We start from the raw sequence: 72089 nt of genomic DNA on the forward strand, positions 1-72089 counted from the left end.
AGAGACACACACACACACACACACACAGATACACACGAGACACACAGACACACAAGAGACACACACACACACACACACACACAGGAGATACACACACACACACACACGAGACACACACACACGCACACACACACACACACGAGAGACACACACACACACAAGACACTCACACACACATGACACACACACACGAGACACACACACACGAAACACACACACACGAGACACACACACACAAGACACACACACACGAGACACACACACACGAGACACACACACACGAGACACACACACACACGCACACACACACACAGACACACACGAGACACACACACACAAGAGACACACACACACACACACACACGAGATACACACACACACGAGACACACACACACACACGAGACACACACACACACGAGACACACACATACACACGAAACTCATACACACACGAGACACACACACACACACACACGAGACACACACACACACACACACACACGAGACACAGACACACACATACACACGAGACAGACACACACACACACACACACAAGACACACACACACTACACACACACACACACGAGACACATACACACACACACACGAGACACACACACACAGACGAGACACACACACACACACACACACACACACAGACACACACACCCACACGAGACACACACACACACACGAGACACACACACACACACACGAGACACACACTCACACACACAAAACTCACACACACACACACACAAGACATACACACACACAACACACGCACACACGAGACACACACACGAGACACACACGAGACACACACACACACACGAGACCCACACACACACACGAGACACACACACACGAGACACACACACACGAGACACACACACACACACAAGACACACACACAGGAGACACACACACACACACTCGAGACATACACAAACACTCACACAAGACACACAGACACACACACACGAGACGCACACGCACACACGAGACACACACACACACACACACACACACGAGACATACACACACACACACACAGGAGACACACACACACACACACACGAGACACACACACACACACACGAGACACACACACACATGAAACACACACACACGAGACACACACACGAGACACACACACACACACACACACACACGAGACACACACACACACACGAGACACACACACACACGAGACACACACACGACACGCACACACACACACACACGAAACTCACACACTCACACACACACACACACGAGACACACACACACACGAGACACACACACACATACGAGACACACACACACACGAGACACACACACACGACACACACACACACACGTGACACACACACACACACACACACGAGACACACACACACACGACGAGACACACACACACACGAAACACACACACACACACACACACACACGAGACACACACACACGCACACACACACACACGAGAGACACACACACACACACGAAACACACACACACGAGACACACACACACAAGACACACACACACGAGACACACACACACGAGACACACACACACGAGACACACACACACACACGCACACACACACACACACACACACAGACACACACGAGACACACACACACACACAAGAGACACACACACACACAGAGACACACACGAGACACACAGACACACAAGAGACACACACACACACACACAGGAGATACACACACACACACACACACACACACACGAGACACACACACACGCACACACACACACACGAGAGACACACACACACACACAAGACACTCACACACACACGACACACACACACGAGACACACACACACACGAAACACACACACACGAGACACACACACACAAGACACACACACACGAGACACACACACACGAGACACACACACACACACGCACACACACACACACACACACACAGACACACACGAGACACACACACACAAGAGACACACACACACACAGTCACACACGAGACACACAGACACACACGAGACACACACACACACACACACGAGACACACACACACAAGACACACACACACGAAACTCATACACACACGAGACACACACACACACACACACACACACGAGACACACACACACACACACATGAGACACAGACACACACATACACACGAGACAGACACACACACACACACAAGACACACACACACTACACACACACACACACGAGACACATACACACACACACACGAGACACACACACACACACACACACACACGAGACACACACACACAGACGAGACACACACACACACACACACACACACACACAGAGACACACACACACACACACACGAGACACACACACACACACACGAGACACACACACACACACACACGAGACACACACACACACGAAACTCACACACACACGAGACATACACACACACACACACGAGACACACACACACACGAAACACACACACACACACACGAGACACACACACACACGAAACACCCACACATACACACACACAAGACATACACACACACAACACACACACACACGAGACACACACACGAGACACACACAAACACACACGAGACACACACACACACACGAGACACACACACACACACGAGACACACACACACGAGACACACACACACGAGACACACACACACACACAAGACACACACACAGGAGACACACACACACACACTCGAGACATACACACACACTCACACAAGACACACAGACACACACACACGAGACGCACACACACACACGACACACACACACACACACGAGACATACACACACACACACACAGGAGACACACACACACATGCACACACACACACATGACACACACACACACACGAGACAGACACACACACACGAGACACACACACATACACACACACGAGACACACACACACGAGACACACACACACACACACACGAAACACACACAGACACACACGAGACACACACACACATAAGACACACACACACACACACGAGACACACACACACACACGAGACACACACACACACACGAGACACACACACACACACACGAGACACACACACACACACACGAAACTCATACACACACGAGACACACACTCACACACACACACACACGAGACACACACACACGAGACAGACAGAAACACACACACACAAGACACACACACACTACACACACACGAGACACACACACACACGAGACACACACACACACACGAAACTCATACACACACGAGACACACACACACACGAGACACACACACACACACACGAGACACAGACACACACATACACACGAGACAGACACACACACACACACACAAGACACACACACACTACACACACACACGAGACACATACACACACACACACACGAGACACACACACACACACACACACACACGAGACACACACACACAGACGAGACACACACACACACACACACACAGACACACACACACGCACACACACGAGACACACACACACACACACACACGAGACACACACACACACACGAAACTCACACACACACACAAGACATACACACACACAACACACACACACACACGAGACACACACGCGAGACACACACAAACACACACGAGACACACACACGAGACACACACACACACACGAGACACACACACACGAGACACACACACACACACTCAAGACACACACACAGGAGACACACACACACACACACTCGAGACATACACACACACTCACACAAGACACACAGACACACACACACGAGACGCACACACACACACGAGACACACACACACACACACACGAGACATACACACACACACACACAGGAGACACACACACACACACACACACACGAGACACACACACACACACACGAGACACACACACACATGAAACACACACACACGAGACACACACACTCACACACACACACACACACACACACGAGACACACACACACACACACGAGACACACACACACACGAGACACAAACACACACACACGAGACACACACACGACACGCACACACACACACACGAAACTCACACACACACACATACGAGACACACACACACACGAGACACAAACACACACACGACACACACACACACACGAGACACACACACAAACACACACACACACACGAGACACACACACACACACGACGAGACACACACACACACAAAACACACACACACACACACGAGACACACACACACGCACACACACACACACGAGAGACACACACACACACACACACAAGACACTCACACACACACGGCACACACACACGAGACACACACACGAAACACACACACACGAGACACACACACACAAGACACACACACACGAGACACACACACACGAGACACACACACACACGCACACACACACACACACAGACACACACGAGACACACACACACACAAGAGACACACACACACACAGACACACACACACACACACAGGAGATACACACACACACACACACACGAGACACACACACACGCACACACACACACACACACACACGAGAGACACACACACACACACACAAGACACTCACACACACACGATACACACACACGAGACACACACACACACGAAACACACACACACGAGACACACACACAAGACACACACACACACGAGACACACACACACACACGCACACACACACACAGACACACACGAGACACACACACACAAGAGACACACACACACACACACACACACACACAGACACACACGAGACACACAGACACACACGAGACACACACACACACACACACACACGAGACACACACACACACACACACACAAGACACAGACACACACATACACACGAGACAGACACACACACACACACACAAGACACACACACACGACACACACACACACACACGAGACACATACACACACACACACGAGACACACACACACACGAGACACACACACACACACACGAGACATACACACACACACACGAGATACACAGACAGACACACACGAGACACACACACACACACACACAAGACACACACACACACACGAGACACACACACACACACACGAGTCACACACACACACGAGACACACACACACACACGTGACACACACACACACACGAAACACACACACACACACGAAACACACACACACGAAACACACACACACACACACACGAGACACACACACACGAGACACACACACACACACGACACACACACACACACACACACACTCGAGACATACACACACACTCACACAAGACACACAGACACACACACACACGAGACGCACACACACACACGAGACACACACACACACACGAGACATACACACACACACACGAGACACACACACACACGCACGAGACACACACACACACGCACACACACACACACGAGACATACACACACACACACGAGACACACACACACACGCACACACGCACACACGAGACAGACACACACACATACACACACACAAGACACACACACACATGAGACACACACATACACACGAGACACACACACACACACACACGAAACACACACAGACACACACGAGACACACACACACACAAGAAACACACACACACACACACACGACACACACACACACACACACGAGACACACACACTCACACGAGACACACACACACACATGAGACACACACACACACGAGACACATACACACACACGAAACTCATACACACACGAGACACACACACACACACACGAGACACACACACACACACACACACATGAGACACAGACACACACATACACACGAGACACACACACACAGACACACAAGACACAAACACACTACACACACACACACACATGAGACACATACACACACACGCACGAGCCAAACACACACACACACACGAGACACACACACACACACGAGACACACACACACACATGAGACACACACACACACACACACATGAGACACACACACACACACACGACACACACACACAGACACACACACACACACGAGACACACACACACACACACACACGAGACACACAGACACACGAGACACACACACACACGAGACACACACACACACGAGACACACACACACACACACACACACGAGACACACACACACACACACGAGACACACACACACACGAAACACACACACACACGAGACACACACACACACACGAAACACCCACACACACACACAAGACATACACACACACAACACACACACATGAGACACACACACGAGACACACACAAACACACACGAGACACACACACACACACGAGACACACACACACACGAGACACACACACACACACAGACACACACACACAGACACACACACACACACACACGAGACACACACACACGAGACACACACACACGAAACACAAACACACACACACACGAGACACACACACACACACACACGAGACACAAACACACACACACACGAGACACAAACACACACACACACGAGACACACACACACGCACACACACACACGAGACACACACACACACGAGAGACACACACACACACGAGACACACACACACACGAGACACACACACACACACGAAACTCATACACACACGAGACACACACACACACGAGACACACACACACACACACACACGAGACACAGACACACACATACACACGAGACACACACACACACAAGACATACACACACTACACACACACACACACGAGACACATACACACACACACACACACACACAAGACACACACACACACAGACACGAGACACACACTCACACACACACACACGACACACACACACAGAGACACACACACACACACACACACGAGACACACACTCACACACGAGACACACACACACACACGAAACTCACACACACACACGACGAGACACACACTGAGACACACACACACACACACACACACACACACACACACACACAACGAGACACACACACACACACGACGAGACACACACACACACACACACGACGAGACACACACACACGACGAGACACACACACGACGAGACACACACACGACGAGACACACACACACACACACACACACACACACACGACGAGACACACACACACGACGAGACACACACACTCGACGAGACACACACACGACGAGACACACACACATCCACACGACGAGACACACACACACGACGAGACACACACACACACACACACACACACACACACACACACACACACACACACACGACGAGACACACACACATCCACACGACGAGACACACACACACGACGAGACACACACACACACACACACACACACACACACACACACACACGACGAGACACACACACATACACACGACGAGACTCACAGACACGACGAGACACACACACACACACACACACACACACATACACACGACGAGACACACACATACACACACACACGACGAGACACACACACACACGACGAGACACACACACACACGACGAGACACACACACACACACACACACACACACACACACACACACACACACACATTCAAAAAAGCGCTTTGCGGACAAAGATGCACTTAAATATGATTATGGGAACTGCAGATGCTGGACAATACAAGCTAACAACGTGTGGAGCTGGATGGACACAGCAGGCCAAGTAGCCTCTCAGAAGCACAAAAGCTGAAGTGTCGGGCCTAGACCCTTCATCTGAGCATCTGATGAAGGGTCTAGGCCCAAACGTCAGCTTTTGTGCTCCTGAGCTGCTGCTTGGCCTGCTGTGTTCATCCAGCTCCACACTTTGTTATCATATACTTAAATGTGATCATTTAATTGTCATGTAGAAAACACAGTCATGTATATGTGCTCCACTAAATACTGCAGACACAAACGTGGTATTAAGAAATGGAAGCTCCTTCTTGCACATTTGTAACTATCAATTCAGATAATAGATTCCAAAAGTTTTCAAAGGAGTTAAATTTATCAAGTTATTGTTCACAATTAACTACTTAATGGTAACTATAACCAGTAATAATTACCCACATAAGAACCAAGTAACTGAGAGTTCAAGTTTGCAGGTCAAAGGGATAAAAGCTTTTAAATTCTAAAACCATTCTAATGTCCCTCTTTTCACTCCAGCTGTGCATGAAACAATCTTGTAGGACACAAACAAAACCACAACAAGTCAGCCTGATTCATACTAGATTTGCAGTACAGATCAATTTAAACATTCAATAGCACTCAAAATTGTCGAATTGTTCCTAACCAGACATTACAAATCATAGATTTTGAATGGGGAAACGGCAGATGAAGTTTAATCTGTGTAAGTCTGAGTGCAAGTGTGTAATGGAAAGTATACAGTTAATTTCAGGATCTTCAACAGCATTGATGTATAGAGGGATTTTGAAGTTCAAGTCCATAACTCCCTACAATTGGCCACGCAAATATATAGGGTGGTGAAAAAGGTGCATGGCATGCTTGTCTTTATTGGTCGGGGAATCAAGTACAAGAGTCATGATGTCGCATTGCAGCTATATGAGACTTTGGTTAGACCACACCTAGCATATTGCATTCAATTCTGGTCGTCACCTTACAAGGAGGGCAGAACGGGTGCAGCAGGATGCTGCCTGGATTAGAGGGTGTGCACTGTAAGGAGAGGCTAGAAAAACTCAAGTTGTTTTCTCTAGACGGACAGAGGCTGAGCAGAGACTTTATAGAAGTCTGTAAAATCATGAGATGCAAAGATAGGGTTGATGGTCAGAATATTCCACCCCCCCCCCCCCCACCACCAGAGTTCAAACGTCTAAAATGAGAGGACATGCATTTAAGTTTAAAGTACGAAAGTTAAAAAGGAGCTGTCAGGGGCAAGTGTTTTACACAGAGTTGGGTACAGGAGTGTGGAACGTGCTGCCAGGGGTGGTGGTGGAGGTAGATATCTAAAAGTCTCTTAAGAGCCTGTATTGTAAGTACACAAATACGCAAGGAATAGAGGGATATGAACCAAGGGCAGACAAAAGGGATTAGTTTAATTTGGCATCATGTTCAGCACAACACTGTGGACTGAAGGGCCCATTTCTGCACTGTATTGTTCTACGTTCTACTATTCAGATGCTCATGATTACAAAAATTGATGTTAAAATGTGACGTGGTGAGTAGGCTGGCAGTTTCAAACCTAAATTTGTAAGAGGTCCTGGACAAGATGTTTTCAAAGGAACCCTGTGGAAAATGAATAGAGTCAGAACTAAATTACAGCTGAATCCAGAGGCTCTTCCTCGGAGTCTGAAGGTGTCCAGGTATCATATGCCACCCAGCTAACGTGGAGACAGAACCAGAATAGCTGGTGGGTCTGAGAGTATTGAGACCAGTAGCCACCAGTGAATGGCTCACTCCCATCATTCCCATCTTAAAAAACAGACAGCCCAATCAGAATTTTTGGTGACTTTAGGGGCACAATTAACCAGGTCCTGAGTGAAGATCAATACCTCCTTCCACTCATAGAAGACCTTATTCAGTGGACTGGCAGGGGAAAGAAATTTTCAAAAATGGATCTGTTGCATGCCTGCCTACACATGGGGGGTCCCAGCCACCACTGACAATACAGACTCACAGGGGACTATTTTGCTGCAAACAACTACATTTTGGCATCATGTCAGTTTATTCCAGAGGCAAATGGATCAGTATTAAGTGGATTGTCAGGAGTCCACTGTTATCTGGATGATATTTTGATTATCGGATCTTCTGAAGAGAAACATTTGGAAAATTTGGAAGAAGCTTTTAAAAAAAATTTGCAGGAACACTGCCTACAAGTGAAAAGAGAGAAATGCAAGTATTTTTAAAGACTCCATTGAGCACCTGGGCCATATAATTGATGGTGTGCGACTATACAAAGATTTTTGCCCAAGGTGGAAGCTGTCATGAAGAACTCTCGATCAGAGAATTTTCTTAGAACGTGTAAATTACTGTGGCAAGTTCATGTCTGATCCGGCAACTGTGTTAAAATTCCTGTATCAGTTGCAGGGAAAAGGGCAGTTGTGGAAATGGACCCAGGAGTGTGAGGTGGCTTACTAGGATTTGGAGCAAACCCAAAAAGCTCTGAAGTGTTAACACATTTTGAACTAAAGTTGCCACTACAGTTAGCATGTGACGGACCACCTTATGGGATTGGTGGTGTAGTATCTCACATCAGGGGTAGCACAGTGGCTCGGTGGTTAGCATTATTGCCTCACAGTGCCAGGGAACCGGGTTCAATTCCACCCTTGAGCTGTGTGGAATTTGCACACTCTCCCTGTGTCTGTGTGGGTTTCCTCTGGGTGCCCCGGTTTCCTCCCACTGTCCAAAGATGAGCTGGCTATAGATTGGCCATGCTAAATTACCCATAATGATCGGGGTGTGTCAATTAGGTGGTTATAGGGGAATGGGTCTGGATGGGATGCTCCAAGGATCGGTGTGGACTTGTTGGGCCAAAGGGCCTGCTTCCACACTGTAGGGATTCTATGATCTACGATCTTACTGAACGGAGAGGAAAAACCTATTGCACCCAGGAATACTATACTTAAATTGAAAAGGAAGTATTTCGCGTCATGTTCAGAGTTAAGAAGTTTGCCCATTTCCTTTTCAGCAGGCACTATCTGCTGCTGACTGATCACAGACCTCTAACCTCCATTTTTGGCCTATATATAGGGATACTGTCAATGGCAGCAGCACACCTGCAGAGATGGGCACTGGCTCTGCCAGCTAACTCATGAGATCAAATACCTACAGGCAGAGAAGTATGACGATGCACATGCCCTGTGAAGGCTACCAATACCAGGAAATGAAGATGTTCCTGACTGGAACTTGAAAATTATGTAATTTTCCCAGGATGACAAGGTATCAGTGACAGAAAATCAGTTCCTTCGACAGCACCTTCCAAACCCACAAGCATTTCCAACTATGAGGATGAAGGTAGCAGATACATGGAAACACTACCACCTCCAATTCCGTTCAAGTCACTCATCATCCTGACCTGGAAATATATTGCCATTCCTTCATTCTTGCAGTCTCAAACAGTGGGTGGGAGTCAGAAAGCTTCCTGGTCTAATCCAGAGTCAGGCAAAGCAGTCTTTCTTCTGCCTTTATGTGTTGCACAGAACCTTTTGCCAAGTCCATCAGGACAGATGCCTGACATAAGCCTGAGACTGGTGGCTATGTCAGGCTGAGGAAGCCTGCAGGTCAAATCCTCCCTATACATGGATGACATTGCTGTTTTATGTTCAAATGCGCTGTCAGTGTGCAGACTCATGAGCATCTGTGACTGGTTCAAACTGACTTTGGGACCCAAGGTAATTTAGGCAAGAGTGAGGTCATTTTCTCTGGGAACTGGGCTGACTGATCCTTTATCCCCTTCACCATCAGGGCAGATTTCCAGAAGATGCTCAGAGTATGGTTCAGAGGAGCCTGGGTGCATACTAAACCAAGGTGAGGCAGAAACTGAGCGGGTAGGAGCACCACTCCCTCTCTCCACTTCATCTGGGAGGTGAAAGATGGGTGAACTCATTAGTATATACAGTATGTAATCGTGGTCCTAGCACTGATTCTTGTGACACTTCACTAGTTACAGGTTGCTGTCCGAAAAATACTCCTTTATCCCAAATCTCTGACTTTGCCTAGTTAGTTGGTCCTCTATTTGTGTTAATATACTACCCAAACCAATTAGCTCTTACCTTATTAAATAGCCAAATGTATGGTACCCTATTTAACACCTTTTGGAAATTCAAATATAGTATATCTATTGGTTACACTTTATCCAATGTGCTTGCTACCTTCTCATAGAACTGTAATAAACTTGTCAGACAGGATTTCCTCTTCAGGAATCCATACTAATTCTACAGGATTTTATTAATTATTTCTAAATGCTTGGCTATTACATCCTTTAGCGTTTTTCAACAACAGATATAAGGTAACTGGCCTAAGATTACCTTTTTTGTCACCCTGCCTTTTTGACTAAAGGTCTTACTTTGGCAGTTTTCCAACCTTCTGGGAGTTTTCCAGAATCTAAGGATTCTTAGAAAATTATGGTGACTTCTCAGAAGATAGCTGGAGAGATAGTGCATCACTATGTCTTTTAATATCCTAGGATGCAACCCAGGGATGAATCAGTGTTTAGCTGAATTAGTTTTCTGATTACTTCTTTTTTCCTCCCCCACCTCGAGTGATCATTTATTTCCTTTCCCCAGCCTGCTTGCGGCTTTTGTGCTTTTAAACAGCATGGTGAGACTCCTGCGAACTGGCAATTAATGGGATTATTGTTCATTAAATTCTGTGTTGATTACCCACTTTCCTCATTAATACCCAGCTTTCTATCTTTGCAAGCGAACCAAACAAGCTAGAAAGAGAGAAAACTCCATACGAAATCCACAGTGAGTACCTGGTGACTAGATTGCTAAATTTTGTTGACCTAAATGAACTTACCTGAAAAATCAGAGAGGAGTAACAATAACTTTGTTTTTTATGCATTGTGTGGCCTAAAGCTATGTATAGAGAGAGAAGGGGGTCCAATTTTCTTCCCAGCATGCTTTCTCCCCCTCATATTCAGAGTGCAGTGGGTACTGTCTCTGTCTCTGGACCAGGACTTGATGGTCAAAGGAAGGTGTGTTCATAACATAACCAAATATGTTGATAGTTAACTTGTAAATCCTTCCGAAATTCACCAATGGCAAAGGGTAAAAGTTGGAGAGATTCCTTGGTTAGTCATATAGCAACTTAGGAAGAGGAATGGGCCATTTGGCACTTTGAGCTGACTCTACCATTTGGTTATGGTCTTAATTCCTTTTTCCCCATCTGAATGCTAGATTCTCATATCCTTCAAAAATCAATCCACCTCAGACTTGAAGATATTCAAGACTTAGTATCCGCTGTTCGGGGAAGTGAATTCCACAGACTAACAACCATGGGAGAGAAAAGTGGAGCCCCGACTTGCACTATCCATAGCTCCAGTCCACACAATGCATAAAAACAAAATTATTGCTGCTCCTCTCTGCTGATTTTTCAGGTAAATTCATTTAGATTAACAAAATTTAGCAATCTAGTCAACAATGTGTTGATATTACTTTAGATTGTATTTATTGTATTGCTTTTCATCAGCAGTTTTCTGTCTTTTCTTTCTCTCCATGCTCCCTCCTGGGCCTCCTGATAATTCTGTGGATAGTGAATAACAGATCTCCAGGCAACGTTACTGTTCATTCATTCATTTGTGAATAGCTCCCTGTGACTGTGTCAGATGAATATGCCAAGTCTCCCTTGCCTTAAAGAGCATTTTTGAGTTTACTCTAGCAGCAGCAACTGTTTGGTCTTAGTCATATCGACCTCAGGAAGTGATGAATAACGAGTACTGGACAAATCCCTAGCTGCAAAGTATGGAAAGAGAAAAATTAAAGCACCAGACAGTTCAAGATATGCAGAGGGTCAAACAGCTTATTTAGAAGTCAATGTTTTGTGGACAGATGCGTCTATTGGTATCTATTTTAGATGCAAGTTAGTTATTAATCCATTCTATGAAAGTGCATGAAACAGAATGAACAAAAACAATGATTTTAACAATTAAATAATTTACAATTTACAATTGATTCAGCAGGTTGCATTTTTTGAACCTGGTCAATCACAAAAAGCTAATGATTTTAATGTAATATTGAAAATGGATGTTAATAAATGCAATAAGAATGCACACAAAGAATTTCCTGCTTGTTAGAATTTCGCTGTTACATCAGGTTCAAGTTAAGGTCCTACTTCTTACGTTGCTCAGCCCAGTATTTTGGTTAACATGAAACCATATAAAATGTGTGCAGGAGTAGGCCATTTGGTTTTTTAAGCATGTACCACCATTCAACATGATCATGGCTGATCATGCAATCTCAGTATCCCATTCCTGCTTTCTCTCCATACCCCTTAATCTCTTTAGCTGCAATGGTCATATCCAGCTCCCACTTGAATATATCTAATGACTGGCCCCAACAGCTTCCAGTGGAAGAGAATTCCACAGATTCACAACTGAGTGAAGAAATTCTTCCTCATCTCAGTCCACAAATGGCTTACCCCTTATTCTTAGGCTGCGATCCCCAGTTCTAGACTTCCCAACATCAGGAATAATTTTTTCTGCATTTAGCCTGTCACAGTCCCATACGTTTCTGTGAGATGCACCCCCCCCCCCACCTTATTCTTCTAAATTCCAGCAAGTACAAGCCCAGTTGATCCAGTCTTTCCCCATTTGGCAGTACTGCCATCCCATGAATCACTTTGGTGAACCTTGGCTGGATTCCCTCAATAGCAAGAATGTCATTCCTCAGACTAGGAGAACCAAAATGCAAAACGATGCTCAATTTGTGGCCCTCTCCAAGGCTCTCCATAAATGCAGCAAGACATCTTTACTCTAATACTCAAATCCTCTCGCTATGAAGGCCAACAAGCCATTAGTTTTCCTCACCACTTGCTGCATCTGGATGTCAATCTTCAGCAACTGTTCCACCATGACACCCAGGACTCGTTGCACCTCCCTTTTCCTAAACTGCCACTACTCAGATAATGATCTGCCTTCCTATCTTTCTGACCAAGATGAATAACCTCACATTCATCCACATTGTATTGCACTGTAAGGTGGGGCAAAAATCCCCATCAGTTTATGGATATACCTAGGACTAAAGCTTTCTGAAGACAGAAATTGTGCAAATTACATTGGATTAAAACCACCCGAACATTTGGGACTCAAGAAACCATGGGCTATAACTGAAACAGGAATAGGCTGACTGGGATATATTGAGTAATATGGAAGCTCAAGATGTCTGGAACAGGGATTAATTTTCAGAAACTAAAGAAAGACCCCCAATCGTACCCTGATTAAAAAACAACAGAAACCAGGCTTCAGGAAACAAAATTTCAATAATTTCAGACCCTCTGGAGCCTACAAAGGTACAAAACGGTGCAATTTTCCAGCCAGTGTTCAGGGACAGAAATACTGAAGATGCCACACCATTGTGCTGCACGCAAACCTGTTCCACCTATGGATGTAAAGACGTTCACAACCCTCTTGTAGGTTGTGAATGAATACCCATCCAAAAGGAAAATACTGGACATTCCAAAACCATCAAATCATTCATCTCAACTGAAAACCCATTCACAGTACTCTAGTACTCAGGAAGCCCATTCAGCCCCGAGGAGGAACAATAACTCAACAGATTAGGCTTGAGATAAGGGGGCCTGCAGTTGGGTACAAGCCCAGCGGAGAAGTGAATGAAAGTAGAAGAGGGAAGAGGAGGAGAGAAAGAGAGCGAGTGTACCAAGAATGCGGCACTGTAAGTTCAGGCTCTGTGCGACCAGTACTGCGATACCAACTACGTGCCCCAATTCCAAACAAATGTGTGCTGTAAGATGGGCTCCGTGAGGGGAGTTTGAGAGTCCAAGCAGGAAGCAGGCCCCGCTCTGAACACCAACGACTAACTATGAACCTCTGCTCAACGTCTGTGGGCAACGGAAGGCTTCAAGAGACACGAAATACCGACCGAGGGAACACTAGCAAATCCACAACAATAACCCGCTCGGAAGGACCACCAAGAGAAGAAAGAAAAACCAAAGTACTCACCGGTAATAGACCCACCTGTCTAAATGCATCAGCGGACACCACTAGACTGACTATTACCAGTACTTGCGGCCCAACGTGGATTCCCAGTGATGGCAAGCATCAGCAGACAAGAGCCAGTCAAAATCGCGCTTTCACACCAGGGGTGAGCCTAAGGTAATGAAGACCCTCTAACCCAGCTTGGTTAGTCATAGATATGAAAAGATGGGGTTTAGGAGAGCTAATGATGTAGGGAACCCCTTAGGAAGGCAAGTGGAATAGGACTTGGGGTCAACAGGTAATCTCTCTCTCGCTCTCTCCCCTATTAGCATAAGTAACAGCCACCCAATGTATCAATTTGCCCGTTGTATCAAGTCTTAGCTGCAAGGCTTAACTGGGAGACAAGGTCTCAGTCAGAGATAGGTGAGTTTTAATATGCACTTTCTTGTTTTCTGTGAATATTAAATTTTGCCATTTTTTCCCCAGTAAAGTCAGTGTTTTCTTTGGCTCTGAAACATCTGTCTCTTGTGTTTTCCACCACACCACATTCCACGTCATAAGCCCAGTGTCAGAACAAGGGAGCTGGTGAGCAGCAAATCAGGCAGTACTTCTTAAAACACACATTTTCATCGTTTCTTACCCAGATTAAAAATAAAATCTCACGAGTTGTCAGAAACTAAATTCCCTGAAAATGTTGGACACTGCCTGGGGAGATCAATGCAATAAAACTTAGCCTACTACAACAGGCCAATTATGTTTTATCAAAGAGTCTTTCTCTTTGAAAATTATCGCACCTCTTTATTCCCCCAGTGACAATGTTTCGACAGCTTCCCGACGAGACCCACAACTCACTCCAGAGAATGTGCTCAGAATGCCTGCTAAAACTTCAAGCCTTTCTTCAAAACAAAGTTTCACGGAAACCTAAATAGTATCTGCATATGAGATAGTAGGAACTGCAGATGTTGGAGAATCTGAGATAACAAGGTGTAGAGCTGGATGAACACAGCAGTCCAAGCAGCACCAGAGGAGCAGGAAGGCTAATATTTCAGGGCTAGACTCTTCTCAGACCCTTTTTCTTAAGAGGAGTCTAGGCACAAAAAATCAGCCTTCCTGCTCCTCTGATGCTGCTTTGCCTGATGTGTTCATCCAGCTCTGCACCATGTTATCTTAGTATCTGCATATGATGGTTTTAATTGTGTTGCTGACTGTTCCCTTTATAGTTGCTATCTATCATGTGTGAAATTACATACCATGCCACCAACCTCCGGATACAACGCATCATCTTCCATCACTTCCGCCATCTGCAATCCGACCCTACCACTAAAGACATTTTTCCAACCCCACCCTTGTCTGCCTTCCGGAGAGACCACTCTCTCCACAACTCCCTTCTCTGCTCCACACTCCCCTCCAACCTCACCACACCCGGCACTTTCCCCTGCAACTGCAGGAAGTGCTACACCTGTCCCCACACCTCCCCCCTCACCCCCATCCCAGGCCCAAAGATGACTTTCCATATCAAGCAGATGTTCACCTGCACATCTACCAATGTGGTATACTGCATCTGCTGTACCCGGTGTGGCCTCCTCTACATTGGGGAAACCAAGTGGAGGCTTGGAGACCGCTTTGCAGAACACCTACGCTCGGTTCGCAATAAAGAACTGCACCTCCAGTCGCGAACCATTTCAACTCTCCCTCCCATTCCTTAGATGACATGTCCATCTTGGGCCTCCTGCAGTGCCATAATGATGCCACCCGTAGGTTTCAGGAACAGCAACTCATATTCCGCTTGGGAACCCTGCAGCCCAATGGAATCAATGTGGATTTCACCAGCTTCAAAACCTCCCCTCCCCCCACTGCATGCCAAAACCAGCCCACCTCATCCCCGCCTGGCTAACTTGTTCTTCCTCTCACCTATCCCCTCCTCCCACCTCAAGCCGCACCTCCATTTCCTACCTACTAACCTCATCCTGCCCCCTTGACCTGTCCATCCTCCCTGGACTGACCTATCCCCTCCCTACCTCCCCACCCATAGTCTCCTCTCCACCAACTTCTCCTCTATCCATCTTCGGTCTGCCTCCCACTGTCTCCCTATTTATTTCAGAATCCACTCCCCATCCCCCTTTTCTGATGAAGAGTCTAGGCCAGAAACGTCAGCTATTGTGGTCCTAAGATGCTGCTTGGCCCCCTGTGTTCATCCAGCCCCACACTTTGTTATCTTGGATTCTCCAGCATCTGCAGTTCCCATTACCTCTGATCGCAAGACTATCTTTCACCTGGAATGATGTCAGCAGGAGGGTTAGAAGGCAACTTTTGTCAACCAAGATAAAAGTTTGATGGAAAAATAATGGGAGAACTCAGTAAATCAGAAAACATCAGGCTGAAGCATTTGCAACAATCTTTAATGCTCAACACTCCATCTTGGCCTCCACCAGAGGTCCTCACACCTTCACCAATGCTTCACCCCGCCATTCCTACTCTGATCCTCCACCTCCACTCCACACCCCATTATGATTCACGAACCCACCTCGCCAAACCCTGCAAATCACAATCCTCTCAAAACCCTAATTCTCCATCCTACCTTCACTCTTAACTCACTCTGATTCTCAGCATGACCAGACTCATGCACCCAGTCACCAACCTATCACCTCACTAATCTACTCATTTGCCACTCTGCCCACCTTACACTTTACACACTTAGCACCCTTACTCATCAATTACCCTGCCTAAAAAACTAAACATCCTGTGTTCACTTCTTATCTTTTTAGTCTCAACACATCACACAATTGAATCTTGCACCATCCTTCCCATATCCTTTCAAACTGGGTTGCAGTATCACTCAGAGATAATGGGAACTGCAGATGGGAGAATCCAAGATAACAAAGTGTGAAGCTGGATGAACACAGCAGGCCCAGCAGCATCTCAGGAGCACAAAAGCTGACGTTTCGTTCCTAGACCCTTCATCAGAGAGCAGGGTCTAGGCCCAAAACATCAGCTTTTCTGCTCCTGAGATGCTGCTTGACCTGCTGTGTTCATCCAACTTCACACTGCAGTATCACTCAGCCTGGCACTGGGTGCACATATTCCAACTGGGGCCCTGAATTCTGTTTTCAAAGGAAGAATCACTGAGCAGAGACCTTTGTCAAAGTTGATTAGGTGGCCCATAGCTCCTTTAAAGGAAGGACAAAAGTGAAAAATGGTGAGGGTTATCATCTATTATTACATAGAGGGTCAGTTATTTCACATCCATTTTTAAAAATTTTTTCATAGGACATAGGGCATCTGTAACTGCCCTTGAATAGAGTGGCTTGCCAGGCCATATTTGAATGCATTGAAGAGTCGATCACATTGTTGACAGTCAGGAGTCACATCAAGGCCAAACCAGGTAAGGATGACATATTTCCTTCCCTAAAGGTCATGAGTGAACCAGATTTTAGCTGCCATGGTAACCTTTATATTCAGATTGCTACTGCATTCAAACCTTTCCAGTCCTCAAGGCTACTTTTCATTTCCTGCTGGGTCTTTGAAGCCTGGCCTCTCCAGGAAAGCAGAGTACATGCAGTGGGGGAATAGGATAGACTCCCATTTTTGCAGCATTGATTATTGTTTAAATGTGACCAGTTCTTAATTCTACAATAGTAGGAACCGCAGATGCTGGAGAATCTGAGATAACAAGGTGTAGAGCTGGATGAACACAGCAGGACAAGCAGCATCCGAGGAGGAGGAAGGCTGATGTTTTGCACCTAGACCCTTCTTCAGAAAAAGGGTCTGAGGGGGTTTAGGCCGGAAACATCAGCTTTCCTGCTCCTTTGATGCTGCTTGGTCTGCTGTGTTCATCCAGCTCTACACCTTGTTATCTCAGTTCTTAATTCCAGTTGTTATGAATTGAACTGAAGTACCATGAGCTGCCAAGATGGATTTTGAAGTATTTAGTCTTGTGTTCTGAATTACCCAGTCCAGTCACATTGCCGTGAGGAAGAGTCAGTGGACAAAGAACAAAGAAACAAAGAAACCTACAGCACAGAAACAGGCCCTTCAGCCCTCCAAGCCTGCGCCGATCAAGATCCTCTGTCTAACCTGTCATCTATTTTCTAACTGTCTGTGTCCATTTGCTCCCTGCCCATCCACGTACCTGTCCAAATATATCTTAAAAGACACTAACGTCTTTGCGTCTACCACCTCCGCTGGCAACATGTTCCAGGCACCCATCACCCTCTGTGTAAAGAACTTTCCACGCATATCTCCCTTAAACTTTCCTCCTCTCACTTTGAACTCATGACCCCTAGTAATTGAGTCCCACACTCTGGGAAAAAGCTTTTTGCTATCCACCCTGTCTATACCCCTCATGATTTTGTAGACCTCAATCAGGTCCCCCCTTAATCTCCGTCTTTCTAATGAAAATAATCCTAATCTACTCAACCTCTCTTCATAGCTAGCACCCTCCATACCAGGGAACATCCTGGTGAACCTCCTCTGCACCCTCTCCAAAGCATCCACATCCTTTCAGTAATGTGGCGACCAGAACTGTACACAGTACTCCAAATGTGGCTGAGCCAAAGTCCTACACAACTGCAACATGACCTGCCAACTCTTGTACTCAATACCCCGCCCAATGAAGGAAAGCATGCCATGTGCCTTCTTGACCACCCTATTGACCTGCATTGTCACCTTCAGGAAACAATGGACCTGAACACCCAGATCTCTCTGTTCATCAATTTCTCCAGGACTTTTCCATTTACTGTGTAGTTCGCCCTTGAATTTGACCTTCCAAAATGCATCACCTCGCACTTGCCCGGATTGAACTCCATCTGCCATTTATCTGCCCAACTCTCCAGTCTATCTATATTCTGCTGTAATTTCTGACAGTCCCCTTCACTATCAGCTACTCCACCAATCTTAGTGTCATCAGCAAACTTGCTGATCAGACCACCTACACCTTCCTCCAGATCATTTACATATATCACAAACGACAGTGGTCCTGAAATGTTAACTCTGCTCTTTCCTTCACAGATGCTGCCAGACCTGCTGAGCTTTTTCATCAACTTTGTTTTTGTTGCTGATTTACAGCGTCCATAGTTCTTTCGGTTTTTATACCTAACTCCTTCTTGAAATCATACAATGTTCCAGCCTCAACTTTGAACTCCATAGGATCTGCACTGTCTGGGTGGAGAAATTACACCTCATCAGAGTCCTAAATTATTTCCCCTGTAACATTAAACTGTGACTCATGTAGCATAAAAACCCAAACCCTGGCTTGATTTCACCTCAGTCTATCCATGAAAAAGCAAGAGTGTTATTTAAAAGTTCAGCATTGCAGCTGTAAAACAATTGGCTGTTCGGGGGATATGCATGGCAGAATCAATAGGGAAATCTGCAGGGGAAAGGGGAGATTTTGACAACTACGTTTTGGAATTATCAAAAATTTGAGGTATAACCCAGGAAGAATGAAATGGAAAAATGTATTAAGCAAAAATGAGCTGGACTTGGGTGTAAGGTGCAGGGCCTGGTACTGCATGGTGGCATAATTGGTAGCACTCTGGCTCCTGAAACACCAAATGTCTTAAGTCAGTTCCAGCACATGTGTACAAACTAAAGGTAGACAAAGGGGAGGCTGGAAGAACACAGCACGCGGGGCAGCATCTGGAGGAAAGGAGCAATCAATGTTTTGGGTATAACCCTTCTTCAGGACCAAACTCTGACTTTCTAATGCACTACTTAGGGTGGGCTGCATTGTTGGAGATGCTGTCTTTTAAACTAAGCCTCCTTGGCTCTGGGAAGGGGAAGATGTAAAATTTGCTGTGATGAGGCCAGGAATGTTCTCCCCAGTATCCTGACCAATATTTCTTTCAATCAACATCACAAAAACAGATAAACTGGTCATCACCTCGCATTGTTATTTACGAATAACTTGATGGCCTGGGAGTGATATGAGTGGGATGCAAAGGGAGCAAGGAGCAGAAATTGGACTAAACTGGTCCTCATGTCAATTCAAACCTATGGGTATCCCTGTTATAATCGTTCGAAGCTCTTCATTTTATTGTGTAAATAAGGCTTTGCTGTGTAACTGGTTCTCCCATTTTAGATTAGATTAGATTAGAATACCTACAGTGTGGAAACAGGCCCTTCAGCCCAACAAGTCCACACCGCCCCTGAAGCATCCCACCTAGTCCCATCCCCCTATAACCCACATACCCCTGAACACGATAGGCAATTTAGTATGGCCGATCCATCTAGCCTGCACATCTTTGGACTGTGGGAGGAAACTCAGAGCACCCGGAGGAAACCCGCGTAGACACGGGGAGAATGTGCAAACTCCACACGTACAGTTGCCTGAGGCTGGAATTGAACCCGGGTCCCTGGTGCTGTGAGGCTGCAGTGCTAACCACTGACCCACCATGCCGCCTGATTGCCTTCATTGTTCCCCTGTATTCATTCTGCTCTTACCTTAAAGTAACCCATTGAGGACCCCATTGTCCTCAATTCCTCAACCCTGGGCAAAAGGCTAAGTGCATTCACCCTCTCCAAGCCTTTCATATTCTTGAACACATCCCCTCTCCCGCCACCATGTCTCCTACTATTTGACTGTCTAAAATACAAAACTTGACACTTATCTGCATTAAAGTTCATTTGCCATTTCTCCACCCACTTGCCCAGCTAATCAAGACACTGCTGCAATTTATGATAACCTTCCTTGCTGTACGCGATACAGCCTATCTTAGGGTCATTCCATGAGACCACCTATTTTGGTGTCATTCCATGATGTCATGTACTTAAGTGTCACATTTCCTATTTCCCTTCTTGAATAGAGAACAACATCACCTACTGTCCAGTCATCCAAGGCCTCTCCAGGGACAAGTGAGTGTGTAAGACCTTGGCGAATTCTCCTGTCTTGACTCTCTCAAAACATCCTGGGATAGATACCATTTGGCCCTGTGGACTCATCAACCACAATGCACTTCAAGAGACTAAAGACTTCAAGAGAATACTATTTCTTAGTTGATTTCAAAATGTCTTAGCAGATGAGCATGCTGGCCATTAGTCTCACTGGCCTCTATATCCTTCTCCTCAGTGAATAATGATGTAAAGTAGTCATTTAAGATTCTCCCTGTATCTTATACACACACAATTTCCTGTCTTTAACTTTGATTGATCCCACCTTTTTCCTCATTATGCTCCCGTCTTTAATGTATGCATAGAATACCTTGGGATTCTATTTAGCCCTAACTGCCCATTTCACGGACTCTTCTTGCTCTCCAAATTCCCGATTGAGTCCTTTCCTGCCCTCACCACATTCCCCATGCGTCATGCCCAATTTTAGCTTCACAAACCTTGCATATGTATTTTCCCCCTCTGGCTAAAGTCGCAAAAAATCTCTATCCAACTGTTCCTTAATCTTGTCAATTGTTTCCTTTCCCCATCTGAACATGCCAGCCTTGAACTCTGATCAATAGGTTTTCAAACAACTCTCACATGTCAAATACCTGTTAGAAGTTCCACCCAATGAACACTCACTAGCTCCTGTCTAAATACTGATGTTATTTGCCTTCCTCCAAATTAGTACTGTCTGACAAGCTCCTGACTTATCCTTATTCATGGCTCTCTCAACACTTAAGGAGTTGTGATCACTGTTACCGAAATGGTCTTCCACTGAAAAGTCAGTAACCCGGTCAGGTTCATTAGCTCTTCAAACGTATTTCATGGTGAGTTTGCTGATTGCACTAGTGGTGAGGGAAGTACTGCTGGGGAAACTATTTAGAAACCCAAATGGACATTGTCAGACTTAAGAAAATAAGTCAGGAGTTCTTGGCTTTTTACTCAAGACTGGATAGAATGTATGCAGCAGGGGTATAAGAAGGAAGAACGGAGGCAGCAGGCGCACAAGCAATCTAGAGTAGAGGACAGGTTATTGGAGGAAAACAAAAGCTCCTTGAGGAACACAGCAGACCAGAGGAGCAGGAAAGTTAATGTTTCAGTTCGCGACCCCTCTTCCGATCTGAAACGTCAACTTTCCTGCTCCTCTGATACTGCCTGGCCCACTGTGTTTCTCCAACTCCACATAGTGTTTTCTCTGGCTCCAATAGTTCTTATTATCTCTGAGTGGCTCCTTGAGGAAGTGGTCATTCACAATGAGAATGTTATTTATTTACAGAATACCGTGGATTTGTACGTGACAATCAATATCAGCTGTTTTGTGAAAAGCTGGTTAAAGAGAATGGTAAGCGAGAGGAGGAGTCCTATACAATTAATTATGTGGTACAGGAATGAGAGAAAAAAATGCAATGATTTGAAAACTGGTATGAACGCGATACAGAGAGCAGAGCAGCAGAAGAAAAGTAACACAGGAAATCATACAAAGTATTCAAATCAGATAGAAACATTACAAAGCAAACTCCCTGCTCAGAGAGGAATAATATGTGCATTCGGACCTGAAATAGGGAGGGAAGACAGTGATGAAGGTATAAATTGAGCTTATGGAGTCAATATAGTAGCCAGATACGTTCACAATGACAACAGGGAACCTCGATCAGCATATGGCCTGAAGGAGCTGATAAAACCAGTGTCACCAATTTCATGACCGTCCAACCCAACCCTTGACCTGCAAGGTAGTACGAGAGAGTGGGGTTCCGGGACAGGGTATCTAAACCATATGAAATACTCCCTTCAGGATAAAACAATTGTGAAATATTGCCAAGGATATAGGAACATGTGTGCCCTAGTTTAATGCAAGGGAATTGTTCCAGGCAACTAATCAGCAGAGAACAGATGTAGTTTAGATGATGCCTAAGAAAGGAAACTGATTGGAATGTGCCGGTATCCAGACATACACTTGACTTTGCCTGATGTGTAACAGCAGAGGGGGAAACAAGTAAGCAATTAAAGAGTGTGCTATTGACCATTATGGATATTCACAATGGCGACCTGCTAGATGTGCTGACCAAATATTAACAAAGGTAATCACCCAACAGTGTTTGTACTGGCTTCTGGGTGGTGTTCCAAAGAGTTTATGAATAATGTTAAATCAGGGTATTAAAACCCTGGAACACACCAATAGATGGTTAAGAAAGTTGGTGTCTAACGGTACTGACCAGTCTAGGAAAGCATTGGAACAGTTTGATTCCAATGACCCCACATGCATTGAGGCATGGACCCTTAGGAAAATGGCGAGGGTATGGGAGAGGGAAACAGTGAGACCACTTAAAACCTGCGGTGGCAAGGTGTTGTTTCTTGAAGTTCCAACAATAGCTTGGAAAAACCCGGTGTGGAAACCCACTCTGAAGGCCTTCCTGCCACCCCATTAAGCTGTAGAGAAGGACCAGGTAGAGGAAAGCATCAGTGCTGGGAATGGAGAGAACTAAAGGTGGAATATCAAAATGTTATAACAGTGGCAAAGGCACATTTTACAAGGGAAATCCCAAACCTGTGACGAGAGGACAAACGGAAAGTCAGATTCCAAATAAGTCGAATCCGCAAACATAGAGTCAAATGTTCATAAGAGTAATACAGCATGGAAACAGGCCCTTTGGCCCCAAACTAGTCCATAGTGCCCAATCAGCTAGTTTCAAATGCCTGCATTTGGCCCACGCCTCTCTAAACCCATGCTATCCCTGTAAGTATCCAATTTTTAAAAATATTACTATTGTACCTGCCTTAACCACTTTCTTTGTCATCACATTGCATTTATGCACCACTCTCTGTATGAATAAGTTGCCCCTGAAGTACTTCTTCAATCTTTCCCATCTCACCTTAAACCTATGCCCTCTGGTTTTCAATTCCCCAACCCTAGGAAAAAGACCATATACATTTACAGAAGTTTCTAGAAAAGCTCAGCAGGTCTGGTAGAATTGGTGAAGAAAAAAAAATAGACTTGGCGTTTCAGGTCCGGGGACCCTTCCTCAAAACTGATGATGGCTGGTAAAACATCGGTTTATATGCAGAAAATAGGTTTGGGTTTGGGTAGGGAGTAAATGATAGGGCAGAACCCAAAGAGAGAGAAAAACACCCGGACGGACAAAGGAGTTGAAAACGATCTGGCTGGGAAGGTGAGGTACAAAGTCCCGTCTCGAGTCTGAACGACTCGTAAATTCTCAGATGACAATATATTCCTCAGATATCAAGGCCATTCACAATCCACTTAATTCAGCGCACACCTTTATCCATTCCTTCCAGCGTTACGCTGACATTTTATCCGGTCGTTGGAATTAAAATGATATTTAATCAAGTTTATTTTCCTTACTATCTTCCTGAACCTCTAACTTAAAAAAAATTAAAATACAGGGTGAGATCCTACGGGTGAGCGTTATGGCAACTCTAACAATCTGATTCTGGCACTCGGAGAGAGGAGAGAAGAAAGGAAGAATGCAGAAGTACGTGATTTAAATACAAAAGCAAACTGGGAACCTCCAGGAGAAATTAAAGTCTGGCGGAATAAACATGAGCGGGGTCGGTGGGAGTTCAGTGTTTCTTGTCTGTCTCTCTGTGCTGTCATACTAATGTGTGTGGGTGGCATCTCGCAGTAAATGTATGGGAAGTGCTCTCTCCACTCTTGAGTGCTTGTAACTTAATGTTGCTGCTTCACAGGAACGTTCCCAGAGGCTAGCTGTCTGAAGTCTGAAGGCTGACCCAGAGAGATGCCGAATCCATTGGAGAGCAGCTCGGCCAGGACACCGAGCTCTCTCCCACTCGGTTCATGGGGCTGATGGCTGAAGGTACTGGAGCCATGCCTACGGTCATCTGGACTCCCGGTTTTCGGCAGTTTCGAGCGAAATTGCTCAGGAAACGTGTTTTTTTCTATTTTCTCCTGTGTATCAGCTGCTGGCTGCTTCTGAACGCGTCAACATTCATCCGCAGGAGTCTTTTCGCAGATTACTGCACTGACCAGAGGAGTAAAGGGATCCTCCGTACACTGGTAAAAAAAAGCCTTTCACAATATAATGGATGAACAGATATGCAGAAACTAATTGATGTTACTGCATCTGAGAATTTACGAGTCGTTCAGACTCGAGACGGGACTTTGTACCTCACCTTCCCAGCCAGATCGTTTTCAACTCCTTTGTCCGTCCGGGTGTTTTTCTCTCTCTTTGGGTTCTGCCCTATCATTTACTCCCTACCCAAACCTATTTTCTGCATATAAACCGAAGTTTTACCAGCCATCATCAGTTTTGAGGAAGGGTCCATTGATCCGAGAATGTCTGGACTTCGCCCATAAGGAGGATGCAATCTTACAAATGAACAGAGCTTATTCTTTTCTCAACATCTTATTGGTTAATCGTTCTATCCCAAGTGTGTTACATAAAAAAAATTCAAGAAAAACTTCCCCAAAATAATCCGAAATTGAGGCGTCCCTGGGTACAAAGCCCTCGGGATTCCCTTCACGTATGCCAGCCGGGGTCTGATACTCCAAATCTGTTTATTCAGTTTTTTGGGGGAGTGGGAGAGAGGTGGCTTTGAATTGGATAACTATGTAAAACCATTAAGTACCGAAATAAATGGCGCCTCCAAATTGCACATTAAGTTCTGCTCATTCTTTGAGGAACAGAGTTCTCACAGTGTCTATTTAAAAACTGGGAAACAGACAAAAGAGGGATCCAGCAGATTATTTGAAGTCCGCTTTGTCATCCAGTTTAAAGTGAGCGATTAATAAATTACTCTGGTTGTGTTGATTTTCACAATTCGACATATTTGGAAAGTTACTAAATCAGCGCAATTTACCTCTTCTCAAAAATGCTTATTAAATTGTTTATAGATTTAAAAACTTTTATTTTCTATTTTAAGACCAGGTAAACGGGTCCCAATTCAGACAGCGAGCGATGTTTGAATGAAGTTGCCTCTGCTTATGACGAGGTGATTCAAACCACAGAGGGTAATTAATGACACCCCCACCCCACCTGGTACAGATTAGCATCAACAATGAAACTGAGTTCAGTTCATTAATTTGCGTGTAAACACCGTAATCGCAGTGAAGTAATTTTAACCTTTTTGTTTACCCCCACCGATCTAACAATTTGACTTCAATCACTTGTAATCGCAGAACTAGCAGTGGCAGGAAGCTGGAAAGGAGCTTCCGCACTAAGCCCTTGCAAGTCACCTAGAAATACATTTGCCTTTAAAACACACAAAGTCTGCCCCGGGGTAAACTTATATTTAACAAGGTCAGTAGTTTCGAATAGCGTTTAAAGCTTAAAATAAATCACTCCTCTCGCCCCACTCCCCACCCAATCGAAACGGGGTCGGTTTTCTATTTGGTATAATTTTCAAAATATTATTCGCCGTGTGCAAAAACCGACAGTCTAATCTCAATGATAATGGGAACTGCAGATGCTGGAGAATTCCAAGATAAAATGCCTCACATTTTATTATCGTCTAATCTCAATGATTGCCTTACTGGCTACGAATAGTGATAATGGGAACTGCAGATGCTGGAGAATCCAAGATAATAAAATGTGAGGCTGGATGAACACAGCAGGCCAAGCAGCATCTCAGGAGCACAAAAGCTGACGTTTTGGGCCTAGACCCTTCATCAGAGAGGGGGATGGGGAGAGTGAACTGGAATAAATAGGGAGAGAGGGGGAGGCGGACCAAAGATGGAGAGAAAAGAAGATAGGTGGAGAGGAGAGTATAGGTGGGGAGGTGGGGAGGGGATAGGTCAGTCCAGGGAAGACGGGCAGGTCAAGGAGGTGGGATGAGGTTAGTAGGTAGGAGATAGAGGTGCGGCTTGGGGTGGGAGGAACGGATGGGTGAGAGGAAGAACAGGTTAGGGAGGCAGAGACAGGCTGGACTGGTTTTGGGATGCAGTGGATGAAGGGAAGAGCTGTGCTGGTTGTGTGGTGCAGTGGGGGGAGGGGGCAAACTGGACTGGTTTTGGGATGCGGTGGGGGAAGGGGAGATTTTGAAGCTGGTGAAGTCCACATTGATACCATTGGGCTGCAGGGTTCCCAAGCGGAATATGAGTTGCTGTTCCTGCAACCTTCGGGTGGCATCATTGTGGCACTGCAGGAGGCCCATGATGGACATGTCATCTATTCCCAATTCCTCCGCCTCTGCCGCATCTGCTCCCACGATGAGGCATTCCACTCCCGCACATCCCAGATGTCCAAGTTCTCCAAGGACCGCAACTTTCCCCCCACAGTGGTCGAGAACACCCTTGACCGCATCTCCTGCATTTCCCCGGAACACATCCCTCATACCCCGCCCCCGCCACAACCACCCAAAGAGGATCCCCCTCGTTCTCACACACCACCCCACCAACCTCCGAATACAACGCATCATCCTCCGACACTTCCGCCATCTACAATCCGACCCCACCACCCAAGACATTTTTCCATCGCCACCCTTGTCTGCTTTCCGGAGAGACCACTCACACACATATATTTAAGTATTTACGTACATACAGATATACATGTGTGTCTATGTATGTGTATGTGTTAAATATGCCCATGTGTGTATAACGACATGTTAAAAAAAATTCAGTGAAGACATTTGGAAACTCAGGAACTGAGTTTTGTCTATTGTTCTTTCATCAGATGAGGGCATCTTAGGTAATCCCTGCATTTCAGCTTGATTCTAACTGCTCTTGAAATGAATGGATTGATAGAGACTTCAGATGGCAGTTAATCATATTACTGAGGGTCTGGATCCACATTGTCTTGGTGACTCCAGAACCAGACAGGGATGACAGAGTTAATGGGAACTGCAGATGCTGGAGAATTCCAAGATAATATAATGTGAGGCTGGATGAACACAGCAGGCCAAGCAGCATCTCAGGAGCACAAAAGCTGACGTTTCGGGCCTAGACCCTTCATCAGAGAGGGGGATGGGGAGAGGGGAAACACAGTGGGCCAGGCAGTATCAGAGGAGCAGGAAAGTTGACGTTTCAGATCGGAAGAGGGGTCGCGAACTGAAACATTAACTTTCCTGCTCCTCTGGTCTGCTGTGTTCCTCAAGGAGCTTTTGTTTTCCTCCAATAACCTGTCCTCTACTCTAGATTGCTTGTGCGCCTGCTGCCTCCGTTCTTCCTTCTTATACCCCTGCTGCATACATTCTATCCAGTCTTGAGTAAAAAGCCAAGAACTCCTGACTTATTTTCTTAAGTCTGACAATGTCCATTTGGGTTTCTAAATAGTTTCCCCAGCAGTACTTCCCTCACCACTAGTGCAATCAGCAAACTCGCCATGAAATACGTTTGAAGAGCTAATGAACCTGACCGGGTTACTGACTTTTCAGTGGAAGACCATTTCGGTAACAGTGATCACAACTCCTTAAGTGTTGAGAGAGCCATGAATAAGGATAAGTCAGGAGCTTGTCAGACAGTACTAATTTGGAGGAAGGCAAATAACATCAGTATTTAGACAGGAGCTAGTGAGTGTTCATTGGGTGGAACTTCTAACAGGTATTTGACATGTGAGAGTTGTTTGAAAACCTATTGATCAGAGTTCAAGGCTGGCATGTTCAGATGGGGAAAGGAAACAATTGACAAGATTAAGGAACAGTTGGATAGAGATTTTTTGCGACTTTAGCCAGAGGGGGAAAATACATATGCAAGGTTTGTGAAGCTAAAATTGGGCATGGCGCATGGGGAATGTGGTGAGGGCAGGAAAGGACTCAATCGGGAATTTGGAGAGCAAGAAGAGTCCGTGAAATGGGCAGTTAGGGATAAATAGAATCCCAAGGTATTCTATGCATACATTAAAGACGGGAGCATAATAAGGAAAAAGGTGGGATCAATCAAAGTTAAAGACAGGAAATTGTGCGTGTATAAGATACAGGGAGAATCTTAAATGACTACTTTACATCATTATTCACTGAGGAGAAGGATATAGAGGCCAGTGAGACTAATGGCCAGCATGCTCATCTGCTGAGACATTTTGAAATCAACTAAGAAATAGTATTCTCTTGAAGTCTTTAGTCTCTTGAAGTGCATTGTGGTTGATGAGTCCACAGGGCCAAATGGTATCTATCCCAGGATGTTTTGAGAGAGTCAAGACAGGAGAATTCGCCAAGGTCTTACACACTCACTTGTCCCTAGAGAGGCCTTGGATGACTGGACAGTAGGTGATGTTGTTCTCTATTCAAGAAGGGAAATAGGAAATGTGACACTTAAGTACGTGACATCATGGAATGACACCAAAATAGGTGGTCTCATGGAATGAGGTTAGTAGGTAGATGGTCGAGCAGTTTCAAGGCCGAAGAGATTACAAGAGAGTTGCAATGGGACCCGAAGGTTGCAGGAACAGCAACTCATATTCCGCCTGGGAACCCTGCAGCCATATGGTATCAATGTGGACTTCACCAGTTTCAAAATCTCCCCTTCCCCTACTGCATCCCTAAACCAGCCCAGTTCGTCCCCGCCCCCCACTGCACCACACAACCAGCCCAGCTCTTCCCCCCCCACCCACTGCATCCCAAAACCAGTCCAACCTGTCTCTGCCTCCCTAACCGGTTCTTCCTCTCACCCATCCCTTCCTCCCACCCCAAGCCGCACCCCCATCAACCTACTAACCTCATCCCACCTCCTTGACCTGTCCGTCTTCCCTGGACTGCCCTATCCCCTCCCTACCTCCCCACCTATACTCTCTCCACCTATCTTCTTTTGTCTCCATCTTCGGTCCACCTCCCCCTCTCTCCCTATTTATTCCAGTTCACTCTCCACATCCCCCTCTCTGATGAAGGGTCTAGGCCCGAAATGTCAGCTTTTGTGCTCCTGAGATGCTGCTTGGCCTGCTGTGTTCATCCAGCCTCACATTTTATTATCTAGGGATGACAGAGTGTTTTCCTTAATGAGCTAGATTGATTTTTTTGATATTCAATGATAGTTGTCATGGTCACCGTTACTGAGACTATTTTTCAGATTTTCATTCAATTGAAATTTAAATCTCATCATCTGTTGTGGGAATTAAATTCAAAACCCCAGTGAATTTACATGGAATACTGCCCCATATCATTACGATTATGCAACTGTCCCCTCAATAATAGCAAGCTCCTGGATATTCTATCACACCAATTGGCTGAAACATCACTGAGATTAAAAAAGCAATTTACTGGATATGTGAAACATATTAGCTAAATTCACAGTGTGTACAGAATAATTATAAGTCAGGAAAATTCCTTTGATAACTAATAAGATTAGGAATTAAATGGATTGGTGGGTCTGAATAGGACCAGACATTTATGGAGGCTGCGGTTGAGGGACTAAAAGACTGAAGACAGATAAAAAGAATCCTTGGAGTCTAGCAGTAAAGAAGGGAGCAGTAAGAATACTGAAGAAAATAGGAAAGAGTGAAGGCACTAAAAAAAATCACAGTCTTCAAAGGAGAAAAATCATTCAGTCTGAATGCATCCTGGGATCCCAAGGAAGTCAGGGTTAAAATTCTGGTGGATCTGGAGATGTTTCCATTACCTTCTTGAACAAGGGGATGGTAATGGTGACCTGGATGTTTGCAATGTTACACCCATTCTTATAAAAGGATGCAGGGAAAACAGACAATCTGAGGCTAGTCACCTTAACACCAGTGGTGAGAAACTTTCAGGTAATAATCTGAGACAAGATTAATTTGCATTTGAATACTTTTGGCCATATATAGAAGACTGAAAAAGAATTTGTTACAGATAATTATGTTTGGCTACCTACAATGTATTCCTTGATAAAATAATGCATTGAGTTGATGAGCATACTGTTGATGTTACATATCTGTACTTTTAAGGGTTATTTTGAAGAAATTCCACACAAAAAAAGATAACAATCCTACAGTCTGTGGACAGTGGCAGCATAGGTTAAAGGCAAAAGTCAAAGGTAGTAATGAATAATGTTCCTCTGACTGAAGGGTGCCATGCAGTTCTAAACATAGGAAGGGTCACTATTAGGATCCCTGTATTTTGATATATATCAGTAATTTGAATTTGGGTGTATAAGGAATAACTTCAAAGATTTTAGAAATCTTTGTAGAAAGTTGTGATAAGAACAATAATAAACATCAAGAGGCCATAGGCTCAGTGATGAAATGGTCAACATAGGATGGACTACACAAAAACAGAAAGGTAGGGAAGGTAGGTAGTGGTAGGAAAAACAGAAGAGAAAACATGAATTAAAGAATGCAGTTTTAAAGAAGGTGCAAGGACTGAGAATTGAGAATTTCTTCACAGTAATAGACCAAGGTAAAGAGTCTGTTAAAATTAAGTATAGATTTATTGGCTTTATTGTTCAAAAATTTATAGCATGCAGAAGTAGTTATGTTCGACCTTTATAAAGCACAGGTTAGGTCTCAGTCGGATTTTATTAAATTCTGTGTTCTCTTCTGGCACCAAATTTTAGAAAGAATGGCAAGGCCTTGGAGAGGGTACATGAGAGGTTTATTAGAATGATATGAGGGAAAAGGGATTTCAGCTATGCAGAAAGACTGGAAATGCTGGGGCTACTCTCCTTCAAGCAAGGAAAGCTAAGAAGAGATTTGTTAGTTGTATTTGAAAACATGAATAATTTTGTTCAAGTATTGACACTGTTTTCATTGACAAAAGCATCAACAACCAGACAATATAAGGTAATTGACAAAAGTTAGAAAGAGACATGAGGTAACATTTTTACATAGTATATTACTGTGATTTGGAATGGAAAGTGTGAAAGTTTGGTGGAAGCAGATTCAACAATAATAATATTCTGAAGGGAACTGGATGAACACTCAAAGGGGATTTAAGAGAGGGAAGTGTAGGGAAGAAGATTTACTTGGCTGTTACTATCAAAGAACTGCTTCTTGTTGTGAATGGCCGCTTTCGAGTCCTTCATTTTGTCAGTCTGTGGCTATATTTAAAATTATTATATTGTTTCCTTGAAGTCTCTTTTACTTAAGAAACAATTATTTTGCATTGAATTGTCTAACTTGAGAAAATTGGACAAAATTATAGTTAAAAATCTGCTGGGCTAGCAAAACGCAATAGGAACAACTTGTCTGTCTCCTCTCACCCTATCTTCTCCGCTATCCATCTTCGATCTGCCTCCCCCTTTCTCCCTATTTATTTCAGAACCCTCCCCCTTTTCTGATGAAGGATCTAGGTCCGAAACGTCAGCTTTTGTGCTCCTAAGATGCTGCTTGGCCTGCTGTGTTCATCCTGCTCCACACTTTGTTATCTCAGGAACACAGTGCGACTTGGCGTTATGAGGCAAGGGAGGGGATAGGGAGACTCTGGGGTTTGGGTTAATGAATGCAAAAATAGGAAATTATCTTTTAATAATTGGCACAGATGACAGATGACACTAACAGATTCAGTGGTTCAGCTATTCATTTGTCATTGTTCGTTGCTTTACTTGGAATTTCAGAAAATGTAGCTCCTGTGCTTCAGACATACTCCTTCAGTGCAAATAATAAAACAGAGTTCAAAAGCACAGTTTTGTAATGAAATCACAATTCAGATGAAGGGGCAGACATATTTCCCAAAAAAAAAGACAGGGAGAGAAGATTCATTCTGGGAAGTAAGATTAAGTAATAGTCCAGAACTCGGGATTCAGCTCATGATTCTTTACTGCTCAAAATTCCCTTTTTTGATTGATGATGTATGGAACTCCCCATTTTGGTGATTGTCCTTTAATTGACTCCCAGATAATAATCCATTTCCATAAAATATTTATTCAGGAAGCTGCCTAACATTGGATTATTGAGTTTATTCATCCTTTGTGAAGAACTGTTTGGTTAGCTGCTTGCATTCCTGTAATATCTTAGGTAAAATGTAGAATCTCCATAGTCCTATTGAACTGTAGGGATGCTCTCTCAATACAGAAAGAGAGATAATTAGTGGTCGTTTAAACTGAGGGTCACCATGCTTCAAGTGAGGGGAGAGGTTGAGAAGGAGGGCCCATCTTGGTAACCACAGTATCTAAGATTTTAAGAATGATATGGAGGATTATACAAAGAACAATGTCTTTAAACATGAGAGAAATATTACAACAGGTAACACACATTCAGATAACATCATTGGAAGTTCCTCTGACCTGAATGTTCAACACAGAAATGCAGTATGTATTATTAGACAGTTAGCATTAATTCTTTGTATAGTGTTTTTGCTGTGTTTAATCTCCGACAAGATGCCAATATTAATAACATGCTATTTGTTCATCAACTTTTTTAAGCTTACGAAATTCCAGATCATTCCAAAGCATGTTTTATATGTCTATCAAAAAAACCACTTAGTTTAAATGCAGCAGCAGCAGTGAAGCCAACAACTTTACTGAGCAGGACAGCTATGTAACAATTACTTGCTGCCTGCTGCTTGGTGAGCAGTGCTGGAGTAAGGATTGGAAGAAACAAGAAGGGGCAGCATAGAATGCTGCCAGTGCCAAGAGGCCAGTAAGGTGGCACCATAGGTCCCAAATACACGTACATCTTGAATATTATGGTAAGAATACATAGACCACACAAAAAAAGAAACAAAACCTGTGCAGATTCCATTACACCTAAAAGTAATTGCTGATGTCAACCTGAGGTAATATTTACAAATCATCATTGCACTCCTATTGGTGCAAGCATCACTGCTGCTTTGAACTACCAGATGATTGAGTCATTTAGGATACTTGTGAGTAACTTTGCTACTATCAGTCAGTTTGTTGCTTACTGTAGTATCAGATGGAACATGCTGTCATAGGAGCCTTGGCGAATTTCTGCAGTGGATCCGATGGTACACACTGTTGATACCGAGTGTCAGTGGTGGAGCAAGAGCATGTCCGTGGGTGTGGTGCAAATCAAATGAATTACTTTGTTCTGGATAGTGTTCAGCTTCCTGAGTATTGTTGGAGCTGTATTCACCCATGGAAGTGCAGACTATCACATCTCACTCCTGACTTGAGACTTGTAGATGATGAGCAGGCTTTGGGAGTCAGGAAGTGAGTTACTCTCTGCAGGATTCCTAGCCTCAGCTCTTGTAGCAAGTTTTGAGAAGATTTGTAGCTCAGGTTGAGGTTCTGGATGTGAGTTTGCTCGCTGAGCTGGAAGGTTAGTTTTCAGACATTTCGTCACCATTCTAGGTAACATCATCAGTGAGCCTCCGACGAAGCTTCGTCGGAGGATCACTGATGATGTTACCTAGAATGGTGACAAAACGTCTGAAAACTAACCTTCCAGCTCAGTGAGCAAACTCACATCAGCTCTTGTAGCCATTGTGTTTATATAGCTATCCAGTTCACTTTCTGGTCAATAGTAACCACTCAGGGTGTTGATAGTGAGGGATTCAGTGATGATAAAAGCACTGAATGCAAAGGGACATTGGTTGGGCTGTCTCTTATTGATGGTGGTCATTGCCCGACACTCGTGTGGCTCAAATGTTACTTGCTACTTATTAGCTCAAGCCTGGATATTGTTCAGGTGTTGCTACATTTGGATGGGCTTCAGTATTTGAGGAGTTGCAAATGGTACAAATTGTGTATTCATTAACGAGTCTCCCCACATCTGACCTTAAGATGGAAGGAAGGTAATTGAAGAATTAACTGAAGGTGGTTGGGCTCAGGATACTGTCTTGAGGAACTTATGCAAAGGTGTTCTGGAGCTGAGATGACTGTCTTCCAACTACATACACATCTTCCTATTTGACAGGTATGATTCCAACCAGCAGAGAAGATTTCTCTTCATTCCCAGTGACTCCGGATTTTCTAGGGTTTGTTGATGCCAAACTTAGTCAAATGCAGCCTTGATGTCAAGAATGGTCACTCTCACCTCATTTCATTAGAATATTTGAAGTGCCAAGCTACTTCCTGCTATTTGATTGTTTTCCTGCTCCTCTGACCAATCTCTGTTAGAAGTGAAAGCAGTGTGTTGGAGATGAATGGGAGTTCAGGATTCAGAATCTTAAACTTTAACCATCTGTTCTCCCTTCGCCTTCACGCTCAACAAACTCTCCTGTTTTGCAAGGTTTGTTTTACAAACAAGGGGCTTTGGATGATAGAGTCACAGAGGCTCACAGCACGGAAACAGGCCCTTTGGCCCAACTTGTCCATGCCGCTTAATCTAGTCCCATCTGTCTGCGTTTAGTCCATATCCCTTTAATACCTATCCCATCATATATATATTCAAATGTTTCTTAAATGGCAAAATTGTACTCATCTCCACCCCTGCCTCCGGCAGCGTATTCCAAACATTCACCACCTCCTGTGTGAAAATATTGCTCCTCTGGACTCTTTTGTATCTCTTGCCTCACCTTAAACCTATGCCCTCTAGTTTTAGACTCCCCTGCCATAGGTAAAAACTTGGCTCTCTACCTTATCTATGCCATTCATGATTTTATAAACCTCTGTAAAGTCACCCCACAGCCTAATATGCTCAAGAGAAAGAAGTTCCAGCCTCTCCTTATAATTCAAACTTTCCAGCCCAGGTATCATCCTAGTAAATATTTTCTGCACTCTTTCTAGTGTAACAATATTCTTTCTATAGTCGGGCAACCAGAACTGCATGCAGTATTCCAAATGTAGCCTTACCAGTATCTTACACAGCAGCAACAAGCCATCACAACTCCTACACTCAATGCTCTGACTGATGAAAACAAGCATGCTGAAAGCCTTTTTCACTACCTGTGACTCCATTTTCAAGGAGCTCTGAACCTGCACCCCTAGATTCCTTTGTTCTATAATACTCCACGGGGCCCTACCTTTGACAGTGTAAGTCTTGCCCTAGTTTGACCTACCCAATGAACAACACCTCGCATTTATCTAAATTAAACTCCATCTGCCATTCCTCAGCCCACTGACCCAGTTGATCAAGATCTCACTGTGTTGCCAGGTAACTGTCTTCACTGTCTACCATATCACCAATCTTGGTGTCATCTGCAAACTTACTAACCGTACCTCCCAAATTCTCATCCAAATTACTTATATAAATGATGAATAACAGTGGACCCAGCACTGATCCCTGTAGCACAATGCTGGTCACGGGCCTACATTTTGAAAAACAACATTCTACCACCACCCTCTGTCTTCTACCTTCAAGCTACTGTTGTATCCAGTTGGCTAGCTCTCCCTGGATCCCATAAGATTTAACCTTACTCAACAACTCACCATGCAGTATCTTGTGAAAGGCCTTGATAAAGTCCAAGTAGACAATGCCTACTGCACTTGGTGCAGTTGTACATTACATGATTAGCTCACTTAATAACCTCCACTAGAGTTTTGAGTTTTGTGTTATTGAGTTATATCTGCCTCTTACTCTAAACATTACATATCTCACAGAACAATAGGACTAAGTGCCTTGCCCTGACTAAAACTAGAATGTGAATTTTTTGTTGATCAAGAGCATGCCATTGCTTAGCAATGTTTAGCTCCAGCCCTGTTGCATAATAGCTACAGTCAAAATGGCTCTTTGACTGTGTGCTTCTAATTTTAGTTTAGTTTTACAGAGAAGTCAAATTAAACAAAATCACATGTTAAAAGTGATACAGCATGGCATTTATAAAACTATACACTGTTAAATTATTTAACTATACACTGGGGAACAACGTCATTTCAATGAACATTTCAGTGCTGAGGGAAGACTGGATTGTCTGAAGTGACGTTCTTTTGATAAACCCCTCTTTGACTGCCTGTTACAAGTGATTGCAACATTGCATCATTCAGCTAGGAGCAGTAAATACTCCCTTGGTGTCTTTATTCATATACTTGTTCAGACAGCTTGCTGCCAACAATACTTCTTTCTCTATGGTGAGTATAGGGCCTTTTAATTAGCAGTTGTAGTGCTTACCTACAAGTGCTCTAAATAGAGGAAGTAGTTGTCTAACATAGAAAGGTAGCCTACTGCATGATAGCAGTCGAAACAGCTTACTTTTTTTTAATTCACTCATGAGATTGGGCATCGCTGGCTGGTCTAGCATTTACTGCCCAATCATAGTTGCTGTTGAGAATCTGGTCATGAGCTGCTTTCTTGAACTGCTACAGACCATGTGCTGTAGATTGACCCACAATACTGTTAGGGAGGATGTTCCAGGATTGTGATCCAGCAACACTGAATAAACGATGACATACTTCCAAATCAGGATGGTGAGTGGCTTGGAGGGACATTTACAGGTGGTGATGTTCCTGTAATTCTGCTACACTTGCCCCTTTAAATGGCAGTTGTTGTGGATTTAGAAGATGCTGTCTCAGGATCTTTAGTGAATCTATACATTGCCCTTTGCAGATAGTACACACTGCAGCTCCTGAGTGTCGCTGGTGAAGTGACAGAATGTTTGTAGATGTGGGCTGCTTGTCCTGGGTGGTGTCAAGCCTCTTGAGTATTGGTGGGGCTGCATTCTTTCAGACAAGTTGGGAGTATCCTATTACACACCTCACTTGAGCTTTGTCGACAGTGGATAGGCTTTGGGGAGTCAGGAGGCAAGTTATTTATTGCAGGATTCCCAGTTTCTGATCTGCTCTTGCTGCCATAGTATTTATATGGTGAATCCAGTTTGAACTCTGGCCAATGATAGCCCTCAGAATGATATTAAGTCATATCTTGCCAAACACAATTCCAAACTAAACTGATCCTACCTGCCTGCTGCTGGCCCATATTCCTCCATACCTTTCCTATTCATATACCCATCCAAATGTCTTTTAAACATAGTAATTGTACCCATATCCACCACTTCATCAAGCAGTTCATTCCACACATGAACCACGCTCTGTGTAAAAACAATCTGCAGTGATTCAGGGAAGATAATGTTATTGAATGTCAAGGGGTGATTGCCCTTACTGGAAATGATCATTGCCTGGTATTTGAGTGGCGTGAATATTAATTGCTACTTTTCAGCTCAGGCATAGATATTATTCAAGACTTACTGTATTTAGATGGGGACTGCTTCAGTAATAGATGCTCAACTTGGTGCAATCATCAGCAAGCATTTCCACTTGCGAACTTACGGTGAATGGAAGATCATGAACAAAGCAATTGAAGATTGTTGGGCCTAAGATACTTGCTAGACATAGTAACTTAGAACAATCAGGAGCTGTGTAGAACACATCTGCCTCCCTTAGGAACTAATGCAGATCTCAACTGTCTCCATCCAAAGACCATGTGACATAATCCAAATGGATATAGCTTAATGCAAATTTACACTACCTCCTTGAGAACCATTACCTGATACATCATCTTGGCCAATATTTTCTCTCAGAAAGCACAACTAAGAGTTAGGAACTGACCAGTCTTTTTACTGTTTTGAGATAGAATTTGTTGCCTAGTAAAATGGATGCTGTCATTTTTATATAAAAATGAGTATGCTACAAAATAAAGCAAACTGCAACTAACTACTTTTTTGGTTCCCCCCCTGTTAGAGGGTAAGTTCTTTGCTTCAGATGGTGTGATAGAGTACATCATAGAGCCCCTACAGTGAAAATCAGTCTATTTGGCCCATCAATACTGCACCAAGACTCCAAAGAACGTCTCATTCAGACAGATTCTCATGTCCTCTGCGTGAATAAAAGTTACCTCTCAGGTCCATTTTAAATCTTTCCCCTCTCACTTTAAACCTATCCTCTCTTGTTTTGAACTTCCCTACCCTAGGAAGAGGAACCTAGCTATTTACCCTCTCCATGCCCCTTATGATTTCATAAACCTCTACCAGCTCACCCCTCAGCCTCCGATGCTACAGGGAAAAAAGCACAGCCTATTTAGCCTGTCCCTATAGCTCAATCCCTCCAATCCCAGCAAAATCCTTATAAGCTTTTCTGAACTCTTTCAAGTTTAACAACATTTTCCTACAGCAGGGAAACTAGAATGCTGTATTCCAAAAGTAGTTTCACCAATGTCCTGCACTGACACAACATAATATCCAAATTCCTATACTAAATGAACTGACCAATCAAGGCAAACATGCCAATTGCCTTCTTCGCCACCCTACCTGTGACCCCATTTTCAATGAAAGATGAACGTGCACCCCAACATTTACTTGTTCAGTGACACTGCCCAGGCCCCTATCATTAACTGTATGCATCTTCCCTGGTTTTCCTTTCCAAAATATAACACCTCACATTTGTCTAAATTAAATTTCATTTGCCACTCCTTGGCCCATTAGCCCATCTGATCAAAGTCCCACTGTAGTCGGAGATATCCTTCTTTGCTACCCACAGCAGCAACGATTTTGGTGTCATCTGCAAATTTATTAACCATTCCTCCTATATTCACATCCAAATCATTTATGTAAATAATGAAAAGCAGTGGACCCAGCATTGACCCTTGCAGCACAACACTGATCACAGACAATCTGTCTAAAAAACAATCTTCCTGGCCACCCGCTGTCTCCTACCTTCTATATCCAATTGACCAGTTCCCCCTTAATTCTATGTGATGTAACCTTGCTAACCAGTTTTCTATGTTCTTGTATGAATTTTTATAAATCTTGAAGAAAAATATTGGCAAGTTTAGAATTCATGAGAAAAGATTTAATAATCCTATTCCAAAAAATATATAAAGATTGGTGTACAAATATTACCTATTACGTAATACTTCAGAAGTAAAGATTTTTGGTAAATGCTATTTTGAAGTTTGATTGAATTTTAGAAGCATTACCCACATATTTGGTAGACCAGTTTCAATAAAATGTAATAGAGCTGACTCTGTGTGTTTCTCTGTTTGTTTCAGTGTCAAGACTACAGACAAGGTGTCTTAACAGGAGATTTATGTAAGGATTTATGTGTGACACAGACTATGGTTTACAAGCGCTGTCTTTACTATGACAAAGGGAAAAAAGTCATCCAGGCTGATTGGAATGGGCAGCCCATCATACTGAAATCCAAACTAGAGAACTTCCTGAGCTATGAAAGTCTGTACCTATTGGATGAGCGGGAAAGCAGACCCATTCCAGATGTCGATATCCTTGTCTTTACTGCACTTGAAATCAAGCACTCCTTGGGACTAGAGGTGAAGAATGTCACAATACCACAGCTATGGACCAAGCACCTAAAAGGCAGGACAGGCTCGTTCTCAAGGGCAGAGCTGTCTAGTATGTGGTCCCTCTTTCAGCAGGAGGAGTATGTGTTTTTCCAGTTGTTGCAGGACCTCAGTAAGCACGTTCTCAGAGTAATTGGTTCCTGTGGACATTTCTATGCTGTGGAGTACCTTACAGCTGGTCACGCATGGCACCGCAGCCTGTTCTCCATTGAAAAACTGGTCCCCCTTTCCTGGCGAGGCAGTAGCAGAAAGGCATGGTGGCAGGTGACAAATAGAATTGCATTGAGCTTCCTCGAATTGGCCAGGCATTTTGAGAATGACTTTTCTTACCAGCTTCATCTTTGTGATATCAAACCAGAAAACTTTGCCATCAGGGCTGATTTAACGGTAATTTCTCAGCATGTAGATAATGGGAATTAATATTGAAAACACAGGCACATTGTTTTGCCATTCAGACATGAATTTAAAGAATATGGTAAATCCAGACGTGTGTTAGAGGTGAGGAGAAATTTCTTCATTGAGAGAGTGGTAAGCCTGAGGAATTCTCTGCTACAGAAAGCAGTTGAGGTCAAAACATTGAATGTTTTCAAGAAGGAGTTGGATATAGTTCTTAGGTCTAAAAGAATCAAATGATATGTGAAGAAAATGGTAAGAGGGTACTGGGAAGAGTTGAATAATGAGCCATGATTATATTGAATGGCAAGCAAAACCAAGAGGACAAATGGCCTATTCCTTCTCCTACTTTCCTGTTTCTATGTAATTGCAGACCAACCATGATCCAATTGAATGGCAGAAGAAATTAGAGTGGTTGATAAATAAGCCCCTCTTCCCATGTTCCTAGATTTCAATGACATAGATTGAAGTGCACACTAGACAAGTCAGTAAGGGGGAGAACTGTGTAAAGTTCTAGCTCCTGATTGTTAACTGAATCAAAGCACATAAGTGAGTCTGGAACAAAGAATTTTTCCCTGACAGAGGATTTATTGACTTGTACACAATTCTCCTCCTACTGGTCCAGAACTACAAGTAAAACCTGTTTACTAAATTCACTTGACAATAACACTGGTTATTATGCAGTGATTCCTGCTGGAGTTGAATGTGTGTCAGCATATATCTGTGTATGTAGATCTATGCAAGTGTATATGTGTGTGTCAGCACAAATCTATGACAGTATTTGAGTATATATCTGCACATTGCGCACTTGTTTGTGTACATCTGTAAACACATAGTTTGTCTATGTATATGTGTATTTGCAAATGTGTGTGACTGTGTGTGTGTGTGTGTGTGTGTCTGTGTCTGTGTGTGTGTGCGCGTGCGTGTGCGTGTGCCTATGATTGTATAAAGTGTATGTTTCTACACAGGCATACACTTGTGTGTGTATGCATTTGAACGTGGATGTGAATGTTGAGTGAGATTTGTCAAACTTTCAGATATTAATACAGATATAAGATTAAAATTCTGTTTATTAAATTGAAGTTTAACAATTAAGTCAAGTGATTAAATGTGGAAGTTAGTCCATTTATTTCAAATTCCTCTCTCCATTATTGTAACAGGGCATTGATCTAATTACTGTTAAAAAGATGAATGCCATCTTTAAATTAACAGAGAGGGGATCAGCTTCATCAAAGTGTTTCTATGATATCAGCACTTATATTAAATTCAAGGTTTCTTTTTTGCATTGCAATATCAGTTTCAGGTATAAATCAGATGTTCTGAGAAAGATATAATTTCTTTAAGGTTGAAACTGAAATTGAAGTCTGTAGCATTCTCCATAATCTCAGGCGTATTACACAAAAGAGAATCCCAATAGAATTTAAATAAACAGCTGGCTCTGTGTTCGTCTTCTTGTAACCTTAAGACTGCACAACAGGCCTGCTTCATCTTCAAAAGGAGTTACTATGCTGTAGAGGTTATCTTCAAGATGTCAACAAGAGCTTGTGACAGATCAGAGGTAAAATGAACTTGGCATTTTCACACTGGCCTCAATGGATACTATTCCACCACAAGTCCGTTCTCTTTATGTGTGGTGGAAGATAACATCTATAATCTCAGTTTTGAAATTGTGATACTGGTGTGTCAGGGGGCACGCAATGAAGGGGATTTTCTCTGAAGTGGCACCATGAAATAAGGTAGGGAGCATGGAGTATGTAATTTATTATTCACTTCAACCAGGCAAATCATTCATACTAAATTTACTCCAGACAATACAATCTCAAACTTACTGGCATAAAACCACACATAAGTAAAGAAAACAAAAGGAAAGAAATATGTACAATTTGTAGTATATTTGATGAACGCAGGATGACCTTGAACAATTAACAGCAAATGAAACACTTCCGGGCAGTTAAGCTAAGATCACAGTGACTGGTGAGCTCCACTAGGAATCTGCTGAAGCTCAATGAGTAAGAGAAAGGGCAGAGGTCTTTGACAGAAGGGACACCAAAGAACTCACAAATGCTGAACAGAATTCGCAGTGATTCAGTGTTGCTGGATGTCTGCTCCCTTCACACAGAGAGATAAACATTCTGCCCCTAGTGGCCACTGTATTAAAATGTTGGTCTGCCGGACAGGCTGTGCCTCAGGCTTATGTTTACTGCTGGAACCTGGTGCCAATTAGTGATAATGATGTTTGCCTGCTGAGCTCTGCCATACTGTGCTGACAGTGGGTAAGTTCCTGAAACAGGCTGTAGCAACGACCAACTTGAGAACTCATGACTGTTCATACCTTGAAGGACGAACAGAAGCTGACATTTGGGTGATGGGATGAGTTTGTTGGAACAGTCATTGATTTTCAATTCTATTGAGCACGTACAAATGGATAAATATCGTTTACTTATTCAGCCAGACTGTGGCTACGAGACCGGGTTGGAGGTTTGGAGTAACTCCCCTCCTTACTCCCCAAAGCCTATCCACCATCTACAAGGCACAAATAAGGAGCATGATGGAATACTCCTCCTGTCTAGATGACAAGAGTTCAAACACTCAAGATTCTTGACACCATCCAGGAAAAATCAGCTGTCTTAATTGGCACCAAATCCACTACGTATAACATTCACTCCCTTTACAAAATGTACGAAATGTACTGAAACAACTTACCAACAACATCTTCCATTCATCAGCCCATCATTCAATGAGATCTGACAATCCTGAACTCTACTTTCTACTTTCTACTTTCTAAAATTCTACCTTGGTCTTGAATATACTCAATAATCCTCTTACGGTAAAGAATTCCACAGATCCACAACCCTCAGAGAAGTAATTTCTCATCTCTGTTTAAAACTTTATTATTTATTATTTATTAAAACTCATTACTCTGAGATCACACTTTCTGGTCCTAAACTATCCCACAGGGGGAAACAATTTCTCTACGCCCACCCTGTCAAGTCTTCTTAGTAAACAGGTTTTATGTAAATATCTCATCTGTCCATGTCAAATATCCAATGTATAAATAAGTAGATAAGTAAAAGATAGTCAAATGTTTCGTATGACTAGTTAAAGTTCTTTAAGCTTCATTGAGTTACAGCAACCTGATGATCATGATGATGATCATGGTTACTAAGGACTCGGTTAAATTCTTTCCTTGTCCAATATCTGCCCTTATTAAGACAACTCTAAGTTTCCCATCCATATCATAATATCTCATTAATATAGCAAATAGAAATGTTTCTGAGCACATTTAGGGTCATGTCTGTTAATAATGTTTTGGAGCATTTTCTATTCTTTATATATGTAATCTCATTTGTTCAAGATTATGAACTAATAGCTATTAATTAAATACTGATAAAATTGATTTGAGGGTTTAAATAGTATTTCCATTTTACTGTTACAGGTTGTTGCGATTGATGTTGACATGGCATTTTTTGAACCCAAAATGCGTGCCATCCTTGAACAAAATTGTACGGATGATGAAGACTGCAACTTTTTTGATTGTTTCTCTCGATGCAATATTGAGACTAAAACATGCAGAGCAGAACGTTCAAATAATAATCTCCAGGTCAGTTGTAATATTTTACTTTAAAATTTCATGAATAATTGCTTCTAATGATCATTTCTTTTTGATGTAATATCCCAAATGGGATATTAGTTGCAGTTTATGACCATTATGAGCACAACCAGCAAATTGATTCACAACTCCTAGGTTCCACCTTCTTCTATGGCTGAACAGCTACTTATTGCCTTTCAAAGGCTCCTGTGTTTCTCATCTTTCTAGTTGGCATTTCTATCCTACATTATTGTTTGTTAGTGTATTCTCATTTCTCTTCCTAAAACAAATTTCCATTCTGCATTAACTGTCGCAAGCATGAATGCATCTGCAACATGGGGACTGCAGCAGATCGCGAAAGTTGCTCATTGCAACCTTCAGCAGGGGCAGTTCAGAATGGACACCAAATGCCAGCCTACCCTGGTGGGTCTCTAACCACTAAAGAACCAAAATGTAATTAATTTAGGGAATACAACCTCAACATACCCTAAACTCAAAACTTCTTGGTCAGTGTAGATTTACTGCAGGAATTAACCTTTTCTCGCTCACTCTCTGCTTGTTCTGTAAATGACTATGGTGACTCAGAGAATTGATTTCCTTAGTTTTAATACACATAAGAACTAATTACAATAAGAACACAGGAGCATAGTATGGAAGCAGACCATTCAGCCCTCAAGCCTGTGCTTCTATTCTAGATCACAACTGATTAACTATTAAGTGCCATGTTCCCATACTATGTCCATATTTCTTAATGTCATTAGTAGTTGGGAATCTATCAATCTCTGCCTTGAACTTACTTAATGACTGATCTTCTATAGGCCTTTGGGGTTAAGAGTCCCAAAGATCCACCACCCTCTGAGTGAAGACCTTCCTCCTCCTCACAGTCCTAAATGTCTTGTCTTTTATTCTGAGACTGTGCCCCTTGCTTACAGGACCCACAGCTTGTGGAAATATATTTTCAGCATCTACTCTGTCTAGTATTTTTAGGTTTCTATGAGATCACTTCTCTTCATTCTAAGCTTCACAGAATCTAAACTCAGTCTCATCGCCTGTCCTGGTAGGACTGTCCCACTACTCCAGGAATCAGTTTGGTAAATGTCTTCTGCACTTTGGCACCTCATCAAATGGAAAAAATTATATACCTCAAACACTGCAATGTCCAAGTATTTATGATGTAAATAAAGTACAACAGTGATGTATATTCTCCTTGCATTATGTTTCTATTATTTACCGTGTTTTTACATCGATTTTTGGAGAGATATCAAAATATTTTTACGTAGATTTTTTGAGAGACGTTGATGTCTCAAAGCCTCACTTTGTCAGGGTTTAGCATTGTTATGCGCACCTTTGATCAACTGGCAGAATCCTGGTCCCATAGGTGCTGAGTAATAAAAGTTTTGCTTTTGTACTTCTCTTTAGGAAAGGGAACCAAAACTGCACTGGGTATACCAGGTGTGGGTTGACCAACAGTCTGTGCAACTGAAGCAAGAGTTCTTTGTTCTTGTATTCCAATCTTCCTCTGCTAAAATCTAACATACCATTTGAATTGTAGAATTACTAGTTAAGAAGAAGGCCATTTGGTCCATCATGCTCACACCAGCCTTCCAAACAGCATCCTACCCAGACCTCCCCATCCCTCTAACCCTGCATTTTCCACAGCTAACCCACATATTCCTGGACACTATGGGCAATTCACCATAGCCAATGCACCTAAACTGCACATCCTTGCACTATGGAAGGAAACTAGAGCGCCTGGAGGAAACCCACACAAACACAGGGTGAACATGCAAACACCACACAGACAGTCATCCAAAGTGGGTGAACCGAGGACCCTAGCGCTATGAGACAGCACTGCTAACTACTGAGCCACTATGCCACTCCATTTGCCTCCTGAATTGCCTGCTGCACCTGCATGTTAGCTTTCACTGACTTATGAACAAGAACCTTTGACATCGACACTTTCCAATATCTCATAATTTAAGAAATCTTCATCTTATTTTTTTCTACCTTCCTTACACTTAACCACATTACATTCCGTCTGCCATGCTTCTGAGCACTCACTCAGCCAGACTAAATCCACCTATAGGCATTTTGCACCCTTTCTGCTGCTCACATTCCTGCCAAGTTTTGCATAATTTGCAAATTTGGAATTATTACAACTGATCTCCGCATCAAAATCATTGATATAGATCATGAACAACTGAAACCCAAGCATTGATTCTTATAGTACTCCATTATTCATAGCTTGCCAGCCTCAGTACAGCCCAGGTTTTAATTTTGTTCACTAATCTCATGCATTGGACTTTAACAAAAGTCTTTTCAAAATCTAAATATATCACATCCATGGTTCCCACTTATCATCTCTATGATATGCTCAAAAAAGTTAATGGTTTGTGAAACAAGAACTCCTCTTCACAAATTCACGTTGACCTTTCCCAATCCAACATTTATTTTTTAACTGTCTAGTGTTCACATCCTTTATAATAGATCCTAGTATATTCCCGACTAGTGATGCAAGGCGATCAGGTCTGTAATTGCCTGTGTTCTCTGTCCCTCCTTTCTTAAACAATGAGGTTACATTTGTAATTTTCTAATCTGCAGGCACCAATGCAAAATTAATAGAATTTTGAAAGATGATGCATGCACTATCTCTGTAAGTGGGTTATCTCTTTCAAACTCTAGATTGAACATTGGAGATAACAAAATGTGGAGCTGGATGAACACAGCAGGCCAAGCAGCATCTTAGGAGCACAAAAGCTGACATTTCGGGCCTAGACCCTTCATCAGAAAAGGGGGATGGGGCAAGGATGCTGAAATGAATAGGAAGATAGGGGGAGGCGGATCAAAGATGGATAGAGGAGAAGATAGGTGGAGAGGAGAGTATGGGTGGGGAGGTAGGGAGGGGATAGGTCAGTCCGGGGAGGACAGACAGGTCAAGGGGGTGGGATGAGGTTAGTAGGTAGGAAATGGAGAGCAACTTGAGGTGGGAGGAGGGGACAGGTGAGAGGAAGAACAGGTTAGGCACACGAGGACGAGCTGGGCTGGTTTTGGGATGCAGTGGGGTCCGGGGAGATTTTGAAGCTGGTGAAATCCACATTGATTCCATTGGGCTGCAGGGTTCCCAAGCGGAATATGAGTTGCTGTTCCTGCAACCTACAGGTGGCATCATTATGGCACTGCAGAAGGCCCAGGATGGATATGTTGTCTGAGGAATGGGAGGGAGAGTTGAAATGGTTCGCGACTGGGAGGTGAAGTTGTTTATTGCGAACCGAGCGTAGGTGTTATTCAAAGCGGTCTCCAAGCCTCCGCTTGGTTTCCCCAATGTAGAGGAGGCCACACCGGGTACAGCGGATGCAGTATACCACATTGGCAGATGTGCAGGTGAACATCTGCTTGATGTGGAAGGTCATCTTGGGGCCTGGGAGGGGGTTGAGGGAGGAGGTGTGGGGGCAGGTGTAGCACTTCCTGCGGTTGCAGGGGAAAGTGCCGGGTGTGGTGAGGTTGGAGGGGAGTGTGCAGCAGAGAAGGGAGTTGTGGAGAGAGTGGTCTCTCCGGAAGGCAGGCAAGGGTGGGGTTGGAAAAATGTCTTTAGTGGTAGGGTTGGATTGCAGATGGTGGAAGTGGTGGAGGATGATGCGTTGTATCCGGACCTTAGTGGGGTGGTATGTGAGGACTAGGGGGATTCTCTTTTGGCGGTTATTGCTGGGCGGGGTGTGAGGGATGAGGCATGGGAAATGCAGGAGACATGGTTGAGGGTGTTCTCGAACACTGTGGGGGGGAAGTTGCGGTCCTTGAAGAACGAGGACATCTGGGATGTGCGGGATTGGAATGCCTCATCTTTGGAGCAGATGCGGTGGAGGCGAAGGAATTGGGAATAGGGGATGGCATTTTTGCAGGAGGGTGGGTGGGAGGAGGTGTACTCCAGGTAGCTGTGGGAGTCAGTGAGTTTGAAATAGACATCGGTTTGTAGGTGGTTGCCTGAGATGGAGACAGAAAGGACCAGGAAGGTGAGGGATGTGTTGGAGATGGTCCAGGTGAATTGAAGGTTAGGGTGGAAGATGTTGGTGAAATGGATGAACTGCTTGAGCTCCTCTTGGGAGCATGAGACGGCACCGATACCTTCATCAATGCAATGCAGGAAGAGGTGGGGTTTAGGGCCAGTGTAGGTGTGGAAGAGGGACTGTTACACATAACCTACAAAGAGGTAGGCATAGCTTGGGCCCATGCGGGTACCCATGGCTACCCCCTTTGTCTGTAGGAAGTGGGGAGGAATCGAAAGAGAAGTTGTTAAAGGTGAGGACGAGTTCGGCTTGGCGGATGAGGATGTCGCTGGAGGGGGACTGGTTGGGTCTGCGGGACAGGAAGAAGTGGAGGACCTGTAGGCCATTTGCATGGGGAATTCAGGTCTATAGGGACTGGATGTCCATGGTGAAAATGAGGTGTTGGGGAACTGGGGAATTGGAAGTTCTGGAGGAGGTGGAGGGCTTGGGTGGTGTCACGGACATAGGTAGGGAGTTTCTGGGCCAAGGGGGAGAAAATGGAGTCCAGATAGGTGGAGATGGGTTCGGTGCGGCAGGTGCAGACGGAGACAATAGGTCGACCAGGGCAGGCGGGTTTGTGGATTTTGGGAAGGAGATAGAAGCGGGCGATACGGGGTTGGGGAAAAATGAGGTTGGAGGCTGTGGGTGGGAGATCACCTGAGGTGATGAGGTCATGGATGGTTTGGGAGATGATGGTTTGGTGCTCGGGGGTAGAGTCATGATCAAGGGAGCAGTAGGAGGATGTGTTGGAAAGTTGGCGTCTAGCCTCAGCAATGTAAACGTTTGTAGCAATTTGCAGTATAGAGAAATTTCCAGCTAAACTTAGCTGTAAAAACTTCTCCCAATGGCGTGTGCTACTAGGGTTTACTTTCTTCCATTAAATTCAGACAAGTCTTCAGATGGGGAAAGACATACCCAAGGACCTGTCTCTGGTCAAATGAAATGATCTTAACCCAGAATGATAAATAGGTTTTGATTAAGTCAAGTGGAGCACCATGTAGGATGTATTCGGCCTGGTTAACCTATTGGTGAATGTGGGAAAAAGAGAAAATCACCAAGTCTGAGGGGAATATTCACAAATTCTCTGATGTAGAATGACCATCCATTCACTGGAAATGCAAGTGAGGGGTTCAGACATGGAAATCAGCAGAGATTACTTATTTACAAATTAATGCTTCTGAATTAGGGAGCAACACTCTTCATTGAATTTTTATCGTTAATGTTTATTAGGGACAGTTTAAAAAATGGATCTGAGCTCATTGCCAATCAGTCAAAAACTGAGATACTGCAGATACTAGAAAGCTGAAACAGCTGTATAAAAGGCTGAAACCACTCAGGAGGTTAGGAAGTGTCTGTGGAGGGGAGGTGACAGGAGTGAGAATGTTTTCAAATCTGTGGTCAGAGTTGTCAGTTGGGAACTTAGCTATTGCTTCTATCTGGACCTCAACCTCACGGAGGCGTCCTTCTGATTTTTTAAAGGGTACAGGCTTATTCATTGCTGGGAGTGGGCTCAATTGAAGCACTATGTGCACTACTTCTGAAAAACAAAGCTGTTTGCATTTGTTTGTTAGTTCAACTGGCCAATGCTTCAAGGTTGTGATTGTAGAGTGACAACTCTTCAGGGGGTAACCTGTCCTTACAGCCATGGAACCCAATACTCAATTCTTTTGAAAGAAATTTTTAACTCAGGATCCAGAGTGGTTTGGCGGTAATATCATTGGTCTAATACGTGAGATCCTTGTGCTAATGTTCTGGGGATCTGGGTTTGAGTGCCACCATGGCAGATGATAAAACTTGAATTCAATAAATAAAACTGCGAAGCAATAAGCTCATCTGATCGTAGCTATGTAAGAACTGCCACTTGTCACAAAAATCCTGTTTTCTAATGTTCTGTAGGGAATAAAAATACACTCCTTACCTGGTCGGGCCTAAATAAGACGTCAAATCCATAGCAATGTGCATTGGTTTCTAACTGATCAGGTATGAATATTAATGCCCAGTCAGAGATGCTGACTTCCCATAATCCAGTAAAAATCCATGACTTAATCAATCAATCTAGGTGCATAACAATTAAAATTATATGTCAACCAGAATTGTCTACTGACACTCTTGGAAATACTTTTAACAGGCAAGCACAAAATGCACATGCCCAGTATCCCCACCAGTGATGTTATTCTATACCCTTTGTGCATATTTAATGTGCTAATTTAGGTGCCACCATGTTTTTTTGTTGGTAGGTAGCTTCATAAAGTGTTTATGTGCAGTTTTTCACATGCATAATGCAAACCTTTTGGGGTCTCAAGAGATATGGCCCAAATCTACCAGCACTCAAAATATACAGACTTAATTTTCCTTCATTATTCTGCCATGGAATATGGCATCAGCAGCATGGACAGCATTTGGTGACCAATGCTAATTGCTTTTGAACTGAGTGACTTGCCCACCAAATTCAGAGGGCAGTTAAGAACTAATCACATTGCTGTGGATTGGGAATCACATGCAGAACAAGCCAGGTCAGGACAACAGATTTCCTTCCCTAAAGGGCATTAATGAAACACTTGGGTTTATATGACAATCAATTGTAGCTCTATGGCCACCATTGTTGAGATTAGTTTTCAATTCCAACTTTTTTTCAAATGAATTAGAATTCCACCAGCTACTTTGGTGGTATTTGTACCCAGGTTCCCAGGGTAACTGCATCGTCTCTAGATGGCTGGTTTAGTGACATTACCACTATACCTTTATCTTTCCTAGTCATTTATGCATGCAATTGTGGACATTTCAAACTTTACAATGCGACATATGTTTTGCCCTCATGGTTTGCATTAGTTCTGGAGGAAGTTACATAGAATTGCATTGAACTGTCATCACAGGAAATTGCCATTTAGATCACATTGTGTAATGCTGTTGTTTGTGCTCCATGCAAGGCTCTTCCTATTCTAGTGACCTCTTCCCACTCTAGGCACAAATACCTCCATACCCTATTGTATATTTTAATCTGTCTGCTTCTTCCACTCAAGCAAGATAAAGTATCAAAGACATTTCAGAAACAAATGACAGGCAAGTGTTTGAATCACAAGCTAATACTTATTTGCTTTCTTTAAGGGAAAACATGGCTAGTTGGATAGAACACATTTGTTTTAAGGGAAAATAATTTATTTGGTTAATTGCTGTTCACCATGATATTAGGGTGAGATTCGTTAAATCAAGACAGATCTCACTTCTGACTTTCCTCATTTAGATTTTAAATGAACATTTTCCATATGTAAGAGGTTTTTTTTTGGATGCACCCTTGCAGTAATAGAGGAACTATAATTATACATTGCTATTCCTTAGACCGAGGAGAAGCAATATCAGACAGGATTCCTGCTTCTGATTATTATTCAATGACTAAACTTCTGCTAAATGTGGCTGATTGGGTATCAGGCAAATTAGGATCAGCAAAATGTGCTCACACCCACAGCAATTAATTAACAACAACAATACTGTTGTTCATGCATCATGAGAAATCGTTTTCACATGGGGTTCCTGACGGTTGACAGTGTCCCCAAGAATCATGTTTCAACAAAAGCTTAGATAAGTCATACTTTTTTCCCTTACATTTTTGTCTTCCACATTGGCAGCCTTTTCCTCTGGCAAAACTACTGTGTAACTGGTTCTGTCAGAGCATGGCAAAAATGCCTGAATCAATCCTTATGGACTAATGGCTATCTCCAATTAGCTGAACTTTCTAACAGTCAGTCAGAAGCCTGGATCATTATACTGATCCAGCCTTTCTCGTCTTCCATCTGTTGATGCCTGAGCTGTGTTCTCTTCACATCATATTTTGGTAAGACCGTAATACAAAAGAGTAGAAGTAGGACATTCCGCCTTTCAAATCTGCTGAACTCATCACCATTCATGGCTAATGTGATAATCTTCAGCTCCACTTTCTTGTGATTTTCCCCAAAACCCTTGATTTCTTTACTGATTAAAAATGTTTACCTCAACCTTGAATATATTTAACATTCCACCCGTGACTGCATGGCACTGAGCCTCGCTTTCTTCAAATCTCCAAATAATACAAACCCAACCTACTCAACCTGTCCTCATAAATCAGTTCCCCCATACCTGGTATCAGTCTGGTGAACGTTCTCTGGATTATTTCCAATGCTAGTATATCTTTACTTAGATAAGGAGAGACAGCTGTTCATAATATTCAAACAGTAGTCTGAATAGCATCTTGTACCATTTCAAAGAAACTTCCTTCTTTTTAGATTCCATTCCCTTTGAAATAAAGGCCAACATTCCTTTTTCCTTCCCTGTTAGCTGAAATTGGATGCCAGCTTTTTGAAGTTCCGCGGGCTCCCAAATCCCTGTGTTGCACAGTTTTCTGCTGCCTTTTTCCATTTAAATAATACTCAGCTCCTCTATACTTCCTGCCAAATACATAACCTCACATTTCCTCACAGAATATTCTATCTGACAAGTTTCTGTCTGCTTGCTTAACCTATGACCCTCCACAGCATATTTGTGTCATCCTCATCATTGCTTTCCTCACCTATTTTTGTGGCTGATAAACATGGCTACAGTGCATTTACTATGCTTATCCAGGTAATTAATCTATATTAACATTAATACTATTCATATATAAGTAATTGTGCCACAGAACTCCATTGATTATAGGTTGTCATCCTGAAAATGCTTCTTATTCCAACTCACTGTCTTCTATTAGACAATAAAACACAGGAGCATAAATTCAGCCATTTAGCGCATCAAACTCTGCTATCCAATCACAGTTGATAAGTTTCTCAGCCCCATTTTCCCCCTTTTTCCCCATGATCCTTGATCTCTTTTACAATCAAGAACCTATCTCTCTCTGTCTTATATACTCAATGACCTGTGACAGTGAATTCCTTAGATTCACCAGTCTCTGGCTGAAGAAGCTTCTCCTTATCTCGTTCTAAAAGGTCTTCCCTTCATTCTGTGGTTGTGCTCCCGAGTCTCTCCTACCAATGGAAACATCTTCCCAATATCCATTCTATCCAGGCCATTCAGTATTTTGTAAGTGTCAATTGGATCCCCCCATATCCTTCTAAACTCCATTGAGTATAAACCAAGAGTCCTCAAACTTTCCTCATATGTTAAGCTTTTCATTCCTGGGACCATTCCTGTGATTCTCCTCTGAACCTACTCCAGGGTACATCTTTTCTGAGATATAGGGCCCAAAACTGTTCATAATACTCCAAATGTGGCCTGACCAGAGCGTTATAGAGCCTCAGAAGTACATCCCTGCTTTTATATTCAAGTCTTCTCAAAATAAATGCCAAAGTTGCATTTGCCTTCCTAACTACTGACTCAACCTGCAAGTTTACCTTGAGAGAATCTAGAACTCCCAAGTATCTTTGCACTGCAGACTTCTGAATTTTCTTCCCCATTTAGAAAATAGTCCATACTCTATTCTTCTTACCAAACTGCATGACCTCACACTTTCCCACATTGTACTCTATCTGCCACTACTTTGCCCACTCTCCTAATCTGTCCAAATCCTTCTGCAGCCTCCTCACGTCCTCAATACTACCTGTCCCTCTACCTATCTTAGCATCATCTGAAAACTTAGCCAGAATGCTCTCAGTTCCTTCAGCTCGATCATTAACGTGTAAAGTGAAAAGTTGTGGTCCCAGCACTGACCCTTGCGGAACACCACTTGTCACTTACTGCCAACCTGAGAGAGACCTTTTAACCCCTCTCTCTGCTTTCTGCCAGACAGCCAATCTTCTATCAATGCTAGCACCTTGCCTCTAACACCATCGGTCCTTATTTTACTCAGCAGCCTCCTGTGTGGCACCTTGTCAAAGGCCTTCTTAAAGTCCAAGTAGATAACATCCATTGGCTCTCCTTGGACTAACCTGCTCATTACTTTCTCAAAGAATTCTAAAATCCGAAAAATTTGAGAGAATTGGGGGCAGAGCTGAGTATAGTGGCCATCACGAAGGAGAAGATGCTAGTAAAACTGAATGGCCTGAAGGTGGATATTAATTAGTCAATCCTCCAAGCCTCTATCCAAGCTGATGTACTACCTACAGCACCGTGGGTTCTTGTCTTATTTAGCAACCTAATGTGTGGTACCTTATCAAATGCCTTCTGAAAATCTAAAAGTATTTCATTCATTTGTTCATCATTATCCATGCTGCTTGTTACCTCCTCAAAGATTTCTGGTAAATTTGTCAGGCATGATTTGCCATTCATGAAGCTTTTTGATGTGTTCCATCAATTGGTATGTCATCATGATACCACTATCTAAGGTCAGACATGCTGATTAATTTTTTGATTTTCTCTGTCACAGGTTATTTGTGATAAGATTTTTCGCCCCTTGTTCTCACCAAGGCTAAGTGAGTTAAGGGTGTACCACCCATTGCAATCCCAGCTGTACAAAGCAGTTCAAAGATGTGCTGAGCTGTCTGGCCAGGGCAATGTGGACAAGAAGACAATGGAGATTACATTCTCTGAACTGTACAACTTATTTAAGGCCTGCCAAAGAGACATGTGAAATCTAAACAACAAATTGGCTGTCAAAAAGGTCAAAGAGCTAACTGTGGAAATTGCTGTTGAAATGTGAACTTGTTTGCATAGTTCATCATAATGTGTGTAGCAATGATAAGCAAGCAATGTGGCAAAGAGTCAAGAAAGAACTAACTTGTGTTATTTAAAGCTCTATTTTGATACAGCTAAAAGATATTTCCCCGACCATCTGCCACTGCTCACTTTGTAACGGGTGTTTCCCTAGGTGCAAGCCCTGCTAATGGTTGCCTCACCAAGCCAGCAAACTTTGCAGTGATGGATGGGAAACATGGATCCCTTGATACTGTCTTCTCAGGGAGAATATAGTCCTCACAGTTATGGAGAAAGAGGGAAGAGACAAGCATTAGCACGGCAATGGTAGGCTGAAGCATTTGGCCACTCTGGTTGAATTCCTAAACTTCGCTGGCCAAGCAATTGTTTGTGCCATATAATGGAGTTCAATTAGAAGCAGTCGCCCAACAAAGACAAGTGACAAGATACAGTAGCTCAACAGATCTGGCAGCATCTGTGGAGAGTGAAACAAAGCTAATATTTCAAGTCCAGTATGACTCTTATTTGGATGTCATGTGAGAAATGATCAACTTAACCACCACTAATGCTGTTGGCTCTTGGTAACCCTGTGTTGCCATGGTCCACACTGTGAAAACCATGAAGGTGGCGAATTCAGTGGAAATTGATAACATGTTTTACAGGCAGCAGTTGACTCAAGTGTGATCAGGGAAAGGAGTTATGTGGGAACCATATTTCTGCAAATGCTACAAGGTGCAAGGAGAAGGCCCTTAAGTAAAAGCATTCAAGTGCACGAGCAGTAGGTGTGTGTGCACTTGGAAGATATTATGTGATAAGACTGATCTCCACCAATAGCACTTCCAGACAGAAACCTAAACATTTGTGGCCAGCCACTTCCTTTCATTCAGCTATTCAACAGAATCGAACTGTGAGCACAAAACACAAAGTGTTTAAATTCAAGGATTGTAACCTTCTTTTAAGATGTACATTCTGTCTTTAAATTTGCTACCTTGGGAGATCACAGAAATTGTATAAAAAGATTGGGTGGGTGCCTACTGTAGATGTGATTGATAAGCCCCACACCAATTGTGAATGAGACCTGGCAGGTATAATGCTCTGCGCCCTTGTGCCATGGCCTGTCTCTGCATCACATACATTGATTCAACACAAAGTATGTTGTAAGCTTTACAGTGTAATGTGTTAATGCTGTCTACCAGTTTCTCTATTACAAGGTAACTACAGCAGCTACTGGAAGAAAGCACAAAAGACATTGGCAGAGATAATGTGAACTGCAGATGCTGGAGAATCCATGACGACAAAGTGTGAAGCTGAATGAACACAACAGGCCAAGCAGCATCTCAGGAGCACAAAAGCTGACGTTTCAGGCCGAGACCCTTTTCTGCTCTGATGAAGGGTCTAGGCCCGAAATGTGAGTTTTTGTGCTCCTGAGATGCTGCTTGGCCTGTTGTGTTCATCCAACTTCACACTTTGTTATCAAAAGACATTGGCAGTTGTTTTAAAACAAGCACCATCAGATCAGCTGAGTGTCGCCCTTCTCACTTATCATTTTAGCTGATATCTAAGTCAAAATAGTCCCTATTGCGTTTTGTCCACAATCTTAATGAGTTGTGTAAATGGGCTCAAGGACCTCGGAGACTATCCAGCTGGTGAAAAAGTTTATATCTCATCAGCTAAAGTTTGTTCTAAAGCTCTTCATATAATTGCAAATTGAAGCCGGGCTAGTAACACAGATAGAGTCATAGAGATGTACAGCATGGAAACAGACCATTTGGTCCAACTCGTCCATGCCGACCAGATATTCTAAATAAATTTAGTCCCATTTGCCAGCATTTGGCCCATATCCCTCTAAACCCTTCCTATTCGTATACCCCTCCAGATGCCTTTTAAATGTTGTAATTGTGCTAGTCTCCATCTCTTCCTATGGCAGCTCATTCCATACAGACGCCACCCCCTACATGAATAATTAGTCCTTTAGGTCCCTTTTAAATCTGTTCTCTGTCACGTACACCCTCTAGTTTTGGGCTCTTCCACACCAAGGAAAAATCCTTGGCTATTCACCCTATCCATGTTCGTCATGATTTTATAAACCTCTATAAGGTCACCCCTTGACCTTCGATGCTCCAATGAAAATCACACAGTCTATTCAGCCCTCCAATCCTGGCCACATCCTTGAAAATTTTCAGAAAAGATTAACAAGTTTCACAATGTCCTTCCTAAAGCAGAGAGACTGGAATTGCATGCAATATTCCAAAAGTGACCTAAGCAATATCCGGTACAGCCACAACATGATGCCCCAATTCCTATACTCAATGCAACGACCAATAAAGGCAAGCATACTAAATGCTTTCTTCACTATCCTATCTCCCTGCAACTCCACTTTCAAGGAACTATGAACCTGCACTCCAAGGTCTCTTTATTCAGCAACACACCCCACAACCTTCCCATTAAGTGTGTATGTCCTGCCCTGATTTGCCTTTCTAAAATGCAGCACCTCATGTTTGTTGATACTAAACTTCCTCTGTCACACCTCAACCCATTGGCCCATCTAATCAAGGTCCCATTGTACTGTGAGGTAACTTTCTTCACTGTCCACTGCACCTCCAATTTTGGTGTTGTCTGCAAACTTACTAATCTTGGAGGAACCTTGTTGAATATACCTTACTGAAGTCCATATAGGTCACGTCCACTGCTCTTCCCTCATCAATCCTCTTTGTTACTTCTTCAAAAAACTCAGTCAAGTTAGTGAGACTTGATTTCCCATGCAGAAAACCATGTTGACTATCTCTAATCAGTCCATGCCTTTACAAATATGTGTGAATCCTGCCCCTCAGCTTCCCTCCAACAATGTGCCCACCACCAATGTTGTCGATGCACGTTGGATTTTTCAAGAAATGGATGTTTCTGTAATCTAGACCTAGTCAAATATGGACAAATGACTTACAAAATACAATCCTTTGTTTCTGATAAAAGTATCTTGTGCGCAGCTTGAAAATGCTGAACTCATACAGAAACTGAAAGACATTGCATAATCTTAAACTTGCCATTTTATTGTAATTGCATTTCCTGGAGCCAATTTTGCAACAAAGCTATATAGCACAATGATAGAATTAACTTGATTTATTTTACTCCTGCTTAAGTTGAAGGTTTAGAGATTGAGATTTACTTTCTAAATATTCACATTAATTACAGAAGACACAACATACAATGAGTCACTGCCTCAGGGGCAACCTGATGGCCAGATGGTATTCTTGCTGGATTATTAATTCAGAGACCTAAATAATGATCTGGGGGGCTGGGTTCAAATCTCACTGTGGTCAGAATTAAGAGTCGAATGATGACTATAAAACAGTTGTTTCATTAATACCCTTCAAGGAAGGAAACTGCCATTCTCAGCTGGTCAGACCCTCAGCAATTTGACTGATTCTTAGACTTCACCATTCAATAGGATCCTGGCTGATCTGACTTTCCTCACATCCATTTTCTCTGTAATTTTTGATTTTGCAGATGATCAAGAATCTTACCTAATCCACCTACCTCAGCCACAAGGACCCTGTCCCACTAGATCTCTGTAGCAAGGAGTGCCAACAACTCACAACCCTCTGAGAAAAGAAATTCCTCTTCATCTCATTCTTAAATTGACACCCCTCTATTCCTAGACTTGCAGTTAACTTTCCTTTATTAAATAAATTCTGGCTTAGTCAATGACTTTCATTGCCTGTGATTGAGTGAGTTTTTTTGAAAAAAGTGCTGACTTGCTCTGATGATGTTGGAATGGTTTTCATGGCTCTTGTTCAACCTGCATGAATCTGACTTATCATTGACTCTTTATATGTAATAGTCTGCAATATACGATTTAATGTGCCTGTCTAAAGAGTTAAGCCCTGCACCATTAACATGCAATTTTCTTTAATTACAAAAATATACTGTATTCATAAAAAAACTTTATGTATGTACATTGTTACTGAAGCACTTCTGTACAGTCTTTGCTTAAGAACAAATGAACAAACATTGGAATTTGGCATTTCCTGCAGTTGCAAAAAATGTGAGACATTTCTTACTTACAAAGGATTAAATTTACATACATTTGAGGCACCAAGAATGTCTAATAACTGAACTGAATCACATTATGCTTAGTATTGAATACACTGATGTAGCCATACAATGTTCTGTTCTCTACTATTTGATGAGTTGTCCTGACCTGCAGTATTTTTCTCAATTTGCTGTTTATATGAATGTAACTGCAAACTTGTATGCTAATTCTGTGTCTCCAGATTCAACTAATTGGCTAGCTTCCCAAAAGTGCAAAGACAGAAATGTGTTTGCAATGTTCCCATTCTATTCATAACACCATACCAAAAGAATCCTTTTGTTTCTCTTGTCGGCCTGACTCATCTTACAGATTCACTTCCTTCTTAAATTAGCATCTACAGTGACTGTTGGTTGCCAATTTTCATAATTGGTCTAGGTGAAGACTGCACTGGAATACAACGTGACCTGTGTACAGAAACAGTCCTCGATTGTTGAAAACATTTATTGTTATTGCAGTTGTTATGTTAGTTATGTAATCACAAATACGCTTTCAGAGTGTGCGCCAAACTAACTGGTAGAGTACACAGTAGTGTTCATTACTTAAAGGACAAAAGGTTGCTTTATACATGGGTTTCTATGGTCATTGTTGCAGTTTGGTGACAGAAACCACTGTTAGCTAGGTCTCCACTGTTGAGCACAGTCATTTTGTGCGAGTGACTACGCAAGAGCTAGGCTTAATGGCGTAATATGGATGACTGTGGATGGCCATAAACTGGCAATCTTTATATCGCTGATGCAACAAGAGGATTTAATCTGGCAGTAGTGCCCCTTGACTCTGAATAGATCTTGGCTTCTGTCTGGCATTTGAGTGCCCCCATGGATTACAGTCCAAAAGAAAGAGAAATAGTCAACATATATATCATGTTGGGTGGAGTGGGGTCTGGGGTTGTGTCCATGTTTCATGAAAACTAATGCATGTAGTTAACTCATTCCAATATTACTGCTGAAGTCAGAATACCAATTATATTTGACTGCTGTGTGACTTTCTTATGAGTAACTGTTTTTGTTTTTTGAATCCAGTTTAACCTTGGGTTTAAGAGTATTCTGCCCTGAAAATGGACCCGTTTAATAATTGCAAAAGGAGGTATATGATAAAGCAAGGCTTCCTAATAAAACACTAAGCGTGTCTCATAACTTTAAAATATGGAACTAATTTCTCATAAGATTTCATTAAAATAAGTATACAAGTTCATTGTACAAATTTTAATAAAAGTAACATGTTACAGTAGATTTTACTAATTTGAGGCAAGTGCATATTGAGCAAGACATTCCTAACAAACTGTAAATAGTATTACTGTTAAAAAGTCATTTTTGTTTAACCTTTTCATTTTGCTCCTTTCAGGACATTTCACAAGAAATACTAAAGTAATGGAGAGTAAAATGTTTCTATTATATGAGAAGTGTCTGTTAATTGATCGATGAATGGACACTGTTAAAGGTGTTGACACGGAGAATGCATGAATTGGATAATTAACTTGGCAATTAACTGCAAATCACAGAAAGGCATTTGATGTTAGAGTTTTGCAAGCACAGATTGGTTGTATATGGTCAGTACACAAGGTTAAACTGGATTCAAAAAACAAAAACAGTTATTCAGTTGTGAATATCTGAAGTACATGCTGTTTGATACAGTTTTCGAACCACTGAGACTTATCTGACATCACACTGGCACTGAAATTCATATTCTATATCACTCATTTGTGTGATTAGGAGAATATCGTTTTGGCTTCACTACAGCATTTTTTTAGTGATGAACACCATTCATGTTATCACTGTACAGTCACAGTATGAAGCACCTAGCGTCAAATTTTTGAGATACTTTAAACTACCAAGGTAGGTTAGGGTGGACTGCACTTTTCAAGACTGAAAATGGTGCCTTTGGAGCCTGTAATTTAGCTGGTTCATTCTCCAGGGCAATGCCTCAACCAATCAGAATCCACTTCCCAGGCAATTATCAAGCTCGTCTCACACAGTATTAACTCTGTTCTTCCCCATAATATCAGTATTCTTGTGAATTGTCCTGATGGGTGCAACAAAAAGCCTTCAGCAGTACGAAAGATTAGTTTTTTAAATTAGCTTTTTTTAATCAATTTTTTTTAATCCTTTGAATTTTTATAACGTACCTTGATAACTACCAGTTGCTTTCCTTTCATTCATTTTCTGTTATTCATTAAATTCTGTTTACCAAAATGGCTGTGTGCAAATAATGTCTCTTTACCAACAAAGCAAAATGTGTGGTTTGGCTGTAGGATCAGGGAATGAACCATAAAATGGTTTAAACACAGCAGTATGTCATTCATCTCATTTTATTTGTGCTGATACTCGACACGAACAACTTCCCTTGCCCTTTCCACATATGCTTGGAATTTTATTCCCCAGAGAGTTACATCAACTAATTTTTGAAAACCACAACTGAATTTGCCAATAGTGCATGATCTCAGGCAACGCTTCATAGATTCCAACAACCCAATGTGGAAACATTTCATCATATTGCCTTTGCTTCTTTTGTTGTTCATATTAAACTAGTGCCCTCTGTTTCTTGAACCTTCCATCATTAGCAACAGTTCTTTCCAGCAATTTCTCTCCAAGCCCCTCATGATTTTGAACCCCTCAATCAAATCTCCTCTGAAGCTACACATTTTCAAAGAGGACTAATTTCTCCAATAAATATATCATAGCTGACAGCCTTCAACCCTGCAGTTTTGTAAATCAATTCTGCACCCATCAGTGTCTTTACATCCTTTCTCTGATGTGATGAACAAAACTAGATACAATACTCCAGTGAGGTCCAACTCTTGTATTATAAATTAAGCAAAAACTTGAATTCTTTAGTTCTGCACGCAACTATTTTAAACTAAGATTCTTGCAAGTCTTATTTTACACTTTCAATGCTTCATGCACATTTACACCTATTCACCTCCCAGTGCCGCCATAGTCTCACCTTTTCCCACCTCCACCCCAAACTTCTGCTGCTTCACTCCAAGACTTATCCTGTCAATCAATGTTTTCCTATAAATTTTTACACTATTGCTTTTGAGCAGGGCAGCCTCTAAATAGCCCCCTGCAGCCAGACTGGATCAAAATTGATCTCAACTGTTCTGTCCTGTCTGAGTGTAGGAACAGAGAGACAGTAGGCCATTCAGCCCATCAAACCTACTCTGCCACTCTATGTGCTCAGAGATGATCGAACACTTCAATGACTTTTACTCACCCCTTTGCCAATATACAATTGATAATCAGAAATATATCTTAAATATATTCAGTTTGCCTCATCTCAGACATACATGGCACCTCCTTATTGTTAATTGTGCCCCTTGGTTCTAGAGTCCCCAACCAGGGGAATCATGCTGCCTGAACAAAACATGTCTGTCCTTTTAAGAATTTTGTAAGTTTCAATGAGGTCATCTTTCATTTTTCAAAAATTCCAGACAATACAAGTCCAGTTTGCCCAATATTTCTTCAAAGGACAGTTCTGGTATCCCAGGAACAAGCCTGGTGTACCTTTACTGCACTTCCTCTATGGGAATAATATTTTTTTCCTGAGGTAAAGAGACAAAAATTGCACACAGTGCAACAAATGTGGTCTAACCAAGCTCCTATAAGAAAACAAAACAGGACTTTACCAGTTGTGTACTTAAACACTTGCAAAAATGCAGTATACCTTCAAAAGACATACTCATGGTATCATCACAGTATCTTAGCATGTTACTTGAGGATATAAAGGTCTCAGGCTCCACCTCGACTGGGGTCATTTGAAGCATGAGACATTGGTAAAAACTTGCTATTATTTGTAATCAAGTAGCCTAACAATAACACTGTTACTTGTGTGCCTGTGAATATAATGTCTGCAAATAACAGTGAATTGTAATAAACATTCGATTGGATTCTTCAATACCATGTTACCCAGGCCACTCTCTTATGTTGTGATGGATAACTTAAGCATTTCTGCATCAGGTAGGTAACCTGCTGGAGGCAAAGCATGTGTCAGTGTCTCCAATATTAATTCTCTTATTTCCCTTAACAGCCGATGACATATTTTACCTGGAGTTGGGGTTTTATCCATTTTTGAAGACTTTAAACCTGTAATTTCAGTATGTAAAAAGGCTGCTTTTTGTCATCAACTTTCATTTCCCTTAAATAAGTGAATTGTACCTTAATGCAGATTAACATGAGCAAAAAGTACCAGACTGAATGACAAGGAAACAGTGTATTATCTATGTAGGGTCACAGAGGGTTACAGACTTATTTGAAATTTACATTGAAACTTTGAAAGAATCCCAAAATAAAGATTTCTACTTAATATTAAATTGGACCATGAAGCAAAATGGAAAAACTATGATATTGCATGCAGGACTGGAGTCAGTCAGAATGATAGAAAAAAAGAATGAAGTAACTTGCACAGAAAATGCTGCTTTTGCAGATTTGTAGGCTTCTAATAAAGAAATCTGTTAAATACTATGCTCTGTTGCTCAAATGTTTTATTAGCCTTGAATGGCTTGAGTTTGAAAGCAAGTTGAGAGTTGAACATGGACTAAAGATATGCAGCATATAATGATATGATGAAAATTTAGAAAGATAATTAATGTGTGTATGAATGTAGTTCAAAATCTGGAATGATTGTTCTAAATTACTAAACTATTTATAAAAGGATAGTATTGTTGCCCATTGCTGAATAGTTACTCAAGTTGGTAACATTTTCCAAAGCATTAGTTGAAAGATTAACTTGACAAATTGCTGATATTACTGCAGAGTATTTGGAACACTGTAGGAGTATTCATTTAGAAACCTTTTCTTTTGAGGATCTGAGTTCAAATCCCACCATGGCAGCTAGTGAAGTTTTGACTCATCTAATAAACTAACTGAAATTGAAAGCTAGTCTCAGTAATAGTGGCCACGAAGCTGTCATTGATTGCTGTAAAAACCTATCGTTTCATGAATGACTTTCAGGGAGGGAGATCTGTCATCCTCACCTGGCCTGGCTTGACCTACATGTGACTCACATACAGCAATATGTTTGATTCTTAACTGCCATCTGAAATGGCTCCGTCAAGCTACTCAGTTGAACAGAAATTAGGGATGAACAACAAATATTGGCCCTGACTGCAATGTCCACATCCCGTGACAGAATAATTAATGAAATAATTGGAAAGACTACTTATAATTTGGGGAAAAACAAAAGTTAGAATATTGTAGCATTGCAGAGAATGTATTATTTTTCTTACAACTGATGGATCATACAAATTTTGAAGAAGTTAGATTTGATATTTTGGAGTGAGCACCCAGTATCTTTGGCCTGAAAGGCCACTTGACAATAGCCTTTGGATTTGTTCAAAGTTACAATCTGTGATACATCTGAGAAGTGAATGCACGCAGACCTCCAGAAGGCCAAGACAGATCTCTCTCTCCCTTTGTCATCCTCTGAGTGAAAACAAAAGGAAAGAAGACAAAAAGGAAAAGAAAAGCTTCCAACTCAAGTTAATACCTTGGTCCAACTGACTGGCTACTGAATTAAAAATCCACTATCATCCTGCAGTTGACAACAATGTAATATCATCATCAAAACCAAAATAACTGTATATTCCATCCCCACGGCTCATAAAATTAGTTCCTTTTTGCCTACGTTTTCCATTTGTATCTTTGTAGAGCTGCCTGTCTGGTCTGTAACACTTGTGAATGAAAGTGAGTGCATGTGAGTTTAAAAGGAATAGAGTTCAAGTTTGCATATACAGGGAAAGGCTGAATAGGCTGGAGCTTTTTTTTGCCTGGAGCATCGAAGGCTGAGGGGTGACCGTGTAGAGATTTACAAAATTTTGAGGGGCAGGGATAGGGTGAATGGCCAAGTGCTTTTTCCCAGGGCAGGGGAGTCCAAAATGAGAGGGCATAGGTTTACAGTGAGAGAGGAAAGATTTAAAAGGGAGGCTGGTGCACGTACGAAATGAGTGCCAGAGCAAGTTGTCAGGGTGGGTACAATTACAACATTTAAAAGGCATCTGGATGGGTATATGAATAGGAAAGGTTTAGAGGAATATGCTCCAAATGCTGGAAAATGGGACTGGATTTATTTAGGATATCTGTTCAGCATGAACAAATTAGACTGAAAGGTCTGTTTCCGTGTTGTGCATTTCAATGATTCCAACACTCTATTAATTTTAACTCTGTCTTCAACACTATAATTCTAGCCAAACTCATCTCCAAACTCTGAGATATAGGAAAACAAGGTGTGGAGCTGGATGAACGCAGCACGCCAAGCAGCGTCACAGGAGCAGGAAGGCTGATGTTTCGGGCCTAGACCCTTCTTCAAAAATGAAAAAAAAAGATAAAAGACCCTTTCTGAAGAAGGGTCTAGGCCCGAAATATCAGCCTTCCTGCTCCTCTGATGCTGTTTGTCCTGCTGTGTTCATTCAGTTCCATGCCTTGTTTTCTCAGATTCTCCAGCATCTGCAGTCCCTACTACCTCTGAGATATGGGAGTCTGCTCCCCACACTGCAACTGAATCCTTGACTTCTTGACCCACATGCCTCAAACTGTAAGCATAGGTGACCCAATAATAATTCATCCAGAATAATCTTCAAAACCAGTGCCCCACACTTCCTCTGCCCCTTACTATACTTGTATATTCACAAATGTGTGCCAAATGCTGCTCTAATTCCACTTACAAGTTTGCTAATAACACCAACTTAGTGGGTCAAATCTTAAACAACAATGAGGCAGATTGCAGGAAAGAAATACAGAGCTTAGTGGCATGTTGCAAAGATGACAATCTCTCTCTCAAAGTTATCAAAATGAAGAAGCTAGTCATTGACTTCAGGAAGCAGGGTGGAGAACACGCCCCTATTTGTATCAGTGATGCTAAGGTGTAGATGATCATGAGCTTCCTAGGACTAAATATCACTAACAACCTGTACTCATCCATCCACAGTGATGCACACCCACACCTCTATTTCCTCAGAAGGAAAAGTAAATTTAGCATGTCCACAATGACACTTACCAATTTTTATAGGTGCACCATAGAAAGTATCCTATCTGGACACATCACAGCTTGGAACGGCAACTGCTCTGCTCAAGACCACTAGAAATTACGGAGAGTTGTGGACGCAGCACAGTGCATCACATAAATCAGTCTTCCTTCCATTGACTCCATCTATAATTTCTGCTGCCTCAGTAATGCAGTCAGCATTATCAAAGACCACATCCCACTTCAGTTAAATTCTCTTCCACCCTCTTCCATCAGGCAGAAAGCACAGAAGTTTGAAAACATGTACCAACAAGTTCAAGGACAGCTTCTTCCCTGCTGTTATCGGACGTTTCAATGATGTCTCATACATTAAAGTTGATCTTTTTCTCCACCTTCTCTGTAGATGAAACGTTATTTTCCCCATTCTGTTCTATTACCCTGATATACTTATGTAAGGTATGATTTGTCTATACAGCTCGCAAACCAATACTTTTCACTGTATTTCAGTACTTGTGATAATAATATATCAAATCAAATCAAGGATAATACACAAGCTTAGCTGTGGCTGTGTTAGTGGGACTAGGCTCTTTGAAAGTCTGGATTTAGACCCTAATTGCTGGTAATCATATCTGGCTGGTGGTGCTAAACCAAGCAGGTCCACATTTTGATACCAAAACATAGTTGCTGGAAAAGCTCAGCAGGTCTGGCAGCATCTGCGAAGGAGAAAACAGAGTTAACATTTCAGGTCCGGTGATCATTCCTCAGAACAGGATGTGCCACCAGACCCGAAACGTTAATTCTACTTTTTCATTCACCAATGCTGCCAGACCGGTTGAGCTTTCCTGACAACTTTGTTTTTGTTCCTGATTTACAGCATCCGCAGTCCTTTCGGTTCTTATCCAGGGTTTGAAACATTCCTCCTGACACCACTTTCCGCTGGATGGTCTCTTCAGTGCACAGTGTCACAATTTCGGGTGGACTGGGGCCACAGGAGATGGTGAACATAGTTCCTGGATGCAGCACTGGAGGTACTGATGGAGGGGCCTAGAGGAGAAGAGAAGTCCTGACCCCTGCAAGAAGAAACAAAAAATCACATCACCTGTCTCACTCTTTGTCCCACAGCAACTGGTGCTGCTCTTGCTGGATTCACATCTATGTTCCATTCTTCCTGCAAAGTCACCAAGTTCCCAATTTTGCTTCCTGGGTATCCAATAAAAATAGAGCAGCACAGTATACATGCAAAAATCTGTTAATGTAAGAAATTTAATTGTGTCCGGCAAAGTAAATTTAGCAATTGACAAAATAAAACCTTCTTTTAAGCAGCTAGTGAACAGTCAAAGGTATTTTTTTTAAAAAGAAGATTATTTAAAATTCTCAGTATAAACTCGTTTCAATCTTCTATTGGCCGTTAGGGATGTAAATAGGTCAAGTTTTAAGCTATCCTTAATGGAATGCTAGCAGGAATTTTAAGTAGCAATCATCTACAAGGCCCAGGTTGCAGTTTTATTTAAATTTTTGCATGGGATGTCGGCATTGCTGGCAAGGCCAGCATTAGTCGTCCATTCTCATTTGCCCATAAACTCATTGGTGGTGCACACAATTTACAAGAGTAACTCTAAGCATATTGCTGTGGATCTGGAGTCATGTGCAGATAAGGGCTATAGCTATACTTCCCTAAAGAGCATTGGAAGAACCAGATGAGGTTTTATGGTTATCAATAGTTGTTGCAAGTCACAGCTATTGTTCTTAAATTTCAAAGTTTTTGTAGTATTCAAAATTCACCACAGTGGGAATTGAAGACATACCCCTAGAGCAGAACTCTGGAGCATTTTAGCAAATGGGCATGTTCGACTAAATATGTTGATCAGTTTCAGCTCAAGAACTTATTTGGTCTCCTTAGAGTATCTTTAGCAGCTAAATACATTAATAAAAATCACCCAAATCTTGATTTTAAAAAAGTCTTTCTTGATTACCTAATCCAGGAGGGTTATTTACTTAATCTGATAAACTACTGACCACATGGCCAGAATACAGTAGAGTTGGAGCAATGAAGAGGGAACAATTGCATAGTCCTATTGATGCTGATATTTGGTAAGTTAGAACAGATGTTATCTAACCAACAGTGCAACTGAATAATTTTCAATCTCACATAATTAGCCCTAGCTATCAGGGACGTATTGATTTTCCAATATGCACTTTTTGAAATGGCTTTTAAAGATTCCTCTAAAATTAAGTTCATCAACCTTACTGATGGCAAGTGAAGATATTCGTTAATGTAAATGCATTTGTCAATAAGCAATTTAAAATATTTTGTCACAGCAGGGCACTGGGCAGGACACAAGCCAACAAGAGAGATAATATCTTGAGAACCTGGCTAAGATATTTACACGGGGCAATGAAGGAAGTTGTGAGGAGTAAGATCAGTTCTACACTTGTGATGGTCATTGGCAGGATCCATTGAACATAACCATATGCAATGGTTAGTACATGAGGATACCTCTCTGGAATCCTATAGACTTGGGTCCCAGTTCTGGGTGATCAGCCTTCACCATGATAGAGCTCTTTACGCACTTGTTCCACAGATCTTCTTAGAATAATGGTATAGTTAGTCCTACACGGAGGGATGTGCAGCCCCATTTGGAGGGGGGGTTTCAAGACGGGAATTCTAATCAGTTCCAGGGATATCATGAAAGATAAGAGTGAAATGGATATTTGAAATAAAAATAGAAAATGCTGGAGAAACTCAACAGATCTGGCAGCACTTATGGAGAGAGATTTGGAAAAGGATGGCCTAATTAGGGACAGTCAGCATGGCTTTGTGTGGGGCAAGTCACGTCTTACTAACTTACCAAAATTAAATTTTTTGACGAGGTAAAGAAGATGATCATTGAGAGTGGAGCAGTGGATGTTGTCTCCATGGATTTTAGTAAGGTTTTTGACAAGGTCCCTCATCGTAGGCTCATCCAAGATTAAGATGCATGGGATCCACACTGCCTTGGCTGCTTGGATTCAGAATTCGCTTACCCATACAAGGCAGAGGGTAGAGTGGAAGGGTGGTTTTCTGGCTGGAGGTCCATGACAAGTGGCTGTCCAAGGTAGTCTGCATTGGGACCTCTGCTGTTTGTGATATAGTTAAATGACTTGGATGAAAATGTTAGTAAGTTTATAGACAAAGTAAAAATTGGTGGCACTGTGGATAGCGTAAAAAGTTGTCAAAGGATATAGCGGGATATAGATCAGTTGCAGATATTGGCGAAGAAATGGCAGATGGATTTAATTCAAGTAAGTGAGATACTGCACTTTGGGTGATCAAATGTTAAGGTCAAGGAACACTAATGGCAGGACCTTGAACAGCACTGATGTACAGAGAGATCTTGGAGTTCAAGTCCACAGTTCCCAGAAAGTGGCCACACAATTAGATAGGGTCATAAACGTGGCATATGGCAGGCTTGCATTTATTGCTCAGGGGTTTCAGAACAAGAGTCAGGATAACATTTTGCAGCATGAAAGACTTTGGCTAGGCCACTCCACATTACAGGAGGTTTTGGAGAGGATTACCAGGATGCTGTCTGGATTACAGGGTGAGGCTAGAAAAACCTCAGGTGGTTTTCTCTGGAGTGGTATAGAGGGGAGAGTTGATAGAAGTCTATTAAATGACAAGATGAACAGATAGGGTTAACAATCAGAATCTTTTTCCCTAGTGTCTAACACATTTAAGGTGAGAAGGGGAAAATTCAAAGGAGATGTGAGGGGCAAGGTTTTTTACACAGAGAGTGGTAGGAGTATGGAATGCGCTATTGAGGTAGTGGTGGAGGCAGATACGATAGGGGTGTTTAATAAACTTTTAGATAAGCTCATGAACATGCAAGGAATTGATGAATATGTACCAATGGCAGACAGAAGGGTTTAATTTAATTTGGCGTCATGTTTGGCACAACATCATGGGCCAAAGGGCTCTTTCCTGTGTTGTACCATTCTAAGTTCAATGTTCTAGATAAATAGTTAACATTTCAAGTCTTCTTTATTACTATGTTTTTGTTTCAGATTTACAGCATCTGCAATATTTTGCTTTTATTTGGGAACGGGATTGTGAAAGTTGAGAGGGAGATTTTAGACAACGGGGAAGGTCAAGGGTAGTTGATAGCGGAAGAGGGAGTGATATGGAGTTCAAAAGAAATGCTTTGGAGTTTGGAATATCATAGGGTAGCAGGGTGGGTGTGATGGTAACATGATAGGAATAGGAATAGCCTTTACTGTCACGAGCACTGAATGAGTTCAGTGAAAAGTTTGTAATGTCGTCTCTTGGCACCACACAGAGTACCTAGGCATTATTTCAGAGTAAAACAAAAAGGTAAGCATGGGGATAGAGTGTAAAAAGTTCAGAGTGATAAAGAAGTGACTACAAAGTACTTATGTTTTAGAAGTTCTAAGCCTTTTCCAACTGAGTCCATGCCCGCTGGGTTCAGAAATACAAGGCAATACTATTTCCATTCGCTGACCTCCATCCAGGACTTGCTTTGCCCCTGCTTCAGGACTCAGCCTGTGCTCGATCTACTGCTGTTGCTCCAGGACCTGGTCCAGATTTGTGCTCGCGCTGCTGCCTGGGACTCAGCCCTGGCCCGTACTCGCTCTGTTGCCATCCCTCCAGGACTCAGTCCATGTTCAGTCTGCTGCTCCTTGCCTGGTAAAAGGCCAATAATAATGAGGTGTGGTGAATGGACTGGCTCTGTTAGATCTTGTGTTATGTGGTTGGAATTAATGATCCAAAAATGCTTTCCATTGAATGATGTCAAAGGCATACTTTTGGAAAGTATGACAGATCTCATGGAGAATGGCATGGAGATCATGGAAATTACAGGCTAGCATTAGCAAATGGGAGGTGGGGTTTGCTTGTTCAACCTAACCCTGCTCCTCCTGGCCTCTGGC

The 72089-nt window shown here is 42.6% G+C and overlaps 1 protein-coding gene across 3 annotated transcripts; it reads left to right on the plus strand.

The window, feature by feature from the left end:
* The first annotated feature begins 26024 nt into the window (after positions 1–26024).
* On the plus strand, positions 26025–57421 carry dipk1c (divergent protein kinase domain 1C). 3 transcript variants are annotated; one of them, XM_048529613.2, is made up of 5 exons: positions 26025–26066; positions 26205–26532; positions 41198–41893; positions 45336–45500; positions 55854–57421. In XM_048529613.2, exons 2-5 carry the CDS (start codon positions 26314–26316, stop codon positions 56055–56057), a joined length of 1284 nt encoding a protein of 427 aa, XP_048385570.1. In that variant the 5' UTR covers positions 26025–26066; positions 26205–26313; the 3' UTR covers positions 56058–57421. The 3 variants fall into 3 exon arrangements, with proteins under 3 accessions (XP_048385570.1, XP_059502316.1, XP_048385571.1); XM_059646333.1 differs by lacking the exon at positions 26025–26066 and having other exon boundaries at positions 26105–26532; XM_048529614.2 differs by lacking the exon at positions 26025–26066 and having other exon boundaries at positions 26105–26532; positions 56295–57421.
* The last annotated feature ends 14668 nt before the right edge of the window (positions 57422–72089 follow it).

This window comes from Stegostoma tigrinum, chromosome 5 (genome assembly GCF_030684315.1).
Source record: "Stegostoma tigrinum isolate sSteTig4 chromosome 5, sSteTig4.hap1, whole genome shotgun sequence".
Taxonomy (NCBI): Eukaryota; Metazoa; Chordata; class Chondrichthyes; order Orectolobiformes; family Stegostomatidae; genus Stegostoma; species Stegostoma tigrinum.

Coding starts and splice junctions, on each gene's coding strand:
- dipk1c (XM_048529613.2), top strand. CDS start 26,314: ATGGGGCTGATGGCTGAAGGTACTGGAGCCATGCCTACGGTCATCTGG. Junction 26,533..41,197: donor AAGGGATCCTCCGTACACTG/GTAAAAAAAAGC, acceptor TGTTTGTTTCAG/TGTCAAGACTACAGACAAGG. Junction 41,894..45,335: donor CCATCAGGGCTGATTTAACG/GTAATTTCTCAG, acceptor TTACTGTTACAG/GTTGTTGCGATTGATGTTGA.